Source organism: Loxodonta africana, unplaced genomic scaffold, assembly GCF_030014295.1.
Source record: "Loxodonta africana isolate mLoxAfr1 unplaced genomic scaffold, mLoxAfr1.hap2 scaffold_36, whole genome shotgun sequence".
Lineage (NCBI taxonomy): Eukaryota > Metazoa > Chordata > Mammalia > Proboscidea > Elephantidae > Loxodonta > Loxodonta africana.
Genome location: NW_026975074.1, coordinates 1,499,514 through 1,571,602, shown reverse-complemented (window position 1 = coordinate 1,571,602; position 72,089 = coordinate 1,499,514).

Here is a 72,089-nt window from a genome sequence, read left to right as displayed (position 1 = left end):
CAGAGAGACTAACTGCTATTCTCTAGCCACGGGGAAGCGGTACAGCCAGAAGCCTCCCCTGTTTCATCTCCAGGTTCCCTCTCAGGCCCCTCATAGTTGTGATGTGTCTCAGGGGTAGCAAAAAGAGATTTCTTTAAAAGAACACATACAAAGAGGGGCCATAGATGCTGAGGAAGGGCGCCTTGCCTACTGATATCGTAGCGTAAGTGGCAAAGAGGTACCTGCCTGCTGTCCCAGTATGTCGAACGTGTCCACATCAGGGGTTGCCTACTGTGAAATTATTCCCTGGGTGCCCTCGATTTTGTGCCCAAGGACAGAAGGGGCCGTTGTATGTCCATGGGTAAAATAGAGGGCTCTGCGGAACCGGCCGGTTAGGCTGGACCTCTCCTATTGGCTGAGAGTTTGTGACCCGTCCCCGTCAGAAGTTCCGGCCAGCCTTGCGGTGGCTGTCTCCATGGTGATTAGGAAGGAAGCCTTAGGCCCCGCACTCAGCCTTCACCTGGCCCACCTGGCCTCTTTACCCTCATCTAGACCGCTGTGTAGATGAAAGAAAGGATGTCGGCCAGTGACCACGTGTCCTCATTTCCTTTGAAGGATTAAGCTCCTTGCCTGGGCAGAAGACAGCCAAGGTCAGCCTGAGCCTAGACACCTAGTGACCTGTGACACTGCAGACAGTGATAGATGTTGATGTCCACGCTCAGGTAGCCGCAGGTGGCGGATCGAGAGTGGTCGGAGGTGAAGTGTAACTAGAGGTCACACACTCACAAGGGCACGGGCCAAAGGTCGGGAAAAATAGCTGAGGTCGTGGAGCTCTAGCGGAGCCAGTCTAGGGCCGAGGCCTCCCTCCTGTACGTGGCAAAGAGGTGATCCGTATGCCGCCATGCACAGCCTCTGGACTGCTGGGGCCCTGGATGCCCGGATTTCGGCCTTGTCTTCGGAGAAGTGACGCACATGCAGTGTGCCACCGGAGGCTGTGGCCCAGCAGAGGGCAAAATCTTGAAAATGCGGGCTTCAGTTGACTTTGCCTGAGCTCTCCTTTGGCTGAGTGCCATCCTGTGTTTCCTAGCAGGAGAAGGCATTCGTGGAGAGAGGCGGATTCCCTGTGTGCAGGCAAAGTGTGTGCTGAGATGATGAGTCGCTGGAGACCGGGGTGGACTCTTCAGACCCAGGATAGGCCTCTGGCAGGTATGTGTCAATGTTTTCTGCCCTTCGCACTCAGCCAGGTATTTGCATACAATGTTACCAGCGGAATTAGTAGTCTCCGGAGAGGCTGCCACATGTCAGCAAGCTTCACCTGGCCAGGGTCCGCCGGTGATGTAGCTACCCCATCAGTCACTACTCTCTAGACCTTCCAGATAAACTACCAGATCTTGTCTGCCCATGGGCAACCAGTAGAGCCAGAGGCCTTCCCCCTTTGCTCTTTGGTCTCTAGGCACTCTATCAGGCACTCCAAGCTGTGAAGTGACTCAGGGGGAGAAGGAAGAGATTTCAGAGAATGAACACATCCAGAGAGAGACAGAGAGAGGCAAGAGATGCTGAGTGGGGATGCCTTGCGTAGCGATATCCTCAGGAAAGTGGGAAAGAGGTACCTGGCCTGCTCTGCCAATGCCCTGAACCAGTCCGCACCAGGGGCTCCCCTGTGCCTGCATAGGCTTTCCGAGGGTGTGCTCAAATCCTGTGGCCACTAGGTGTCATAGGTCATAATGGAGGGCCCTGTGTCATCTGCCTGGCGGGCCAGATCTCTGCCATTGGCTCAGTCTTGTCACCAGGCCCATCATAAGCTCCGCCTACTCTTCCGGTGGTGGGACTGTCTCCATGGTGATGGCAAAGGAGCCTTAGTCCCGCCCACCTGGCCTTGACTTCACCTAGCTGGCCTGCTGACCCTCACTCAGACCTCTGTGTTGATAAAAATTAATGTCGGCCAGTGCCCAGGTGTCAGCATCTGGGATAAAGGATTCCGGACCTTGCCTGGGGCAGAAGGCAGCCTAGGTCAGCTGGTACCTGGAAGTCTAGTGACTCGTGACACTGCTGCCAGTGACAGACAAATGGTGACTCCCACACTCACATATCCCCTGGTGGCAGAATGATAGTGATGGGTGGAGAAACATCGCTCCGGAGCACTCGCGCAATGGGGCACCGGCCAAAGGCCAGGGCCAGTAGTGGACGTCGCGGAGCTGAATGGCGAGCCAGTGAAGGGCCCAAGGATTCCTCTTGGATGTGGGAAACATGTCATCCGGGTCCCCACGTCCATAAACCACTGGATTGCTGGGGCCCGGGATGCCAGGATTTCGGCCTTGCCTTCGCAGCCCGGCCACATAGGCAGCCTTCCGCCGGAGGCGGGGATATGTAGACAGCAAAAATGTGGAAAATGGCAGTGTCTCCTCGATTTCTCTGGCATCGGCCTTTTTGAGCGGCATGCTTTTTTCCTAGTAGGATGAGGCACCGACGGAGAAAGGCAGGATTATGTGTGCAGGAAAGGTATGTGCTGAGAAGGTGACAAGGTTGAGACCAGGTTGGGATCTTTAGTCCCAGGAAAGGCCCCTGGCAGGTGTGGGTCAATGTTCTGTGCCCATCCCACTTGGCGTGGGGAGGTTTACACCATACAAAGCAGCAGCGGAATTATTCTTCCCCCAGAGGTTGCGTGTGCCCACAAGCTCCACCTGGCCAGGGTCCGCCCCTACCGTATTGCCCATGTCGATCAACAGAAGCTAAGAGCTTCCAGAGAGACTAACTGCTATTCTCTAGCCACGGGGAAGCGGTACAGCCAGAAGCCTCCCCTGTTTCATCTCCAGGTTCCCTCTCAGGCCCCTCATAGTTGTGATGTGTCTCAGGGGTAGCAAAAAGAGATTTCTTTAAAAGAACACATACAAAGAGGGGCCATAGATGCTGAGGAAGGGCGCCTTGCCTACTGATATCGTAGCGTAAGTGGCAAAGAGGTACCTGCCTGCTGTCCCAGTATGTCGAACGTGTCCACATCAGGGGTTGCCTACTGTGAAATTATTCCCTGGGTGCCCTCGATTTTGTGCCCAAGGACAGAAGGGGCCGTTGTATGTCCATGGGTAAAATAGAGGGCTCTGCGGAACCGGCCGGTTAGGCTGGACCTCTCCTATTGGCTGAGAGTTTGTGACCCGTCCCCGTCAGAAGTTCCGGCCAGCCTTGCGGTGGCTGTCTCCATGGTGATTAGGAAGGAAGCCTTAGGCCCCGCACTCAGCCTTCACCTGGCCCACCTGGCCTCTTTACCCTCATCTAGACCGCTGTGTAGATGAAAGAAAGGATGTCGGCCAGTGACCACGTGTCCTCATTTCCTTTGAAGGATTAAGCTCCTTGCCTGGGCAGAAGACAGCCAAGGTCAGCCTGAGCCTAGACACCTAGTGACCTGTGACACTGCAGACAGTGATAGATGTTGATGTCCACGCTCAGGTAGCCGCAGGTGGCGGATCGAGAGTGGTCGGAGGTGAAGTGTAACTAGAGGTCACACACTCACAAGGGCACGGGCCAAAGGTCGGGAAAAATAGCTGAGGTCGTGGAGCTCTAGCGGAGCCAGTCTAGGGCCGAGGCCTCCCTCCTGTACGTGGCAAAGAGGTGATCCGTATGCCGCCATGCACAGCCTCTGGACTGCTGGGGCCCTGGATGCCCGGATTTCGGCCTTGTCTTCGGAGAAGTGACGCACATGCAGTGTGCCACCGGAGGCTGTGGCCCAGCAGAGGGCAAAATCTTGAAAATGCGGGCTTCAGTTGACTTTGCCTGAGCTCTCCTTTGGCTGAGTGCCATCCTGTGTTTCCTAGCAGGAGAAGGCATTCGTGGAGAGAGGCGGATTCCCTGTGTGCAGGCAAAGTGTGTGCTGAGATGATGAGTCGCTGGAGACCGGGGTGGACTCTTCAGACCCAGGATAGGCCTCTGGCAGGTATGTGTCAATGTTTTCTGCCCTTCGCACTCAGCCAGGTATTTGCATACAATGTTACCAGCGGAATTAGTAGTCTCCGGAGAGGCTGCCACATGTCAGCAAGCTTCACCTGGCCAGGGTCCGCCGGTGATGTAGCTACCCCATCAGTCACTACTCTCTAGACCTTCCAGATAAACTACCAGATCTTGTCTGCCCATGGGCAACCAGTAGAGCCAGAGGCCTTCCCCCTTTGCTCTTTGGTCTCTAGGCACTCTATCAGGCACTCCAAGCTGTGAAGTGACTCAGGGGGAGAAGGAAGAGATTTCAGAGAATGAACACATCCAGAGAGAGACAGAGAGAGGCAAGAGATGCTGAGTGGGGATGCCTTGCGTAGCGATATCCTCAGGAAAGTGGGAAAGAGGTACCTGGCCTGCTCTGCCAATGCCCTGAACCAGTCCGCACCAGGGGCTCCCCTGTGCCTGCATAGGCTTTCCGAGGGTGTGCTCAAATCCTGTGGCCACTAGGTGTCATAGGTCATAATGGAGGGCCCTGTGTCATCTGCCTGGCGGGCCAGATCTCTGCCATTGGCTCAGTCTTGTCACCAGGCCCATCATAAGCTCCGCCTACTCTTCCGGTGGTGGGACTGTCTCCATGGTGATGGCAAAGGAGCCTTAGTCCCGCCCACCTGGCCTTGACTTCACCTAGCTGGCCTGCTGACCCTCACTCAGACCTCTGTGTTGATAAAAATTAATGTCGGCCAGTGCCCAGGTGTCAGCATCTGGGATAAAGGATTCCGGACCTTGCCTGGGGCAGAAGGCAGCCTAGGTCAGCTGGTACCTGGAAGTCTAGTGACTCGTGACACTGCTGCCAGTGACAGACAAATGGTGACTCCCACACTCACATATCCCCTGGTGGCAGAATGATAGTGATGGGTGGAGAAACATGGCTCCGGAGCACTCGCGCAATGGGGCACCGGCCAAAGGCCAGGGCCAGTAGTGGACGTCGCGGAGCTGAATGGCGAGCCAGTGAAGGGCCCAAGGATTCCTCTTGGATGTGGGAAACATGTCATCCGGGTCCCCACGTCCATAAACCACTGGATTGCTGGGGCCCGGGATGCCAGGATTTCGGCCTTGCCTTCGCAGCCCGGCCACATAGGCAGCCTTCCGCCGGAGGCGGGGATATGTAGACAGCAAAAATGTGGAAAATGGCAGTGTCTCCTCGATTTCTCTGGCATCGGCCTTTTTGAGCGGCATGCTTTTTTCCTAGTAGGATGAGGCACCGACGGAGAAAGGCAGGATTATGTGTGCAGGAAAGGTATGTGCTGAGAAGGTGACAAGGTTGAGACCAGGTTGGGATCTTTAGTCCCAGGAAAGGCCCCTGGCAGGTGTGGGTCAATGTTCTGTGCCCATCCTACTTGGCGTGGGGAGGTTTACACCATACAAAGCAGCAGCGGAATTATTCTTCCCCCAGAGGTTGCGTGTGCCCACAAGCTCCACCTGGCCAGGGTCCGCCCCTACCGTATTGCCCATGTCGATCAACAGAAGCTAAGAGCTTCCAGAGAGACTAACTGCTATTCTCTAGCCACGGGGAAGCGGTACAGCCAGAAGCCTCCCCTGTTTCATCTCCAGGTTCCCTCTCAGGCCCCTCATAGTTGTGATGTGTCTCAGGGGTAGCAAAAAGAGATTTCTTTAAAAGAACACATACAAAGAGGGGCCATAGATGCTGAGGAAGGGCGCCTTGCCTACTGATATCGTAGCGTAAGTGGCAAAGAGGTACCTGCCTGCTGTCCCAGTATGTCGAACGTGTCCACATCAGGGGTTGCCTACTGTGAAGTTATTCCCTGGGTGCCCTCGATTTTGTGGCCAAGGACAGAAGGGGCCGTTGTGTGTCCATGGGTAAAATGGAGGGCTCTGCGGAACCGGCCGGTTAGGCTGGACCTCTCCTATTGGCTGAGAGTTTGTGACCCGTCCCCGTCAGAAGTTCCGGCCAGCCTTGCGGTGGCTGTCTCCATGGTGATTGGGAAGGAAGCCTTAGGCCCCGCACTCAGCCTTCACCTGGCCCACCTGGCCTCTTTACCCTCATCTAGACCGCTGTGTAGATGAAAGAAAGGATGTCGGCCAGTGACCACGTGTCCTCATTTCCTTTGAAGGATTAAGCTCCTTGCCTGGGCACAAGACAGCCAAGGTCAGCCTGAGCCTAGACACCTAGTGACCTGTGACACTGCAGACAGTGATAGATGTTGATGTCCACGCTCAGGTAGCCGCAGGTGGCGGATCGAGAGTGGTCGGAGGTGAAGTGTAACTAGAGGTCACACACTCACAAGGGCACGGGCCAAAGGTCGGGAAAAATAGCTGAGGTCGTGGAGCTCTAGCTGAGCCAGTCTAGGGCCGAGGCCTCCCTCCTGTACGTGGCAAAGAGGTGATCCGTATGCCGCCATGCACAGCCTCTGGACTGCTGGGGCCCTGGATGCCCGGATTTCGGCCTTGTCTTCGGAGAAGTGAGGCACATGCAGTGTGCCACCGGAGGCTGTGGCCCAGCAGAGGGCAAAATCTTGAAAATGCGGGCTTCAGTTGACTTTTCCTGAGCTCTCCTTTGGCTGAGTGCCATCCTGTGTTTCCTAGCAGGAGAAGGCATTCGTGGAGAGAGGCGGATTCCCTGTGTGCAGGGAAAGTGTGTGCTGAGATGATGAGTCGCTGGAGACCGGGGTGAACTCTTCAGACCCAGGATAGGCCTCTGGCAGGTATGTGTCAATGTTTTCTGCCCTTCGCACTCAGCCAGGTATTTGCATACAATGTTCCCAGCGGAATTAGTAGTCTCCGGAGAGGCTGCCACATGTCAGCAAGCTTCACCTGGCCAGGGTCCGCCGGTGATGTAGCTACCCCATCAGTCACTACTCTCTAGACCTTCCAGATAAACTACCAGATCTTGTCTGCCCACGGGCAACCAGTAGAGCCAGAGGCCTTCCCCCTTTGCTCTTTGGTCTCTAGGCACTCTATCAGGCACTCCAAGCTGTGAAGTGACTCAGGGGGAGAAGGAAGAGATTTCAGAGAATGAACACATCCAGAGAGAGACAGAGAGAGAGAGGCAAGAGATGCTGAGTGGGGATGCCTTGTGTAGCGATATCCTCAGGAAAGTGGGAAAGAGGTACCTGGCCTGCTCTGCCAATGCCCTGAACCAGTCCGCACCAGGGGCTCCCCTGTGCCTGCGTAGGCTTTCCCAGGGTGTGCTCAAATCCTGTGGCCACTAGGTGTCATAGGTCATAATGGAGGGCCCTGTGTCATCTGCCTGGCGGGCCAGATCTCTGCCATTGGCTCAGTCTTGTCACCAGGCCCATCATAAGCTCCGCCTACTCTTCCGGTGGTGGGACTGTCTCCATGGTGATGGCAAAGGAGCCTTAGTCCCGCCCACCTGGCCTTGACTTCACCTAGCTGGCCTGCTGACCCTCACTCAGACCTCTGTGTTGATAAAAATTAATGTCGGCCAGTGCCCAGGTGTCAGCATCTGGGATAAAGGATTCCGGACCTTGCCTGGGGCAGAAGGCAGCCTAGGTCAGCTGGTACCTGGAAGTCTAGTGACTCGTGACACTGCTGCCAGTGACAGACAAATGGTGACTCCCACACTCACATATCCCCTGGTGGCAGAATGATAGTGATGGGTGGAGAAACATGGCTCCGGAGCACTCGCGCAATGGGGCACCGGCCAAAGGCCAGGGCCAGTAGTGGACGTCGCGGAGCTGAATGGCGAGCCAGTGAAGGGCCCAAGGATTCCTCTTGGATGTGGGAAACATGTCATCCGGGTCCCCACGTCCATAAACCACTGGATTGCTGGGGCCCGGGATGCCAGGATTTCGGCCTTGCCTTCGCAGCCCGGCCACATAGGCAGCCTTTCGCCGGAGGCGGGGATATGTAGACAGCAAAAATATGGAAAATGGCAGTGTCTCCTCGATTTCTCTGGCATCGGCCTTTTTGAGCGGCATGCTTTTTTCCTAGTAGGATGAGGCACCGACGGAGAAAGGCAGGATTATGTGTGCAGGAAAGGTATGTGCTGAGAAGGTGACAAGGTTGAGACCAGGTTGGGATCTTTAGTCCCAGGAAAGGCCCCTGGCAGGTGTGGGTCAATGTTCTGTGCCCATCCCACTTGGCGTGGGGAGGTTTACACCATACAAAGCAGCAGCGGAATTATTCTTCCCCCAGAGGTTGCGTGTGCCCACAAGCTCCACCTGGCCAGGGTCCGCCCCTACCGTATTGCCCATGTCGATCAACAGAAGCTAAGAGCTTCCAGAGAGACTAACTGCTATTCTCTAGCCACGGGGAAGCGGTACAGCCAGAAGCCTCCCCTGTTTCATCTCCAGGTTCCCTCTCAGGCCCCTCATAGTTGTGATGTGTCTCAGGGGTAGCAAAATGAGATTTCTTTAAAAGAACACATACAAAGAGGGGCCATAGATGCTGAGGAAGGGCGCCTTGCCTACTGATATCGTAGCGTAAGTGGCAAAGAGGTACCTGCCTGCTGTCCCAGTATGTCGAACGTGTCCACATCAGGGGTTGCCTACTGTGAAGTTATTCCCTGGGTGCCCTCGATTTTGTGCCCAAGGACAGAAGGTGCCGTTGTGTGTCCATGGTTAAAATGGAGGGCTCTGCGGAACCGGCCGGTTAGGCTGGACCTCTCCTATTGGCTCAGAGTTTGTGACCCGTCCCCGTCAGAAGTTCCGGCCAGCCTTGCGGTGGCTGTCTCCATGGTGATTGGGAAGGAAGCCTTAGGCCCCGCACTCAGCCTTCACCTGGCCCACCTGGCCTCTTTACCCTCATCTAGACCGCTGTGTAGATGAAAGAAAGGATGTCGGCCAGTGACCACGTGTCCTCATTTCCTTTGAAGGATTAAGCTCCTTGCCTGGGCACAAGACAGCCAAGGTCAGCCTGAGCCTAGACACCTAGTGACCTGTGACACTGCAGACAGTGATAGATGTTGATGTCCACGCTCAGGTAGCCGCAGGTGGCGGATCGAGAGTGGTCGGAGGTGAAGTGTAACTAGAGGTCACACACTCACAAGGGCACGCGCGAAAGGTCGGGAAAAATAGCTGAGGTCGTGGAGCTCTAGCGGAGCCAGTCTAGGGCCGAGGCCTCCCTCCTGTACGTGGCAAAGAGGTGATCCGTATGCCGCCATGCACAGCCTCTGGACTGCTGGGGCCCTGGATGCCCGGATTTCGGCCTTGTCTTCGGAGAAGTGACGCACATGCAGTGTGCCACCGGAGGCTGTGGCCCAGCAGAGGGCAAAATCTTGAAAATGCGGGCTTCAGTTGACTTTGCCTGAGCTCTCCTTTGGCTGAGTGCCATCCTGTGTTTCCTAGCAGGAGAAGGCATTCGTGGAGAGAGGCGGATTCCCTGTGTGCAGGCAAAGTGTGTGCTGAGATGATGAGTCGCTGGAGACCGGGGTGAACTCTTCAGACCCAGGATAGGCCTCTGGCAGGTATGTGTCAATGTTTTCTGCCCTTCGCACTCAGCCAGGTATTTGCATACAATGTTACCAGCGGAATTAGTAGTCTCCGGAGAGGCTGCCACATGTCAGCAAGCTTCACCTGGCCAGGGTCCGCCGGTGATGTAGCTACCCCATCAGTCACTACTCTCTAGACCTTCCAGATAAACTACCAGATCTTGTCTGCCCATGGGCAAGCAGTAGAGCCAGAGGCCTTCCCCCTTTGCTCTTTGGTCTCTAGGCACTCTATCAGGCACTCCAAGCTGTGAAGTGACTCAGGGGGAGAAGGAAGAGATTTCAGAGAATGAACACATCCAGAGAGAGACAGAGAGAGAGAGGCAAGAGATGCTGAGTGGGGATGCCTTGCGTAGCGATATCCTCAGGAAAGTGGGAAAGAGGTACCTGGCCTGCTCTGCCAATGCCCTGAACCAGTCCGCACCAGGGGCTCCCCTGTGCCTGCGTAGGCTTTCCGAGGGTGTGCTCAAATCCTGTGGCCACTAGGTGTCATAGGTCATAATGGAGGGCCCTGTGTCATCTGCCTGGCGGGCCAGATCTCTGCCATTGGCTCAGTCTTGTCACCAGGCCCATCATAAGCTCCGCCTACTCTTCCGGTGGTGGGACTGTCTCCATGGTGATGGCAAAGGAGCCTTAGTCCCGCCCACCTGGCCTTGACTTCACCTAGCTGGCCTGCTGACCCTCACTCAGACCTCTGTGTTGATAAAAATTAATGTCGGCCAGTGCCCAGGTGTCAGCATCTGGGATAAAGGATTCCGGACCTTGCCTGGGGCAGAAGGCAGCCTAGGTCAGCTGGTACCTGGAAGTCTAGTGACTCGTGACACTGCTGCCAGTGACAGACAAATGGTGACTCCCACACTCACATATCCCCTGGTGGCAGAATGATAGTGATGGGTGGAGAAACATCGCTCCGGAGCACTCGCGCAATGGGGCACCGGCCAAAGGCCAGGGCCAGTAGTGGACGTCGCGGAGCTGAATGGCGAGCCAGTGAAGGGCCCAAGGATTCCTCTTGGATGTGGGAAACATGTCATCCGGGTCCCCACGTCCATAAACCACTGGATTGCTGGGGCCCGGGATGCCAGGATTTCGGCCTTGCCTTCGCAGCCCGGCCACATAGGCAGCCTTCCGCCGGAGGCGGGGATATGTAGACAGCAAAAATGTGGAAAATGGCAGTGTCTCCTCGATTTCTCTGGCATCGGCCTTTTTGAGCGGCATGCTTTTTTCCTAGTAGGATGAGGCACCGACGGAGAAAGGCAGGATTATGTGTGCAGGAAAGGTATGTGCTGAGAAGGTGACAAGGTTGAGACCAGGTTGGGATCTTTAGTCCCAGGAAAGGCCCCTGGCAGGTGTGGGTCAATGTTCTGTGCCCATCCCACTTGGCGTGGGGAGGTTTATACCATACAAAGCAGCAGCGGAATTATTCTTCCCCCAGAGGTTGCGTGTGCCCACAAGCTCCACCTGGCCAGGGTCCGCCCCTACCGTATTGCCCATGTCGATCAACAGAAGCTAAGAGCTTCCAGAGAGACTAACTGCTATTCTCTAGCCACGGGGAAGCGGTACAGCCAGAAGCCTCCCCTGTTTCATCTCCAGGTTCCCTCTCAGGCCCCTCATAGTTGTGATGTGTCTCAGGGGTAGCAAAAAGAGATTTCTTTAAAAGAACACATACAAAGAGGGGCCATAGATGCTGAGGAAGGGCGCCTTGCCTACTGATATCGTAGCGTAAGTGGCAAAGAGGTACCTGCCTGCTGTCCCAGTATGTCGAACGTGTCCACATCAGGGGTTGCCTACTGTGAAATTATTCCCTGGGTGCCCTCGATTTTGTGCCCAAGGACAGAAGGGGCCGTTGTGTGTCCATGGGTAAAATGGAGGGCTCTACGGAACCGGCCGGTTAGGCTGGACCTCTCCTATTGGCTGAGAGTTTGTGACCCGTCCCCGTCAGAAGTTCCGGCCAGCCTTGCGGTGGCTGTCTCCATGGTGATTGGGAAGGAAGCCTTAGGCCCCGCACTCAGCCTTCACCTGGCCCACCTGGCCTCTTTACCCTCATCTAGACCGCTGTGTAGATGAAAGAAAGGATGTCGGCCAGTGACCACGTGTCCTCATTTCCTTTGAAGGATTAAGCTCCTTGCCTGGGCACAAGACAGCCAAGGTCAGCCTGAGCCTAGACACCTAGTGACCTGTGACACTGCAGACAGTGATAGATGTTGATGTCCACGCTCAGGTAGCCGCAGGTGGCGGATCGAGAGTGGTCGGAGGTGAAGTGTAACTAGAGGTCACACACTCACAAGGGCTCCGGGCCAAAGGTCGGGAAAAATAGCTGAGGTCGTGGAGCTCTAGCGGAGCCAGTCTAGGGCCGAGGCCTCCCTCCTGTACGTGGCAAAGAGGTGATCCGTATGCCGCCATGCGCAGCCTCTGGACTGCTGGGGCCCTGGATGCCCGGATTTCGGCCTTGTCTTCGGAGAAGTGACGCACATGCAGTGTGCCACCGGAGGCTGTGGCCCAGCAGAGGGCAAAATCTTGAAAATGCGGGCTTCAGTTGACTTTGCCTGAGCTCTCCTTTGGCTGAGTGCCATCCTGTGTTTCCTAGCAGGAGAAGGCATTCGTGGAGAGAGGCGGATTCCCTGTGTGCAGGCAAAGTGTGTGCTGAGATGATGAGTCGCTGGAGACCGGGGTGGACTCTTCAGACCCAGGATAGGCCTCTGGAAGGTATGTGTCAATGTTTTCTGCCCTTCGCACTCAGCCAGGTATTTGCATACAATGTTACCAGCGGAATTAGTAGTCTCCGGAGAGGCTGCCACATGTCAGCAAGCTTCACCTGGCCAGGGTCCGCCGGTGATGTAGCTACCCCATCAGTCACTACTCTCTAGACCTTCCAGATAAACTACCAGATCTTGTCTGCCCACGGGCAACCAGTAGAGCCAGAGGCCTTCCCCCTTTGCTCTTTGGTCTCTAGGCACTCTATCAGGCACTCCAAGCTGTGAAGTGACTCAGGGGGAGAAGGAAGAGATTTCAGAGAATGAACACATCCAGAGAGAGACAGAGAGAGGCAAGAGATGCTGAGTGGGGATGCCTTGCGTAGCGATATCCTCAGGAAAGTGGGAAAGAGGTACCTGGCCTGCTCTGCCAATGCCCTGAACCAGTCCGCACCAGGGGCTCCCCTGTGCCTGCGTAGGCTTTCCCAGGGTGTGCTCAAATCCTGTGGCCACTAGGTGTCATAGGTCATAATGGAGGGCCCTGTGTCATCTGCCTGGCGGGCCAGATCTCTGCCATTGGCTCAGTCTTGTCACCAGGCCCATCATAAGCTCCGCCTACTCTTCCGGTGGTGGGACTGTCTCCATGGTGATGGCAAAGGAGCCTTAGTCCCGCCCACCTGGCCTTGACTTCACCTAGCTGGCCTGCTGACCCTCACTCAGACCTCTGTGTTGATAAAAATTAATGTCGGCCAGTGCCCAGGTGTCAGCATCTGGGATAAAGGATTCCGGACCTTGCCTGGGGCAGAAGGCAGCCTAGGTCAGCTGGTACCTGGAAGTCTAGTGACTCGTGACACTGCTGCCAGTGACAGACAAATGGTGACTCCCACACTCACATATCCCCTGGTGGCAGAATGATAGTGATGGGTGGAGAAACATGGCTCCGGAGCACTCGCACAATGGGGCACCGGCCAAAGGCCAGGGCCAGTAGTGGACGTCGCGGAGCTGAATGGCGAGCCAGTGAAGGGCCCAAGGATTCCTCTTGGATGTGGGAAACATGTCATCCGGGTCCCCACGTCCATAAACCACTGGATTGCTGGGGCCCGGGATGCCAGGATTTCGGCCTTGCCTTCGCAGCCCGGCCACATAGGCAGCCTTCCGCCGGAGGCGGGGATATGTAGACAGCAAAAATGTGGAAAATGGCAGTGTCTCCTCGATTTCTCTGGCATCGGCCTTTTTGAGCGGCATGCTTTTTTCCTAGTAGGATGAGGCACCGACGGAGAAAGGCAGGATTATGTGTGCAGGAAAGGTATGTGCTGAGAAGGTGACAAGGTTGAGACCAGGTTGGGATCTTTAGTCCCAGGAAAGGCCCCTGGCAGGTGTGGGTCAATGTTCTGTGCCCATCCCACTTGGCGTGGGGAGGTTTACACCATACAAAGCAGCAGCGGAATTATTCTTCCCCCAGAGGTTGCGTGTGCCCACAAGCTCCACCTGGCCAGGGTCCGCCCCTACCGTATTGCCCATGTCGATCAACAGAAGCTAAGAGCTTCCAGAGAGACTAACTGCTATTCTCTAGCCACGGGGAAGCGGTACAGCCAGAAGCCTCCCCTGTTTCATCTCCAGGTTCCCTCTCAGGCCCCTCATAGTTGTGATGTGTCTCAGGGGTAGCAAAAAGAGATTTCTTTAAAAGAACACATACAAAGAGGGGCCATAGATGCTGAGGAAGGGCGCCTTGCCTACTGATATCGTAGCGTAAGTGGCAAAGAGGTACCTGCCTGCTGTCCCAGTATGTCGAACGTGTCCACATCAGGGGTTGCCTACTGTGAAGTTATTCCCTGGGTGCCCTCGATTTTGTGGCCAAGGACAGAAGGGGCCGTTGTGTGTCCATGGGTAAAATGGAGGGCTCTGCGGAACCGGCCGGTTAGGCTGGACCTCTCCTATTGGCTGAGAGTTTGTGACCCGTCCCCGTCAGAAGTTCCGGCCAGCCTTGCGGTGGCTGTCTCCATGGTGATTGGGAAGGAAGCCTTAGGCCCCGCACTCAGCCTTCACCTGGCCCACCTGGCCTCTTTACCCTCATCTAGACCGCTGTGTAGATGAAAGAAAGGATGTCGGCCAGTGACCACGTGTCCTCATTTCCTTTGAAGGATTAAGCTCCTTGCCTGGGCACAAGACAGCCAAGGTCAGCCTGAGCCTAGACACCTAGTGACCTGTGACACTGCAGACAGTGATAGATGTTGATGTCCACGCTCAGGTAGCCGCAGGTGGCGGATCGAGAGTGGTCGGAGGTGAAGTGTAACTAGAGGTCACACACTCACAAGGGCACGGGCCAAAGGTCGGGAAAAATAGCTGAGGTCGTGGAGCTCTAGCGGAGCCAGTCTAGGGCCGAGGCCTCCCTCCTGTACGTGGCAAAGAGGTGATCCGTATGCCGCCATGCACAGCCTCTGGACTGCTGGGGCCCTGGATGCCCGGATTTCGGCCTTGTCTTCGGAGAAGTGAGGCACATGCAGTGTGCCACCGGAGGCTGTGGCCCAGCAGAGGGCAAAATCTTGAAAATGCGGGCTTCAGTTGACTTTGCCTGTGCTCTCCTTTGGCTGAGTGCCATCCTGTGTTTCCTAGCAGGAGAAGGCATTCGTGGAGAGAGGCGGATTCCCTGTGTGCAGGCAAAGTGTGTGCTGAGATGATGAGTCGCTGGAGACCGGGGTGGACTCTTCAGACCCAGGATAGGCCTCTGGCAGGTATGTGTCAATGTTTTCTGCCCTTCACACTCAGCCAGGTATTTGCATACAATGTTACCAGCGGAATTAGTAGTCTCCGGAGAGGCTGCCACATGTCAGCAAGCTTCACCTGGCCAGGGTCCGCCGGTGATGTAGCTACCCCATCAGTCACTACTCTCTAGACCTTCCAGATAAACTACCAGATCTTGTCTGCCCATGGGCAACCAGTAGAGCCAGAGGCCTTCCCCCTTTGCTCTTTGGTCTCTAGGCACTCTGTCAGGCACTCCAAGCTGTGAAGTGACTCAGGGGGAGAAGGAAGAGATTTCAGAGAATGAACACATCCAGAGAGAGACAGAGAGAGAGAGGCAAGAGATGCTGAGTGGGGATGCCTTGCATACTGATATCCTCAGGGAAGTGGGAAAGAGGTACCTGGCCTGCTCTGCCAGTGCCCTGAACCAGTCCGCACCAGGGCCTCCCTTTTGCCTGCGTAGCCTTTCCCAGGGTGTCCTCAAATCCTGTGTCCGCTAGGTATCATAGGTCACACTGGAGGGCCCTGTGTCATCTGCCTGTTGGGCCGGATCTCTGCCATTGGCTCAGTCTTGTCACCAGGCCCATCATAAGCTCCGCCCACTTTTGCGGTGGGGGGACTGTCTCCATGGTGATGGCAAAGAAGCCTTAGCCCCGCCCACCTGGCCTTCACTTCACCTACCTGGCCTGCTAACCCTCGCTCAGACCTCTGTGTTGATAAAAATGTCTGTCCGCCAATGCCCAGGTGTCAGCATCTGGGATAAAGGATTCGGGACCTTGCCTGGGGCAGAAGACAGCCGAGGTCAGTGGTACGTAAAAGTCTAGTGACTTGTGACAGTGCTGCCAGTGACAAATGTGACTCTCACACTCACATATCCCCTGGTGGCAGAATGATAGTGACGGGTGGAGAAACGTCGATGCGGAGCACACGTTCAATGCGGCTCCAGCCAAAAGCCAGGGCCAGGAGTGGACGTCGTGGAGCTGAATTGCGAGCCAGTGAAGTGCCCAAGGATTCCTCCTGTATGTGGCAAAGAGGTCATACATGTCCCCACGTCCATAAACCATTGGACAGCCGAGCTGCCAGGGTTTTGACCTTGCCTTCACAGCCCGCCAACATACGCAGCTTTCTACCGGAGGCGGGGGTATATAGACAGCAAAAATTTGGAAAATGGCAGTGTCTCCTCGATTTCCCTGGCATCGGCCTTTTTGAGCGGCATGCTTTTTTTCCTAGGAGGATAAGACACTGATGGAGAAAGGGAGGATTATGTGTACAGGAAAGGTGTGTGCTGAGAGGGTGACGACGTTGAGACCAGGTTGGGATGTTTAGTCCCAGGAAGCCCCCTGGCAGGTGTGGGTCAATGTTCTATGCCCATCCCACTTGGCAGGGGGAGATTTAGACTATACAAGGCAGCAGCGGAATTATTTGTCGCCGGAGAGGTTGCATCTGCCCACAAGCTCCACCTGTTCAGGTTCCAAACCTACTGTATTGCACATTTCAGTCAACAGAAGTTAAGACCTTCCAGAGAGACTACCTGCTATTCCCTATCCACGGGGAAGCGGTACAGCCAGAAGCCTCCCCTGTTTCATCTCCAGGCTCTCTCTCAGGCCCCTCATACTTGTGATGTGTCTCAGGGTTAGAATGAAGGGATTTCTCTGAATGAACACATACAGAGAGAGGCCGTAGATGCTGAGGAAGGGCGCCTTACCTACTGATGTCCTAGCATAAGTGGAACAGAGGAACCTGCCTGCTCTCCAGGTGTGTCAAACCTATCCACAGCAGGGGTTTCCACCTATTAAGATGTTACTGGAATAAGGTTCTTGCCTCTCACTGGTCAGGAATGAGTAGGTAAGGCATGTATCTTTCTGGAAGATGCTTGTAATTGGAGATTAGGAGGGCCTAGAGCAATGTTTACCCTCATCTCACAGAATAAAAGAAGGGCCTGAGTTTTTAAAGTTCTTTGGCAGGATAAGGTTTGTGTTTACTTATTGGCATAGGTGGGGATATGTTAACTAAGGTGCTTGGCGAGTAGCTTTCCAAGATGTCTTCTGTCCTGGACGCTGCTGGGATTCGTAGCAGGATGTATCATGGGATGTCACGCCTGGGCAGTTTCCTGCTCTCTGGATTCTATTCCCTGGCTGGGTCTGTAGCCCCTCATTGCCGCTGTCGGAAGGTCTCACAGCATTCACAGGTGGATGTTTTGTGCATGTCCTTGTGCCTGGTTTTCTGCAGCTTTTTCTGAAAAGCAACTTTAAGGAATTTTGTGAGCTGTTTTTAGATACCCTGCCTACCCCAATGCTCTGGCGAATGGCTTTGTTTTTGCGCCCTGGCCTATTTCTTGTTACTTGGCAGATTTGTGGGCCCCTCTGTTCTTTGTCTTACGAAGTCTCTGGGTTCCACACTCATCCCCCTATTACCTCTCTTATAATATAGTGTATTTCTCTTTTACTTGCTTCTCCTCTAAGCACACCAGTCTCTTCACTATTTCTCAAACAGGCACCCTCTAATCTCAGGCCTTTGCTCACTTGTATTACTCCCCCGAGAGATTCAACCCCATAAATCTTTATGGGAATGTGGATGAAGGTCTCTGCTTCTGTAACTTCTACATGCTGGACTGGGCATTGTTTTTCCTAACGGAGCAGAAGTCTTTCACTACCTGATCTAAGTTACTATCAGTACCCCATCTTAGGGAATCAGTTGGTAGCCTTGCATGACCAGGATCTTGGCCTGACTAAAAGCTTAAACAGGCAGGGAATAATAATATTATTCCCCCCGTTAAGGCTGTAGACACTACGGTGGCTTCTGTCATGGAAAGACCTTGGTGGTCTAAATCGGGGAACTATTTGTTTTAATAGCCCTTTTCTTTTTATACATTAGACAATAGTCTTAGGAGGGCATCCCTGCCATAGTGTGTGGCATCATGGAACGCTTTTACTATTTTCCATAATAAGTACTCAGGAACATATACTCCCTCACCATTCTTCATCCATCCTGTCTCATCCTAAGAAAAAAACCCTTCTTTTCTCTTAGGGCACGCACCAGGGCAGTTAGCTTTTTGGGCCGATATTTCTGGTGGTAAAGCTCTTGTCTCAATAATACCAGTCTGGCTGACGATTGTATAAAAAGGTGGCAGGGTTCAAAGTTTGGCACACTTTTAAGTTTAATTCTGGGGTATCTAGGAGGTGGGCCCCAAAAGAGTAGAAACCAAGTAATAGAGGGGAATGTTTTCTACACTGCCCACCAAGTATCTTGACCTCCCCCTGTTGTTTTTTACATTCTTTGGCCCACCCCAGGAAAGGGGAAAAGTAAAGTTGTTTACCTTAGGCTTCCTGTCAACACCAATGACTATACAGTCATGATTGGATTTTGGGTTAAAACAGAGAAGGTAGCTTTCGTGTCTAGCAAAAATTCACTCTCCTTACCTCCCATGTCAAGAGTAACCCAAGGCTCTGTTGTGGAAATAGTGATGGTCTTCTGGCCAGGAGCTGAGTGGACTTCTGGGCCTTGTCAATAGGGCTACTCTTCCTCCTCTTCCAAGAGGGACATCAGGCACTGTGGGCCTGCCTGTACTGGCTTCTGGTGGAAGTCAACTGGGCACCCTGTTATAGAACACTCAGGGCAATCCACCTTAATGGCCTCTCCTTTTTTTAATACCCACATTGGTCTGGCTTGATACTCACCAGCCGATGAAGAAATTCTTGTGGAGGCCGTCATCTTTAAGATCCTGTTGGGTTACCTCGAGGTGGGTCCTGACGTGCTATTGCCAACATTCGGGGCTTTTTCCTCATTTTATCTTCTGCTTCCAGTTCCCTGCTCTTAAAGACCTTACAGGCTTCCTCAACCAGTCATGAGAGTGGCGTCTGGGGTCCTGCCTCTATCTTCCGCTGTTTCTTTTTAATCATAGTTAGCAAAGTGTTTTCTTTTGGACACTCAGGGTCAGACTATTTCTTCAAAGCCTCAATCAGCCTGCTGAGTTCTCTTCTGTCTGGGTAATTTCTTTTACCCTATTATAATTAACAGGCTTGGCTATACACTTCTAAATCTTGCCTATTACACATGGAACTAAATAATTGGCTTTTTTTTTTTTTACCATCTCTATTGTAATCCCAATTTGGCTCCGCACTGGGGACTGTTTCTCCTCCCAGTCTGAAAATAACATGTGTTGGTTGTGGACAGTTACCACCATCTGTCTGTTCTCTAGCCTTAGTCAGGATCTTAGTCTCTTCATCCATACTACAACAGTGAGTTAAAATGACCATCACATCTCTCTAGGTCAGATTAAAATTCAAGCTGCATTTCATGAACTCATCCTTAAATCTCTCAGGGTCTTCTACACACTCTCTAATCTTTTTTTTTTTTTTGCATAAATTTCTTAAAGATGTCTCCTATTTAAATATACCATAAATAGGAATTAAAGTTACCAACCATACCCTGAGTGTTGGACCAATGGGCTTTCTTCTGACTCTTGTTTTACAAAGGATGATAAACTTAAAATTACCTTTAACACACAAAGTTTGTCCAGAGAAAACAGAAAATACAGAAAAACTTACATGTGGCAACTAAGTTTTCATCATTGGCTTTTCTTGTTGGAGGCCTTCAGTTAATCCATCTAAAATATACTAAGCATTCTCACTGAGGGCAAGCTGTCCCTCTTTGGTTTACCTATTAACAGTCAGGGGTCACTTATTCAGAAGCAGAACTGGAATCTAAGACAAGATGAAGTCTGAGCCATGAGGTTGATCTCTGAGAATCTGGTTTAAGATACATGATTTTCTGTATATTTACCCGAAACATAACTCAGTCTAATCTTTGGAGTCAGTTTTTCAAAACAGACTGAATTCTTCAAAAAAAAGCACATTGCCCAGAGCAAAATCGTCTTGCTAGTTTATCTGGACAATTGTTTATAAAAGGATACCCAAAGGCTATGGCCTGTGTGGGTTGCCCCAACTTCTATGAAAGTCAGAAATCTGGATTCTAAGAGAATTATGTACAAGTCTTTCATGGCATGATCTTGTTATAGAATCTTCGATTAAAAATATTCAATACTATCTGTTTTTAAGATCTCAGGCACCTTACAGCAAATCAGGGGGTAGAACAGAAACACTAACATTAGGCTAATTGTCTGAATTCACCACTGAAGCTGTTACCGCAAGTTCACGAGTTAGAGCCGCCTGCCGCAGAGAGCCAGTTCTTGAGACGGGGTGAGGTGGGTAGCAAGAGCTTTATTAGATATACCGGTGTATGGAGACAGAGGGGAATGATCGCCTCCTAAAGTCGTCTGTCTCACCAGACTACCGATGGGTTCGGGTTTTTAAGGGAAAAGGGGCCATAAGTTTTAGGGACTTGTGGAATGTGCGCTCTTTTTCTTGTTTGGTTTTGGTGGTCCTATCTCAAACATGTTGATCTTTTCCTGCCATTATCCCATCAGCTCAGGGAGTACCTGGTGCCATCCTTCATCTTATTTGACAGGCTTAGATCAATATCACTTTTTTCCCACAGTCTTAGAGGAAACATTGGTTAACACTTAACCATTTGGGGAGCTAACATCAGGATCTTACTTGGAGGCAAGGATGGGCTGGGGGAGGGAAAGAAGAGAAGGAAGAAAGAAGAGAAAAAATGGCTCAGGTACGGTTCAAAATATGGCTGAGCAGCTTGTTTCAAAACCTTGACTCTAAGGCTTTTGAACCAAGGAAACAAATTTCCTGAGGTGTTTGTTCACACATGAGCAGCATCAGTAACTGTTTTTCATGTGCCTCAGCATTCTGCCAAGCCTAAGATTGCTATTCTAATTTGTAAAATCATGGCGCAAATTTCAGACACCTTTCTGGTCATGATATCCACAACTTTGTTAAGTTTGTCAACAAGAACTTTTAATTCAAGAGTTACAATATTTAAACCCACTAGTTAGATAATTTAGGAAAAAAGAAGAATATGGTTTCTTATCTCCAGAAAGTCGGACCTTAAAGCATCAGGGGTATTCTCACATAAAACCCATAGTGCCCTTTAGATATTTTGGTCAAGTGTTTTCAGGAAATCAGTAAAGTAAAAACTTATCTGTAGCTGACAAAAACTTAATATAGGCATGATTAATTGGTAATACATAATCCTTGATGATGAAAGACCTGACAGAAATCAGTTACAAACCATTAACCATATTTTTAAAGAACTTCAGATGTAACGCATAATATTGAGACACAACACCATGCAGTCAGGATATATCAAGAATATACCAAGACCGTTAAGGCTCTAAATACCTGAACAGCAACAAAAATCACTTCATAGGTAAATGATGTGAATTCTCCATTCAAACCTTTTAATGGTGTTAGACTCCAAAGATAAATCAACGAAGTTAGCAACAACCCAAAAAGAAAAAATCAGGCACTTCTTACAACTTTAAAAACATGTTCCATGTAATTTATATCATATTAAATAAACCTTTTTAGCACTTTTTCTTTATGAAAAGTTTTGTGACTTTCAAACTTGTCAGGAGTTTATCGTAAGTTACCAAGAAACAATAGTTATTTAACCCAAAGATCTTAAAAAACCTTAGTTTTTTCTTAAAGCCATATGGCTTGGTTTCTGACTCAGGAATCTTATTCTAATGACAGACTGAACCTATGTCTTAGAAGCAGATTCAATTTAACATCAATAAGTTACCTAAAAGATAAAACATAACTAATTGAAATAAAGTTTCTTTAAATATTCCAAATTTTCATTCGACTTTTACTATTTCTCATATTTTCCAATTTAATTTTATCAAGTGGCTTTGGAAACCACAAGGTTCCTGCATAACTGACCAATTAACATTTCTCCAGGCCATTTCAGACATGTTCCATTGTGGCCTTGGCAGCTGAGGGCTGGGGGCTAACGAGGACTGATATTGCCCCACCCTACATACCTTTTAACTCAAGGTAGAAGACAAGATGAGCCCATTCGGATTCATTTACATATAGAGGCATTTTGAAAGGCTACCTACCCAGTAAATACCAAAGCCCTTTAGCAATTTTGTAAACGAATCCAATTGGTAGCTAGGGAGACTGGAAGCTGGAGGGAGTAATCCCAATTCCAGACATTTTGAAAGGCAAAAGACAACAATTTCTTTCTCTTCTGCTGTTCTGAAACTACTTTCCCTTTAAGACGAAATTACCTTTTTTCTTCAAACCACCTACAGCAAAAGATGACCAATTGCTCAGTAAACAGCCCAGTCAGTAAATTCTCAGGAGTCTCTACAAGCATGCTCCAATTCAACCTGAATTTCTCTTCACCAATTAGTTTCTACACAACACACACATTACACATAAGACACAGAGGCGAGTGAGACAACCTCACAGCCTCAATCTCCCATAGAGCCCCGGTCACATATAAGACAAACAGAGAAAGCTTGGACTAGACAAGTCAGAAATGGCTTAGTGAGGCCTAACACATTACTAGGCATATCTGCATCTCCACTTTGATTTTCCAGATACCTCTTAACCCCAATACGGAAGAGAGGGGCTTCAATCTCTCCATCTAAACAGAGACCTCTACATCCATTCCCCCAGAAACACGGTGTACCATCTAGAGGCAGACAATATCCAGACGCACAAAAAGACGGCTGGAACAAGTGGCTGGACAAAAGGCCAGCTTGAGAGGAGAGCAAAGAGAGGAAAAGGGGCAGGCTGCAGTTCCTGCCAAGAGTGCACTACCAACAGGTCAGAAATTCTCTACTCCCTGGGGTCAAACAGAAGGCATCCCTTGGTTCCTAGGGCTTGAAACCCCGTCACTCTGGGGATGCTCCGTGGACTGTGTCCCTTGGTCTCTAGGGTCAAATGACCCATCTCACTGGGGACAATCCTGAGACCTTTCTGTAGTAATTTCTGATGGGACCTTTCTGTAGTAATTTCTGATGGGAAGATCCCTGGTCCCTAAGGTTTAAGGTATCTCTTGGTCCCTAGGGTCAAATGACCTGTCGCACTGGAGACCCTTTAGAAGGTGTCCCTTGGTCCCTAGGGTCAGTTTAGGCCCATCGCTCTGGGGATGCTTCACCCTTCACTAGTGCCTCCAGCCCCCACAGTATGAGACACCCGTCCATGGAGGACTCCCAGGTGGCCTTACCCGCGTGAGCGACTCATCTGCCACTTGGATTTCTTTTGACTCCTCATCATTGCACTTCACATTTCTAAGGAGAAACAGACGCAACAACAGGAAGTTTGCTCGGGAGGAATATGAAACTAAGGTCGGGCCGTGAGGAGTAAAGGGGAGAAGTCCTTACCTGGCGGAGAAACGCAAGAATAAATCAGTCTCAGCAGCTGCTTCGTTCACCGCCAGGGTCAGGGAATTCTCCTCTCCACTGCCTTGGGTCCAGGAACGGGATGCAAAGGATCCCTTTGTGCCTCCTGGCTCACCAAAATTGTTGCTGGAATAAGGTTCTTGCCCCTGACTGGTCAAGAATGAGCAGGTAAGGCACGTAGTTTTCCATAAGAGCAAAGCATTTTTGAAGAGTCTCGCAGGCGGAGACAAGGAGAGCCTAGAGCAAGGCTTACCCTCATCTCACAGAACAAAAGACAGGCCCGAGTTTTTCAAAGTTCTTGGGCAGGAAAAGATCCATGTTTATTCATAGGCTCAGGCCAGGGTTATGTTAACTAAGGTGCAGCCACAGCAGCTTTCCCAGATGGCTCCTGTCCTGGAGGCCTCTGGGATGCGTAGCAGGACTTATTATGGGGTGTCACACCTGTGCAGTCTCTCGCTCTCTGGGTTCGATTCCCTGGCTGGGGCTGTAGCCCCTCACTGCCCCTGGTGGAAGGTCACACGTGTATGTTCTGCGCATGTCCCTGGGTCTGGTTTTCTCCAGCTGCTTCTGAAAGTCAGAAGGGGGCCCTTCTGCTCCTTCTCTTACAAAGTCTCTAGGTTCCACACTCATCCCCCTATTTTCTCTCTTAGAATACAGTCTATTTCTCTTTTACTTGCTTCTCCTCTAACTACACTAGTCTCTTCGTTATTTCTCAAACAGGTACCCTCTATTCTCAGGCCTTTGATCCCTGTCTTATAACCACAGTAGCCTCTTTGCTATTTCTCAAAGAGTCACCCTCCGATCTCAGGGCCTTTGCTACCTGTCTTAAAGATATTCCCTGGGTGTGCTTAATTCCTGTGGCCAAAGCCAGAAAAAGGCGGTTGAGTGTCCATGGACAAAATGGAGGACTCTGCAGAACTGGCCAGTTAGACCAGAATTCTCCTATTGGCTCAGTGTTTGTGACCTGTCCCATCAGAAGTTCCACCCAGTCTTCCGGTAGCTGCCACCACGGTGATTGGGAAACAAACCTTAGCTCCTGCAGTGGACCTTCGCCTGGCCTACCTGGCCTCTTGACCCTCACCCAGAATGCTGTGTGGATGAAAGAAAGGATGTCGACCAGTGACCACGTGTCCTCATTTCCTTGGAAGGATCAGAGCCCTTGCCTGGGGCAGAAGACAGCCAAAGTCAGCCTGAGCCTAGACACCTTGTGACCTGTGACACTGCCACCAGTGATAGATGTTGATTTCCATGCTCACCTATCTGCAGGTGGCAGATTCAGAGTGGTCGGAGGAGAAGTGTAGCTAGAGATCACACACTCACGGGGGCACGGGCAAAAGTTCAGGAAAAATATCTGACGTTGTGGAGCTCAAGCAGAGCCGGTCTAGGGCCCAGACCTCCCTCCTGTACGTGGCAAGCAGGTGATCCATATGCCCACATCCACAGACTCTGGACTGCTGAGGCCCTGGATGCCTGGATTTCGGCCTTCTCTTCGGAGAAGTGACGCACATGCAGTGTGCCACCAGCGGCTTTGGACCAGCAGAGGGTAAAATCTTGAAAATGGGGGCTTCAGTTGACTTTGCCTGTGCTCTCCTTTGGTTGAGTGACGTGCTGTTTTTCCTAGCAGGAGAAGGCATTCATGGAGAAAGGCAGATCTGATGTGTGCAGGCAAGGTATGTGCTGAGACGATGACAGCGTAGAGACTAGGATGGGATTTTCATACCCAGGCTAGGCTTCTGGCAGGTATGTTTCAGTGTTTTCTGTCCATTCCTCTAGGCCTGGTTTTCCCATACCATGTCTCAGCCAAATTAGTATTCCCCGCAAAGGCTTCCATCTGCCTGCAAGCTTCACCAGGCCAGGGTCTGCCTGTGGTGTAGCTCCCCTCAACAATCACTACTATCAAGACCTTCTACACAGACTACCTGCTCTTCTCTGCCCGTGGGCAAGCAGTACAGCCAGAGGCCTCCATCCTTTCATCTCTAGTCTCTCAGGCACTCCAAGTTGTGATGTGTCTCAGGGGTAGAATGAAGAGCTTTTGTACAATGAACTCAGAGAGAGAGAGAGAGAGGCAAGAGATGGTGAGTGGGGATGCCTTCCTACTGATATGCTCAGGAAAGTGGAAAACGGGTACCTGGCGTGCTCCCCCAGTTCCCTGAACCTCTCTGCACCAGGGGCTCCCATCTGCCTGCTTAGCTTTTCCCAGGTTGTACTAAAATCATGTGGCCACAGCCAGAGGTGGCCACTAAGTGTCATAGGTCACAATGGAGGGCCCTATGTCATAGGTCAGGTGGGCCAGATCTCTCCCATTGGCTTGGTACTTCTGACCTGGCGCCTCAGAAGCTGTACCCACTCTTCCGGGGGCTGGAAACATGGTGATGGTGAACAAGCTTTATTCCCGCACACCCATCCTTCACCTGGCATGCTGACCTGGCCCAGACCTCAGTGTTGATAAAAATTAATGTCCACCACGGCCCAGGTGTCACCATCTGGGATAAAGGATTCACGCCCTTGCCTGGGGCAGAAGACAGCCAAGGTCAGTTTGTGCCTAGAACTCTAGTGACTTGTGACACTGCTACCAGTGATAAATGGTGATTTCCACGATCACATATCCCCTGGTGGCAGAATGATAGTGACGGGACGGGAAATATGGCTAGAGAGCACACATTCACGGAGGCACCAGACAGAGTCCAGGGCCAGTAGTGGACGTCGTGGAGCTGAATGGCGAGCCAGTCTAGTGCCCAAGGCTCCCTCCTGTATGTGGCAAACAGGTCATCCATTTCCCCATATCCAGAAACCACTGGACTGTTGGCTCCCTGGCTGCCAGGATTTCAGCCTTGTCTTCAGAGGGCAGACACATAAGCAGTGTTCCACCGGAGGCAGTGGTCCTGTCGGGAACAAAAATCGGAAAATGGCAGTGTCACTTCATTTGGGCGGTACTGCCTTTAACTGAGTGGCATGTTATTTTTCCTAGCAGGATAAGGCATTCACGGAGAAAGGCAGAATTATATGTGCAGGCAAGGTGTGTGCTTGTAAGGCGATAAGGATGAGACCAGGTTGGCATCTTTAGCCCCAGGAGATATTCCTGGCAGGTATAGGTCAATGTTATCTGCCCATTCCACTTGGCAGGGTTTTTTTTTTTGCCATACAAAGGATCAGCGGAATTACTAGTCACCGAAGAGGCTTGCATCTGCCCACAAGCTCCACCTGGCCAGGGTTCGCCCGTGGTGAATTTCCTATGTAAGTCAATAGTATCTAAGACCATACAGATAGACTACCTGCTATTCTCTGCCCACGGGGAACCAGTACAGCCAGAAGCCTTCCCCCTATCGTCTCCAGGCTCTCTGTGAAGCACTGGTACTTGTGATGTTTCTCAGGGGTGGAATGAAGAGAACTCTCTGAAGGAATGCATACAGAGAGGGACCATAGATGCTGAATAAGGACACCTTGCCCACTGATATCCTCAAGTAAGTGGAAAAAAGGCACTTGGCCTACCTTCCCAGTGTCTTGAACCTGTCCACATCAGGGTTTGTCACATGTAAGGATATTCCCTGGGTGTGCTCAATTTCCGAGGTGAATGCCAGAAGAGACAGTTGAGTGTCAGTGGACAAAATGGAGGACTCTGCGGAATTGGCCAGTTAGGGTGGACATCTCCTATTGGCTCAGTGTTTGTGACCCATCTCATCAGAATTTCCACCCTGTCTTCCAGTGGCTGTCTCCATGGGGATAGGGAAAGAAGCCTTAGCCCCGCCCACTTGTCCTTGACCTGGAATACCTGGCTTGTTGACCCTCACAAAGACCCCTGTGTTGATGAAAAAAATAATGTCCGCTAGTGCCCAAGTGTCATCATTTCCTTTGAAGGCTTAGGGCCCTTTCCTGGGGCAGAAGACAGCCAAGGTCACCCTGAGTCTAGATACCTAGTGACCTGTGACACTGCCGCCACTGATAGGTGTTGATTTCCATGTTCACATATCCCCTGGTGGCAGATTCAGAGTGGTTGGAGGAGAAATGGAGCTAGAGAGCACATAGTCACGGGGGCAAGGGCCAAAGGTCATGAAAAATAGCAGACATCATGGAGCTCAAGTGGGAGCCCGTCTAGGGCCCAGGGCACCCTCCTGTACATGGCAACCAGGTCATCCATATCCCCACATCCACACACACTGGAATACCGGTGCCCTGGCTGCCAGGATTTCGGCCTTGTCTTAGGAGACCTGACACATGTGCAGTGAGTCACTGGAGGCTGTGGACCAGCAGACGGCAAAATGTGGAAAATGGAAGTTTCAGTTGTCTTTTCCTGTACTCTCCTTGGTGGAGTTTGCCATGCTGTGTTTCCTAGCAGGAGAAGGCATTCATGGAGAAAGGAGGATTTGATGTGTACAGACAAGGTGGAGACCAGAGTGGGATCTACAGACCCAAGCTAGGCCTCTGGCAGGTATGTGTCAATGTTTTCTGCCCATTCCCCTTGGCCGAGTTTTTCCATACCATGTGTCAGCCAAATTTAGTACTCTCCACAAAAGCTTCCATCTGTCTGCAAGCTTCACTAGGCCAGGGTCTGCCTGTGGTGTAGCTCCTCTCAGTAATCAAGACCTTCTACACAGACTACCTGCTCTTCTCTGCCCATAGGCAAGCAATATAGCCAGAGGCCTCCACCCTTTCATCTCTAGTCTCTCAGACACTCCAAGTTGTGATGTGTCTCTGAGGTAGAATGAAGAGATTTTGGAGGATGAACACATACAGAGACAGAGAGAGGCAAGAGATGCTGAGTGGGAATACCTTGCCTACTGATATCCTCAGGAAAGTGGAAAACAGATACCTGGCCTACTCTCCCAATGCCCTGAACCTCTCTGCACAAGAGGCTCCCATCTGCCTGCATAACCTTTACCAGGTTGTGCTGAAATCGTGTGGCCACAGCCAGAGGTAGCCACTAAGTGTCATAGCTCACAAAGGAGGGCCGTATGTCATTGGCCAGGTGGGCCAGATCTCTCCCATTGGCTCAGTACATGTTACCCAGCCCCTCAGAAGCTGCGCCCGCTCTTCCAGTTGCTGTCTGCATGGTGATGGTGAACAAGCCTTAGCCACGCCAACCCGGCCTTCACTTGGCCTGCCGACCATCACCCAGCCCTCTGTTTTGATAAAGATTAGTGTCCGCCATGGCCCAGGTGTCACCATCTGGGATAAAGGATTCAGGCCCTTGCTTGGGGCAGAAGACAGCTAAGGTCAGCTTATGCCTAGATCTATAGTGACTTGTGACACTGCTGCCAGTGATAGATGGTGACTTCCACAATTACATATCCCCTGGTGGCAGAATGATAGTGACGGGTAGAGAAATATCGCTAGGGAGCACATGTTCAGTGACACATCGGCCAAAGGCCAGGGCCAGTAGTGGACATCGTGGAGATGAATGACGAGCCAGTCAAGGGCCAAGGATCCCTCCTTTATGTGGCAAACTGCTGGACTGCTAGGGCCCTGGCTACCAGGATTTCGGCCTTGTCTTTGGAGGAAGGCCACATACACAGTGTTCCACCAGAGGCAGTGGACCTGTCGGGAGCAAAAACTGGAAAATGGCAGTTTCACTTCATTTGGGCTGTACTGCCTTTGACTGAGTGGCATGCTATTTTTCCTAGTAGGATAAGGCACTGATGGAGAAAGGCAGAATTATGTGTGCATGCAAGGTGTGTGCTGAGAGGGTGACAAGGTTGAGACCAGGTTGGGACCTTTAGTTCCAGGAGAGGCTGCTGGCAGGTGTGGGTCAATGTTCTCTGCCCATCCCACTTGGCAGGGGGTTTTTCACCATACAAAGGATCAGCGGAATTATTAGTCGCCAGAGAGGTTGCATCTGCCCACAAGCTCCACCTGGCCAGGTCCACCAGTGGTGACTTTCCCATGTAAGTCAACAGTATATGAAACCATCCAGATAGGCTAACTGCTATTCTCTGCCCATGGGGAACCAGTACAGCCAGAAGCCTTCCCCCTATCATCTCCAGGCTCTCAGGCCCCTCATACTTGTGATGTGTCTCAAGGGTAGAATGAAGAGAACTCTCCAAGGGATCACGTACAGAGAGGGACCATAGATGCTAAATAAGGCCACCTTGCCTACTGATATCCTGAAAAAAAAAAAAAAAAAAACCCAGTGCCGTCGAGTCAATTCTGACTCATAGCGACCCTATATCCTCAACTAAGTGTAAAAGAGGTACTTTGCCTGCTCTCTCAGTGTCTTGAAAATGTCCACATCAGGGGTTGCCAGAAGTAAAGATATTCCCTGGGTGTACTCAATTCCTGTGGCAAAAGCCAGAAGAGGCCATGGAGTATCGATGGACAAAATGGAGGACTCTAAGGAACTGGCCAGTTAAGGTGGACCTCTCTTACTGGCTCAGTGTTTGTGACCAGTCCCAACAGAAGTTCTGCCCAGTCTGCTGTGGCTGTCTCCATGGTGATTGGGAAAGAAGCTTTAGCCCCACCTAAAATATTATTTTATTTTTACTTGACCTTCACCTGGCCTGCTGACCCTCACGGTGACCCCTGTGTTGATTGAAAAAAGTAATGTCCGCCAGTGCCCAAGTGTCATCATTTCCTTTGAAATGTCCCTTCCTGGGACAGAAGACAGCCAAGGTCAGCCTGAGCCTAAATACCTGGTTACCTGTGACACTGTCACCAGTGATAGATGTTGATTTCAACACTCACGTATCTCTGATGGTTTCCCATGTCAATAAAAAGTTTCTAAGACCATCCAGATAGTCTATCTGATATTCTCTGCTTATGGGGAACTGGTACAGCCAGAAGTCTTCACCCTTTCATCTCCAGATTCTCCCTCAGGCACTTGTGATGTTTCTCAGGGTTAGAATAAAGAGATATCTATGAATGAACACATCCAGAGAGGGACCATAAATGCTGAGTGAGGTCACCTTGCCTACTGATATCCTCAAGTAGGTGGAACACAGGGACCTAGCCTGCTCTCCCAGTATGTTCAACCTGTTCACATCCAGGGGTAGCACCTGTGAAGATATTCCCTGGGTATGTTCAATTCCTGTGGCCAAAGCCAGGAGAGGCCGTTGAGCGTCCATGGACAAAACATAGGACTCTTCTGAACTGGCCAGTTAGGCCGCACCTCTCTTACTGGCTCAGTGTTCGTGTGGCGTCCTATCAGAAGTTCCACCCAGACTTTCTGTGGCTGCCTCCATGGTGATTGGAAACAAACTGTAGCCCCACCCACTCGGCCTTCACCTGGTCACCTGGCCTGTTGACCCTCACCCAGCCCCTGTGTTGATGAAAAAAATGATGACGGCCAGTGCCCATGTGTCTTCATTTAGTTTGAACGATTAGGGATCTTTCCTGGGGCAGAAGACAGCCAAGGTCAGCCTGAGCCTAGATACCTAGTGACCTGTGACACTGCTGCTAGTGATACTGATTTCCACACTCACATATCCACTGGCAGCAGATTCAGAGTGGTTGAAGAAGAAATGTACCTAGAGAGCACACATTCGAGGCGACACAGGCCAAAGGCAAAGGAAGATAGTACACATTGTGGAGCTCAAGTTTCAACCTCACTAGGGCCCAGGGCTCCCTGTTGTAGGTTGCAAACATGCCATCCACATCCCCACATCCATAGACTCTGGACTACTGGGACCCTGGCTGCCAGGATTTCGGCATTGTCCTGGCAAACCTGATGCATATGCAGTGTGCCACCGGAGGCTGTGGACGAGCAGATGGCACAATTTTGAAAATGCTCGTTTTGCATGACTTTGCCTGTAATCTCCTTTGACTGAGTCGCTGAAGTGTTTCCTAGCAGGTGAAGGTGTTCATGGCGAAAGGCGGATTTGATGTGTGCATGGAGGTGTGTGCTGAGAAGATGACAAGATGGAGGTCAGGGTGGGATCTTCTGACCCAGGATAGGTGTCTGGAAGGTATGTATTAATGTTTTCTGCCCCTTCCACTTGCCTGGGTGTTTCCATACAAGCTGTCATTGGAATAAGTAGTCTCCGGAGAGGCTTCCACCTGTGAGCAAGCTTCACCTGGCCAGGGTCCGCCCGTGGTGTAGCTCCCTCATCAATCACTACTATTTAGACTTTCCAGATAGACTATCTGCCTTTCTCTGCCCATGAGCAAGCAGTACAGCCAGAGGCCTTCCCCCTTTGGTCTTTTGTCTCTAGGCACTCTTTCAGGCACTCCAAGCTGTGATGTGTCTCAGGGGTAGAATAAAGAGAGTTCCCAGAATTAACACATCCAGAGAGAGACAGAGAGAGGTAAGAGAAGCTGAGTGGGGATGCCTTGCCTACTGATACTCTCAGAAAAGTGGAAAACAGGTACCTGGTATGCTCTGCCAATGCCCTGAACCTGTCCACATCAGGGGCTCCCATCTGCCTGAACTGCCTTTCCCAGGGTGTGGTGAAATCCTTTGGCCACAGCCAGAGGTGGCCACTGTGTCACAGGTGACAATGGAGGGCCCTGTATCATCCGCCAGGTGGGCCAGATCTCTACCGTTGGCTCAGTAGTTGTCAGCTAGCCCATCAGAAGCTCCTCCCACTCTTCTGAGGCTTGTCTCCTTGGTGATAGCAAACAAGCCTTAGCTTCGCCCACCCGATGTTCACTTAGCCTGCATGGCCTGCTGACCCTCACCCCGTGCTCTGTGTTGTCAGAATTAATGTCCACCAGGGCAGAGGTGTCACCGTCTGGAATAAAGGGTTCGGGCCCTTTCCTGGGACAGAGACAGCTAAGGTCAGCTTGTGCCTCGATCTCTAGTGACTTGTGACACTGCTGCCAGTGATAGACGGTGACTTTGACATTCACATATCCCCTGGTGGCAGAATGATCATGACAGGAGGAGAAATATCGCTAGAGAGCACACATTCAATGAGGCACCAGCCAAGGGCCAGTGACCTTACTGGGCTACGTAGAATTGAATGGTGAGCCAGTCTAGGGCCCAAGACTCCCTCCTGTATGTGGCAAACAGGTCATCCACATCCCCACGTCCAGAAGCCTCTGGACTGCTGGGGCCCTGGCTGCCAGGGTTTTGGCCTTGTCTTCGGAGGCCAGCTACACCCTGTTCCACCAGAGGCAGGGGACACGTACAGAGCAAACATTTGAAAATGGCAGTTTCACTTCATTTTCTCGGAACTACCTTTGGCTGAGTGGCATGCTTTTTTTCCTAGTAGCATAAAACATTCAGAGATAAAGGCAGAATTATATGTGCAGACATAGTGTGTGCTGAGGTGATGAGGTTGAGACCAGGTTGGGATCTTTAGTCTCAGGAGAGGCCCCTGGCTGGTATCGGTCAATCTTATCTACCCTTTCCACTTGGCGGGGTTTTCCACCGTACAACGTATCAGCAGAATTAGTAGTCGCCAGAGGGGCTTGCATCTGCCCACAAGCTCCACCTGGCCAGGGTCTACCCGTGGTGTATTTCCCATGTCAATCATCAGTATCTAAGACCATCCCGATAGACTACCTCATATTCTCTGGCCATGGGGAACCGGTACAGCCAAAAGACTTCCCCCCTTTCGTCTCCATTCTCTCTCTCAGGCACTCATGATGTTTCTCAGGGGTAGAATGAAGAGATTTCTCCAAATGAACACATCCAGAGAGAGACCATAGATGCTAATCGAGGTCACCATGTCTACTGACATCAAGTAAGTAGAGTGCAGGTACCTGGCCTGCTCTCCCAGTGTCTTGAACCTGTCCACATCAGGGGTTTCCACCTGTGAAGATATTCCCTGATGTGCTCAATTCCTGTGGCCAAACCAGAAGAGGCCATTGAGTGTCCATGGACAAAATGGAGGACTCTGCTGAACTGGCCAGTTAGACCGGACCTCTCCTCTTGGCTCAGTGTTTGTGACATGTCCCATCAGAAGTTCCACCCAGCCTTCCTGTGGCTGTCTCCATGGTGATTGGGAAAGAAACCTTAGCCCCACCTACTCGGCCTTTACCTAGCCACCTGGCCTATTGACCCTCAGCCAGACCCCTGTGTTGATTCAAAATATAATGTCTGCCAGTGCCCACATGTCATCATTTCCTTTGAAGGATGAAGGCCCTTGCCTGGGGCAGAAGACAGTCATGGTTAGCCTGAGCCTACATAGTGACCTGTGACACTGCCGCCAGAGATAGAATTTGATTTCCTCACTCACATATCCGCTGGTAGCAGATTCAGAGTGGTTGGAGGAAAAATGTACCTAGGGAGCACACATTCAAGGTGGCACAGACCAAAGTTCTACTCTGTCCTGTAGGGTCAGTTATGAGTTGGAATTGACTCAACAGCACACAACAACAAATGTATGATGGAAATTGAGGAGTACAAAGCTCCAAGAAATGGTCCTCCCTTCTGGGTCAAAGGATGGAGGACAGAGAAAACAGAGATCCAAAACCTTGGAAAAAAAGAAGTCTGGGAGGAAGATTGTTGGTGGAATAAGGACTGTGAAGGGCTACCATACATACTGAGGAATCTGAAGTGTAATGTGCATGCCTAAGGATGGAGACACGCTCATAAAAAAAAAAAATACTGACAAGGCCTTAGGCTTGCACCTCTGGCTGATCTTTGGGCTCCATGCAAACAGGAAGCGAATGCCAAGGCAGAGTTTTAGGCAGTCTGTGTTAGCATTGAAAGGATGTCCCAGTTCGGAGCCAATCTGCAAAGACTGGGAGAGTATTATTTTTTCTTTTTGGGTACAAGCATTTAAAGAAATCACTGTGAGATCATGAACTCACCATTGAGATAACAGAACAGAAACTTCCGTGGCCAGACATGACAAGGAATACAAGCTTTGCAGAAATAATTTGGAAGTGTCACTAAGTAAATGGATGATTGGCCCTCAACAATTAAAAAAAAAAAAAAAAAAACCCCAATTACAGGAGAGAACCGCCATTTTCATAACCATAGTATATTATTTAAAATACCCAGAGTTTTCCTCCTTTTCTCAACTTTTAAGTCTTGTTTGATAGGCCTGTCCAATCTTTGCCTGAAGGGTGAACCTCAGGAGTGACTTCATTACTGAGCTGAAATGGTGTCCAGGGGTCATACTTTCAGGGTTTCTCCCATCTCTGTTTGGCTATCAAGTCCTGTCTTGTTTTTTGTTGTTTGTTTGTCTTTGTAGTCCTTTATTTATTTTTTAAAGTTAACATTCAAGTTCTTAATCCATCCGCAATTAATTTTTGTGTATGGTAGCAGTTAAAGCCCTGCTTTTATATCCTCCGTAAGGTTAACCACATAAACCAAATTTCTTGTGACACTTGTTATTTTTATTTTAAATAATACTTTTTTTTTTTTTTAGGATTCCTTAACTGGATTGTGTTTGTACCTTCATTGACTTTTATTTTTCAACTCCCTCCACCCCCCTAAAAAACAGCAAGTACACAAAACGTAATTTTCTGTACATAAAAAGCCTGAGATTTTTCACTACTAATTAACAATTAAGTTCTTAGGGAGGCAAGAGTAATGGTTAGATATAAGCTCTTTAAAGTCAAATAAATTGGGTTTGAATCTTATGTCTATACATTTCTTAAATTTTTATCTCTTTAAAGGAAATTATTTAACTCATATTTCAGCATTTTTGTAGTAATGAAATAAAATAATTATCTTAAATCCCTTACCATGAGAACTGACATAAAATCTCAGTAATTTGCATATCTCTTGACCCACACAAGGAAGAACAAAAGATTTAAGTAATATGCTGTAAAATGTCTTGGATTTGAATCTGTAACTTTTTCCCTGATGTATCTTTGAAATAAAGCCCAAACCCATTGCCGTCAAGTCAATTCCAACTCATAGTGACCCTATAGGACAGAGTAGAACTGCCCCATAGAGTTTCCAAGGAGAGCCTGGTGGATTCAAATTGCTGATCTTTTGGTTAACAGTCATAGCACTTAACCACTATACCACCAGGGTTTCCATCATTGAAGTAGAACCGCATATTTTCATGAAAGAGGAGTAAAGAATGCCTATCTCATTCTACAGAACTAAATGTATTTTTAAGCCCTTTTCTCATATATGATATTTTTAATTCCAGTTTTTCCAAACTAAGCATGTTCTTCTAAGAAAATGTTTTATTACAAAGAACAGTAATAATTAAAATATATTTAATGTATGACTATAAAAAGATGTCCTAGAAGAGGTCCAATCCTTGTAAATAATACTCAGGGTGTTTCGTATATTGAGATCGCTCTAAAACTGCTAAGCGACCAACCAATACATATGTTGAAAGTATCAGGAGTACTCCTAAAATACCGTAACCATTCTTATCAAACTATTGTACTTAGTTTTGATCTGCAGCTTCTCAGAAAGCTTTCAGTATGTCTCTTTTCAGAGATGATTTGTAATAACTTAATAAAAGGAAAATAAGACAATGGTGCACTGCAGAGAATATACAAATTGGAAAAAAGATGATATAATGTATGTTGTTCCCAAAATATAGGGCATTGAAGCCTACAGTTTGAGAAAAAAGATTGGAGTTGGCATGTTGGATAGTAGTTTCAGCATCATATTTTGTCAACCAAGTTAGCACTTCATACACTGTGGAAAGGAGGTTTAAGTTCCCTGCACTCAACCTTTTTTTTTTCCCCCTTCAGGTTATCCCCTCATCTCATTTCTAAGTTTGTATATTTATTCTTTTTTTTAATGATTTTTATTGAGCTTTAAGTGAACGTTTACAAATCAAGTCAGTCTGTCACATATAAGCTTATATACACCTTACTCCATACTCCCACTTTCTCTCCCACTAATGAGTCAGCCCCTCCAGTCTCTCCTTTCGTGACAATTTTGCCAGTTTCTAACCCTCTCTACCCTCCTATCTCCCCTCCAGACAGGAGATGCCATCACAGTCTCAAGTGTCCACCTGATACAAGTAGCTCACTCTTCATCACCATCTCTCTCCTACCCATTGTCCAGTCCCTTCCATGTCTGATGAGTTGTCTTCGGGAATGGTTCCTGTCCTGGGCCAACAGAAGGTTTGGGGACCATGACCGCCAGGATTCCTCTAGTCTCAGTCAGACCATTAAGTCTGGTCTTTTATGAGAATTTGGGGTCTGCATCCCACTGATCTCCACCTCCCTCAGGGGTTCTCTGTTGTGCTCCCTGTCAGGGCAGTCATCAGTTGTGGCCGGGCACCATCTAGTTCTTCTGGTCTCAGGATGATGTAAGTCTCTGCTTCACGTGGCCCTTTCTGTCTCTTGGGCTGATAGTTGTCGTGTGACCTTGGTGTTCCTCATTCTCCTTTGATCCAGGTGGGTTGAGACCCATTGATGCATCTTAGATGGCCGCTTCTTAGCATTTAAGACCCCAGATGCCACATTTCAAAGTGGGATGTAGAAAGTTTTCATAATAGTATTATTTTGCCAATTGACTTAGAAGTCCCCTTAAGCCATAGTCCCCAAACCCCCACCCTTACTTCGCTGACCTTTGAAGCATTCAGTTTATCCTGGAAACTTCTTTGCTTTTGGTCCAATCCATTTGAGCTGACTTTCCGTGTATTGAGTATTGTCCTTCCCTTCACCTCAAGTAGTTCTTATCTACTACCTAATCAGTATATAACCCTCTCCCTCCCTCCCCCCTCCCCCCTCGTAACCACAAAAGTATGTGTTCTTCTCAGTTTATACTATTTCTCAAGATCTTATAATAGTGGCCTTATACAATATTTGTCCTTTTGCTTCTGACTAATTTCACTTAGCATAATGCCTTCCAGGTTCCTCCATGTTATGAAATATTTCACAGATTCGTCACTGTTCTTTATCGATGGGTAGTATTCCCTTGTGTGAATATACCACAATTTATTTAACCATTCATCCGTTGATGGACACCTTGGTTGCTTCCAGCTTTTTGCTATTGTAAACAGAGCTGCAATAAACATGGGTGTGCATATATCTCTTCGTGAAGGCTCTTATTTCTCTAGGGTATATTCCGGGGAGTGGGATTTCTGAGTCGCATGGTAGTTCTATTTCTAACTTTTTAAGAAAACGCCAGATAGATTTCCAAAGTGGTTGTACCATTTTACATTCCCACCAGCAGTGTATAAGAGTTCCAATCTCTCTGCAGCCTCTGCAACATTTATTATTTTGTGTTTTTTGGATTAATGCCAGCTTTGTTGGAGTGAGATGGAATCTCATCGTAGTTTTAATTTGCATTTCTCTAATGGCTAATGAGCGAGAGCATTTTCTCATGTATCTGTTAGCTGCCTGAATATCATCTTTAGTGAAGTGCGTGTTCATATCCTTTGCCCACTTCTTGATTGGGTTGTTTGTCTTTTTGTGGTTGAGTTTTAACAGAATCATATAGATTTTAGAGATCAGGCGCTGGTCGGAGATGTCATAACTGAACATTCTTTCCCAATCTGTAGGTGGTCTTTTTACTCTTTTGGTGAAGTCTTTAGATGAGCATAGCTGTTTGATTTTTAGGAGCTCCCAGTTATCTGGTTTCTCTTCATCATTTTTGGTAAAATTTTGTATTCTGTTTATGCCTTGAATTAGGGCTCCTAACGTTGTCCCTATTTTTTCTTCCGTGATTTTTATCATTTTAGTCTTTATGTTTAGGTCTTTGATCCACTTGGAGTTAGTTTTTGTGCATGGTGTGAGGTTTTGGTTCTGTTTCATTTTTCTGCAAATGGGTATCCAGTTATGCCAGCATCATTTGTTAAAAAGACCATCTTTTCCCCAATTAACTGACACTGGGCCTTTGTCAAATATCAGCTGCTCATATGTGGATGGATTTCTGTCTGGATTCTCAATTCTATTCCACTGGTCTATTTGCCTGTTGTTGTACCAGTACCAGGCTGTTTTGACTGCTGTGGCTGTATAATAGGTTCTAAAATCAGGTAGAGTGAGGCCTCCCACTTTCTTCTTCTTTTTCAGTAATGCTTTACTTATCCGAGGTTTCTTTCCCTTCCATATGAAGTTGGTGATTTGTTTCTCCATCACATTAAAGAATGTCATTGGAATTTGGATCGGAAGTGCATTGTATGTATAGATGGCTTTTGGTAGAATAGACATTTTTACTATGTTAAGTCTTCCTATCCATGAGCAAGGTACGTTTTTCCACTTAAGTAGGTCCTTTTTAGTTTCTTGCACTAGTACTTTGTAGTTTTCTTTGTATAGGTCTTTTACATCTTTGGTAAGATTTATTCCTAAGTATTTTATGTTCTTGGTGGCTACTGTGAATGGTATTGATTTGGTGATTTCCTCTTCGATGTTGTTTTTATTGGTGTAGAGGAATCCAAGTGATTTTTGTATGTTTATCTTATAACCTGAGACTCTGCTGAACTCTTCTATTAGTTTCAGTAGTTTTCTGGAGGATTCCTTAGGGTTTTCTGTGTATAAGATCATGTCATCTACAAATAGAGATAATTTTACTTCCTCTATGCCAATTCGGATGCCCTTTATTTCTTTGTCTAGCCTAATTGCTCTGGCTAGGACCTCTAGCACAATGTTGAACAGGAGCGGTAATAAAGGGCATCCTTGTTTGGTTCCCGTTCTCAAGGGAAATGCTTTCAGGCTCTCTCCATTTAGAGTGATGTTGGCTGTTGGCTTTGTATACATGCCCTTTATTATGTTGAGGAATTTTCCTTCAGTTCCTGTTTTACTGAGGGTTTTTATCATGAATGGGTGTTGGACTTTGTCAAATGCCTTTTCTGCATCAATTGATAAGATCATGTGGTTTTTGTCTTTTGTTTTATTTATGTGGTGGATTACATTAATGGTTTTTCTAATATTAAACCAGCCTTGCATACCTGGTATAAATCCCACTTGGTCGTGCTGGATTTTTTTTTTTTTTGATATGTTGTTGAATTCTATTGGCTAGAATTTTGTTGAGGATTTTTGCATCTATGTTCATGAGGGATATAGGTCTGTAATTTTCTTTTTTTGTGATGTCTTTACCTGGTTTTGGTATCAGGGATACGGTGGCTTCATAGAATGAGTTGGGTAGTATTCCGTCATTTTCTATGCTTTGAAATACCTTTAGTAGTAGTGGTGTTAACTCTTCTCTGAAAGTTTGGTAGAACTCTGCAGTAAAGCCATCTGGGCCAGGGCTTTTTTTGTTGGGAGTTTTTTGATTACCGTTTCAATCTCTTTTTTTGTTATGGGTCTATTTAGTTGTTCTACTTCTGATTGTGTTAGTTTAGGTAGGTAGTGTTTTTCTAGGAATTCATCCATCTCTTCAAGGTTTGCAAATTTGTTAGAGTACAATTTTTCATAATAATCTGATGTGATTCTATTAATTTCAGTTCGGTCTGTTGTGATGTGGCCCATCTCATTTCTTATTCGGGTTATTTGTTTCCTTTCCTGTATTTCTTTAGTCAGTCTGGCCAATGGTTTATCAATTTCGTTAATTTTTTCAAAGAACCAGCTTTTGGCTTTGTTAATTCTTTCAATTGTTTTCCTGTTCTGTAATTCATTTAGTTCAGCTCTAATTTTTATTATTTGTCTTCTGGTGCCTGATGGATTCTTTTGTTGTTCGCTTTCTATTTGTTCAAGTTGTAGGGACAGTTCTCTGATTTTGGCTCTTTCTTCTTTTTGAATGTGTGCATTTATCGATATAAATTGACCTCTGAGCACTGCTTTTGCTGTGTCCCAGAGGTTTTGATAGAAAGTGTTTTCATTCTCGTTGCATTGTATGAATTTCTTTATTCCCTCCTTAATACCTTCTATAACCCAACCTTTTTTGAGCAGGGTATTGTTCAGTTTCCAAGTATTTGATTTCTTTTCCCTAATTTTTCTGTTAGATTTCCACTTTTATGGCCTTGTGGTCTGAGAAGATGCTTTGTAATATTTCAATGTCTTGGAGTTTGCAAAGGTTTGTTTTATGACCTAATATGTGGTCTATTCTAGAGAATGTTCCATGTGTGCTAGAAAAAAAAGTATACTTTGCAGCAGTTGGGTGGAGTGTTCTGTATAAGTCTATGAGGTCAAGTTTGTTGATTGTAACAATTAGGTCTTCTGTGTCTCTTTTGAGCTTCTTACTGGAAGTCCTGTCCCCCTCTGAAAGTGGTGTGTTGAAGTCTCCTACTATAATTGTGGAGGTGTTTATCTCACTTTTCAGTTCTGTTAAAGTTTGTTTTATGTATCTTGCAGCCCTGTCATTGGGTGCATAAATATTTAATATGGTTATATCTTCCTGGTCAATTGTCCCTTTAATCATTTTGTAGTGTCCTTCTTTATCCTTTGTGGTGGATTTAACTTTAAAGTCTATTTTGTCAGAAATTAATATTGCTACTCCTGCTCTGTTTTGCTTATTGTTTGCTTGATATTTTTTTTCCATCCTTTGAGTTTTAGTTTGTTTGTGTCTCTAAGTCTAAGGTGTGTCTCTTGTAGGCAGCATATAGACGGATCGTGTTTCTTTATCTAGTCTGAGACTCTCTGTCTCTATATTGGTGCATTTAGTCCATTTACATTCAGCGTAATTATAGATAAGTATGTGTTTAGTGCTGTCATTTTGATGCTTTTTTATGTGTGTTGTTGACAATTTCATTTTTCCACTTACTTTTTTGTGCTGAGACGTTTTTCTTTGTAGATTGTGTGTTCCTCATTTTCATAGTATTTGACTTTGTGTTTGCTGAGTCGTTATGTTTTTCTTGGTTTTTATTTTGAGTTATGGAGTTGTTATACCTCTTGGTAGTTACCTTAATATTTACCCCTATTTTTCTAAGTAAAAACCTAACTTGTATTGTCCTATATCGCCTTGTATCTCTCTCCATATGGCAGTTCTATGCCACCTGTATTTAGTCCCTCTTTTTGATTATTGTGAGATTTTACATATTGACTTCAATGATTCCGTTTTGAGCATTTTTTTCTTGTTAAAATTAATTTTAATCTGTTTTTGTGATTTCCCTATTTGAGTTGGTATCAGGATGTTCTGTTCTGTGACCTTGTGTTGTGCTTGTGTCTGATATTATTGGTTTTCTGATGAATTTCCTTTAGTATTTCTTGTAGCTTTGGTTTGGTTTTTGCAAATTCTCTAAACTTGTGTCTATCTGTAAAGGTTTTAATTTCGCTTTCATATTTTCGAGAGAGTTTTACTGGAAATATGATCCTTGGTTGGCAGTTTTTCTCCTTCAGTGCTCTATATATGTCATCCCATTCCCTTCTTGACTGCATGGTTTCTGCTGAGTAGTCTGAACTTATTCTTATTGATTCTCCTTTGTAGGAGACCTTTCTTTTATCCCTGGCTGCTTTTAAAATTTTCTCTTTCTTTGGTTTTGGCAAGTTTGATGATTATATGTCTTGGTAATTTTGTTTCTGGATCAATCTTAAATGGGGTTCGATGAGCATCTTGGATGGATATCCTTTTGTTTTTCATGATGTCAGGGAAGTTTTCTGCCAACAGATCTTCAACTATTCTCTCTGTTTTCTGTTATCTCTCCCTGTTCTGGGACTCCAATCACACGCAAGTTATTCTTCTTGATAGAGTCCCACATGATTCTTAGGGTTTCTTCATTTTTAAAAATTGTTTTATCTGATTTTTTTCCAGCTATATTGGTGTTAATTCCCTGGTCCTCCAGATTTCCTATTCTGCATTCCAATTGCTCGAGTCTGCTCCTCTGACTTCCTATTGCATTGTCTAATTGTGTAATTTTATTGTTAATCTTTTGGGTTTCTGAATGCTATCTCTCTGTGGATTCTTGCAACTTACTAATTTTTCCACTATGTTCTTGAATAATCTTTTTGAGTTCTTCAACTGCTTTATTTGTGTGTTCCTTGGCTTTTTCTGTAGATTGCCTTATTTCATTTCTGAAGTCATCCCTGACGTCTTGAAGCATTCTGTAAATTAGTTTTTTTATATTCTGCATCTGGCAATTCCAGGATTGTATCTTCATTTGAGAAAGATTTTGATTCTTTAGTTTGGGGAGTTGTAGAAGCAATTATGGTCTGCTTCTTTATGTGGTTTGATACTGACTGCTGTCTTCGAGGCATCACTAAGATATTGTAGTGATTTGTTTTATATTTGCTCACTGAGTCTTATCTTGTTTTGTTTTCTTTCAATATACGTAGATGGGCTACTAGATTGCGCTGTCTTGATTGTTGTAGCCCTTGAGTCAGTTATGTCCTATTACCAGCTGGTCTGGGCTGTTACCAGATATATAAGCCTAAGAGTCCATTCACTATTCTTCAGTAGGATCTGATTTTGGGTCATCAAGTGTGTGTTCACCTATCCACCTAGAGAAGTAGTGGTGATAGTTGTGTGCACCAGATTCTAGTAGCAGCAAGGGTTCACACTCCGGGGGGGCAGGATGCTGACAGGCTTCTGCCAAGTGCCAGTGAGGTAGGTGCGTCTCTATTCCTAGAGCACTTTGGTGGGTGGGCTCTGCAGCTGTACCTTAGGCACCCAATGCAAGTACCTCTACAGATTGGTAGGTGTCACCCCCCTTAGGCCCCTAAGGCAGGAGGCTAGGTGGTGTGGGGGGAGCTTCAGCCCTCAGTTCCCTGTGGTGGGTCAGTGAGGGCTCTGTTGAATATGCAGAGGTATCAGACCTGGGAAACTTGTCTTTGCAGTAAATCCGCTAAAAAAAAAAAATGCAGTCAGATCCCTATCAGAAATGCCTTTGCATTATAATAGCCACCTTGTTCCCTGTAGGGATGAAAGCTCCAGACTGTGGATCACATATGCTTGGCTAGAGCTGGTTCTGTGCTTTCAGTCCAATTAGGGAAGGATTTTTGGTCCCTGGGTTTTTTGTGGTTGCTTCTCTCAGGCCAGAAGAATGGGTTAGGAAAAGACCAAAAAAAAAAGGGGAAAGAAAAACCGCGGAGCAGTTCTCCCTCTGGCTCAGGAAATTCCAATGTTAATGAAGCCGCCTGGAAAGGGGAGGGGAGGGTTCAGAAAAACAGGAGAGAGTAACACCCCGAAATATAGACAAAAGTTACTTATCTTGCTTGGGATGACTATTTTATCTGAGATTCCCGAGGGGCGTCTCTCCTATGTGTGCTGGCTGGGTAGAGATTGCCCCCGAGGGTCAGGCCCGTGACCCGTGCTTGTGCTGTCTCAGAAGCCACAGTTAGTTCCTCCGCTCCCAGTCCACAGCCCAGTGCCAAGGTTCCCCGGCTGGGATGCCGCACTTCTGGCTCCAAAACCAGTCGCTGCCTCCCGGTGACTTCTCCTCCTATCAGCCGTGTCGCTGCGCTGCCTGCATGCACTGGCTGGGCTTCCCCTGAGGTCAGTTCAGGGGGCTAGGGCTGCGCCCTGTATTTGTGCCCTCTCAGGATGCCATGCTCAGATCCCCTGCGCCCAGTCCAAAGCCTGGCACCAAGGTTTCCTGACTGGGATGCAGGCTCCAGGCTCTGAAAATAGTCGCTGCTTCCCCGTGGTTGTTTGTTCTCAGTCTCTGTCACTCAGGTCAACTCTTCAGATCTGTGTTTGATGGTCAGCGTTCGTAGATTGTCATGTATGTGATCGATTCACTTGTTTTTCTGAGTCTTTGTCACAAGAGGGATCCGAGGTAGCTTCTACCTAGTCAGCCATCTTGGCCCCGCCTCTCCTGTCTTCCTTTTTAAGTTAGAATTTTGTTCTTCGTTTTTCTCCAGCTCTGTCCATGACTCTCTATTGTGATCCCTGTCAGAGCACACAGTGGTGGTAGCCAGGCACCATCTAGTTGTACTGGACTCAAACCGGTGGAGGCCATCATAGATGTGGTCCATTACTCCTTTGGAATAATCTTTCTCTTATGTCTTTAGTTTTCTTCATTCTTCCTTGCTCCTGAAGGGGTGATACCAGTGGAGTATCCTAGATGGCCACTTACAGACTTTAAGACTCCAGACGCTACTCCCCAAAGTAGAATGTAGAACATTTTCTTTATAAACTATGTGATGCCAATTGAGCTAGACATTACCCGAGACCATGGTCCCCACAGCCCTCAGCCCAGTAATTTGGTCCCTCAGGGAGTTTGGATATGTCAGTGGAGCTTCCCTGGCCTTGCCTTCTACAAATTGTGCTGGCTTCCCCAATATTGTTTACTGCCTTACCCTTCACCAAAGATACCACTTAGGAATTGTCTATTTAGTGTTTCTGCAGTCCCCCTCCCTTCCCTCGTAACCATCAAAGATTGTTTCTTTTTCTGTATAAACCTTTTCAGTACAATAGTGGTCTCATACAATATTTGTCCTTTTGTGATTAACTTATTTCACTCAGCATAATGCACTCCAGATTCAGATTCATCCACGTTATGATACGCTTCACAGATTCATCGTTGTTCTTTATCATTGTTTAATACTCCATTGTGTGTATGTACCACAGTTTGCTTATCCATTCATCCGTTAATGAGCATCTAGGTTGTTTCCATCTTTTTGCTATTGTGAACGATATGTAATGAACATGGGTGTTCTTATGTCTATTCCTGTGATGACTCCTATTTCTCTAGGATATATTCCTAGGAGTGGGTTTGCTGGATCATATGGTATTTCTATTTCTAGCTTTCTAAGGAAGTGCCATATTGTTTTCCAAAATGGTTGTATCATTTTGCATTCCCACCAGCAATGCATAAGGGTTCCGATCTCTCTGCAGCCTCTCCAACATTTGCTATTTCCTGTTTTAGTGATTTGGGCCGGTAATGTTGGGGTGAGATGGTAGCTCATTGTGATTTGAATTACATTTCTCTGGTGGGGAATAGCTAGTGAATTGTGAGCATTACTGCATGTGTCTGTTGGCCTCTTGAATATTTTCTTTGGTGAAGTATCTGTTCATTTCCTTTGCCCATTTTTTTCTCCTTTTTTATTTTTCATTTTATTGTACTTTAGATGAAGGTTTACAGAACAAACTAGTTTCTCATCAGAGAGTCAGTACACATATTGTTTTATGACATTGGTTAACAACCCCGTGACATGTCAACACTCTCCACTCTCAACCCTGGTTTCCCCATTACCAGATTTCCTGTTACCCCCTACCTTCCAGTCCCTGCCCCAGGGCTGGTGTTCCCCTTCAGTCTTGCTTTGTTCCATGGACCTGTTCAATTTTTGGCTAAAGGGTGAACCTCAGGAGCAACCTGAAAGCGTGCCTGGGGGCCATACTCTCAGGGTTTCTCCAATCTCTGTCAGGCCAGCAAGCCTGATCTTTCTTTTTGAGCTGGAATTTTGTTCTACATTTTTCTACAGCTCTGTCTGGGACCCTAAATTGTGATCCATGTCACAGGAGTCAGTATTGGTAGCCAGGCTCCATGTTGTTGTTCCGGACTCAGTCTGGTAGAGGCAATGGTAGACATGGTCCATTAGTCCTTTGGACTAATCTCTCCCTTGCATCTTCAGTTTTCTTCATTCTTCCTTGCTCCCGAAGGGCTGAGACCAGTGGAGTATCCTAAATGGCTGCTCATGGGCTTTTAAGTCCCCAGATGCTACTCACCAAAGTAGAATGTAGAACATATTCTTTATAAACTATGTTATGCCAATCGAGCTAGATATTCCCTGAGATCATGTTCTCCACAGCTCTCAGCCCAACAATTCAGGCCCTCAGGGAGTCTGGGTGTGTCTACGGAGCTACCATGACCTTGTCTCATTCAGGTTGTGCTGGCTTTCTCGGTGTTGTGTACTATCTTATCCTTCATCAAAGCTTCTACTTATCTATTGTCTATTAAATCTTTTTCCATCCCCACCCCTCTCCGTGCCCTCATAACTATCAAAGATTGTTCCTTTTTGTACTTAAACCTTTTCGTGAGTGTTTACAGTAGTGGTCTCACTCAATGTTTGTCCTTTTGTAACTGACATTTCACTCAGCATAATGTCCTCCAGATTCATCCCTGTTAGGAGATGCTTCACAGATTTGTCATTATTCTTTATCAGGAATGTGGAACAGGGTGTTATAAAAACAAAAAAAGGGGGGGGACTATTCAGTGTACAAAAATATATATAGTTCTGGGAAATTAAGATGTATCAAAAGTGACAACTCAATAGCTGGATTAGAAGATAAAGTTGAAAAAAATCTCCCAGAAGGTATAGCAGAAAGGCAAAGAGGTAGAAAATTAGAAAACTAGGAGATCCAACTTGTTAAAAATAGGGAATCAAATGGGGGGTGGGGAGAGAGAGAGAAGGAGTTTCAGTGGGGGAAGAAAACATCAAATACTTCAAAAATTTTTCAGTAACTAAAGAATATCATAGCTTCCTGGAATTATGAATTACGGCATCAAAATTTATTCAAGAAACATCGAGAAGTTTATTAATTGTATTATTTTACCAACCGAATTTATATAATCACTGGGGGGGGATTAAATTTACAATAGCCTTTATATAGTGTCAAATGTTTTTCTTTAACAGAAGGAGTTTTGAAAACAATTATTTGGATGTCATGTATTAGACAAAAAAAAATTGAACCATGAATGGGGTTAACTGATTTTCTATTTAAAGTATCTGTTGGTACCACTATAGAACTGGCATCATTTACCCATTAATAGAACCAACATATGTGCACAAGAAAACTTGAAAAAATGAGCAAAATTAATTTAGAAGGCCAGCCATTTGATCTAATTGAAAAGTCATGTTTCATAGAGTGATATGTAATAGACCTGTGCTGTATATGTCAAAATGTCTTTAAAAAATACTGTCTTTGAGCAATGTTCTTAAAATAACCAGGAACTTTTGAAGTGGTTGCTGATGTTTCTTCAGCAGATATGTGCATTTAGATTTTCAGATTGTCAGTGATATCCCTGAGCTCCATGATGGACGGAAAATGTCAACAGACATTTTGGGAACTTACATGTTCATCATCAACTATCCTGAAACATGAAAATATAGTACTTAATATTTTACTAGACATGCACTTCAATTCGTAAACCAATTGCTACTAAAAGTATTTCTTGCAAAATAAAAAGTGTTACTAAACAAAAAATAACTAAATCATTGTAGATTTACACCAGACAAAAATGCTCATTCTATGAAGCAAGAGCATTCAAACTACACGCTAAGTGCTCTATGACAGGATTTCTCTCCGTCCCTATGTTTTGCCTATATTTCACATAAACCTAATATATAATGTCCCACATTCACTGACCATCTGACTGGCAGCCTGGTGACTTTATGCATCTTACAGGCCATAGCACAAGCCACTGAAAAACTACCTGCTAAATGAAGTAGCTGGCAGAAGCTTTAATACTTCTCCTACCAGGACCAGAGGCCATAACGAATTATCTAGAGATGCGTGATTTTTATTATTGATCATTCTGCATACTGTCCTTGGATGATAGAAGTTAGTTATATTGCACCGGGACAGGATCAGGAAAAAAGAGTTGGGGCACTGGTTATTGTCCATGTTTAATAACATTTTCAGCTGAGAGCTGCATGTGTATCTCACATATTACGGTACTAGATGGGAACATGCAAGAGATGGAAGTGCAAAACTGAGGTCTCTACTTTCAGCTTATGTTAGTTCTACTAATGACATTTCTTTAAAAAATGAAAAACCTTGGTCAAATATTAAATTGCATGGGGTGGTAAGACAAGAGGTGTAAACAAGACAGTTAAATCAGGATATTTAATCATTCAGTGTTACTTGTCTGATTTGCCAGAGCAAAAACCAGACGAGTTGGAGAATATTGGTGGTTAATCCTCAACTTAATTGTTGATGCCAATTGCAGCTGTCTTCCAGATCCATTGTCACTACTGGAAACTCTTATGTAGCTTTTGATTCAGTAAATGGTTTAAGTTGTATTCTATCAGCAAAAATAATCAGAAGCAGTTTGCCTTCACCTGGCAAGGACAGCAGCACACTTTCTCAGGACTATGTCTACAGACGATTGATCTATGACTATATTTAGAACCCAGGGAACTTTCATGTACTACCACCATGAATAAAGGACACAGTGTTTTTGGGACCACTTACTATGTGGTAACCCATAAGGCTTACAGCTCTAAAGGCAGTTCACAGCAAGAGAGCGCTCTGGAGCAGATCCAGACTGCAGTGCAAGCTGTCTTACCACTTTGGCCTCATGCCACAAGAAATGCAATGCTAATTTAAATGTCTATGGCAGATAGAAAAGGAGCCCTGGTGGTGCAGTAATTAAAGCACTTAGCTGCTAACTGAAAGGTTGGCAGTTCGAACCCACCAGGTGCTCTGCGGGGGAAAGATGTGGGAGTCTGCTTTCATAAAGATTACATCCTTGGAAACCCTATAAGGCAGTTCTACTCTGTTCTGCAGGGTCACTGAGTCAAAATCAACTCGACAGCAATGGGTATTCTTTCTTTTTTCTATGGTAGATCCCCTTGCCTTTGAGTAGATTCTAACTCACAGCAACCCTGTAGTACCGAGTAGAACTGCCCCATAGGGTTTCCAAGGACTGCCTGGTGGATTCGAACTGCTGACCTTTTGATTGGCAGCCAAACTCTTAACCACTACACCACGAGATTCTCCATAGGGATGCCTTATAAAGCCTTGGAAAAATCAAAGAGTAGAATTGCAATTGAGACCCTTAGCGTTTTTAGAGTACTGTCAACTATTCTCCATTTGATAGGCAGTTCCTACCTGGCTGTTTTCCCTGGGTGGTATAAATAGTTTATATTCTTGAATGATAACTGGAAGTTTGACAGTTTAAGCCCTCCCAGAGGCACGTCGGAAAAAAGGCCTGCAAATCTACTTCTGAAAAACCTGCCATTGAAAACCCTATGGAGCACAGTTCTACTCTGACATGCATAGGGTGCCCATGAGTCAGAGTCAAGTCAATGGAACTGGTAGTCTAGTAGTACCTAAGTATTGGGCAGTGGTAAATACTGACCTCTTGATCACAAGACACCATGTGAGTATGAGACCTTAGCTGCCTCTATCAGAAAAGAGGTAATTGGAACCATAAATCAGCATTTCAAGAAACACGGAAATGAAAAGACGACCCACAAAATATGGGAAATTTTTTGCAAATCATGTATCTGGTAAGGTACTTATATCTAGAGTAAGGAACTCTCACAACCCAAGAATAAAGAGACAAACAATCCAACTAAAAAATATGCAAAGGACCTGAATACATGTTTCTCCAAAGTATGTATACATATAGCTAATAAGCACATGAGAAGATATTTGGCATCTTTTCATGCCAAGACATGTAAATAAAAACCACAATGAGATAACACTCCACACCCATTAAGATGACTAGAATCAAAAAGTCAGATAACATCAAGTGCTGACGAGGATGTGGAGAAATAGGAACGCTGATACACTGCTGGTAGAGATGTAAAATTGTGCAGCTGGAAATCAGTCTGGCAGCTCTCAAACGATTAAACACGGTGTTACCATATGGCCCAGCAATTCCACTCTAGTAGATATATACCCAAGAGAAGTGAAAACATATGTCCACACAGAAATTTGTACGTGACAACTCATAGCAGAATTATGAACAATAGCCAAAAGGTAGAAACAACCCAATGTCTATCAATGAATAATTGGATAAACAAAATGTCATATATCCATACAAATATTATTCAGCCATAAGGAGAAATGAATTTCTGATTTATGCTACAACATGTATGAACATTGAAAACATTATGCTAAGTGAAATAAGCTAGACACAAAGGGACCAATATTGTATGATTTCATTTCTATGAAATACTGAAATTAGGCAAAATGCATAGAGACAGATTAATGCTTACGAGGGGCTATTGATCTGGTTATCACTGCTGAGTGTTCAACTTGACAAAAGCAGAATAAGAACCTCCATAAGCATCATTCCCAAGTTGGCCCCTGATGTTGGCTATGGGGACAGATTGCGTACATTGGAGCCCTTTTATCATGGAAGTTACAGTTACTTACCAACATTGGAATAGATCCTTATTCTACATATGATTTTTCTTTCCTTGCTAGCCTTGCTTCTACTTTGTTATTGTTAGGTGCCATCTAGTCAGCTCCAGCTCATGGTAACACTATGTACAACAGAATGAAACACTGCCCAGTCCTACACTGCTCTCATGATCATTGTTATGCTTGAGTCCATTGTTGCAGCCACTGTGTCAATTCACCTCATTTTTGGTCTTCCTCTTTTTCACTGACCCTCGACTTTACCAAGCGTGGTGTCCTTCCCCAGTGACTGGTCCCTCCTGATAACGTGTCCAAAGTATGTGAAATGAAGTCTCACCATCCTCATTTCTAAGGAGCATTCTGGCTGTACTTCTTCCAAGGCAGATATGTTCATTCTTTTGGCAGTCTGTGGTACACTCAACATTCTTTGCCAACACTGTAACAGAAAGCTGTCAATTCTTTTTTGGTCTTCCTTCATTGTCCAGCTTTCACATGCATATGAAGTGAATGAAAACACCATGGCTAGGGTCAGGCGCACCTTATTCCTTAAAGTGACATCTTTGCTTTATAACACTTTAAAGAGGTCCTTTGCAGCAGATTTTCACAATGCACGGTCGTTTGATTTTTGCTTCTAGTAGCACCACCATATGTGGACTCATAAATGCCTCATCTATACCACAGAATCACACATAACACCATCTATAACCAAGAAGATGGTCTTACAGAAAAGGCACTGGGGCTATGGGCTTATGCCATGAGTTTTACTATATGCCCCATCACCCAGAAGCAGGTGGCTTGATTGAAATGTGAAGTCACAGGACACCATCTGGGAGACAATACCCTGTGAGGTTGGGCACTCCTTCAGCATACAGTATGTGTCTTATACCAGCAACAAATGTATGGTGTCATTTCCCTTATAGACAGTATGCAATGGTCTAAAACCCAAAAGGTGGAAATGAGAATGCCTCCATATTATTACATATTACAATTACTATTACTGTTTTTTTTGTTGTGAGACACGGTTGAGTTCATTCCAACTCATAGCAGCTGTAGGTGCAACAGAATAAAACACTGCTTGGTCCTGCACCCACCATCCTCACAATCATTTCTATATTTGAATCTATTGTTGTAGCCACTGTGTTAATTTATCTAGTTGAGGGAATTTTTTTTTTTTTTGCTGACCCCCTAATTTACTAAGCAAGATGTCCTTTTCCAGAGACTGGTCCCTCCTGATAACATTTCCAAAGATGTGAGACAAAAAATCTCACCATCCTCGCTTCAAATGAGAATTCTGGCTATACATTCTCTAAGACATTACTATGTCCTACTGTCATGGATTGAATCCTACTCCTAAAATTGTGTATCACCCTGGCTATGCAATGATTCGCAGTATTGTGTGCTGTCCAAGATTTTGTGATCTGATGTGATTTTCCTATGCACTGTAAACCCTACCTCTATGATGTCAATGAGGTGGGATTATCGGCAGGTATGTTAATGAGACAGGACTCAATCTATAAGATTAGGTTTTGTATTAAGTCAATCTCTTTTGAGGTATAAAAGAGAAAAATGAACAGAGAGACAGGGGGACCTCATACCACCAAGAAAGTAGTGCCAGGAGCAGAATGTATCCTTGGGATGCAGGGTCCCTGTGCTGAGAAGCTCCTAGACCAGGGCAGAATTGATGACAAGGACCTTCCTCTAGAGCCAACAGAGAGAGAAAGCCTTCCCCTGTAACTGGCACCTTGAATTCAGACTTCTAGCCTCCTAGACTGTAAGAGAATAAATTTGCCTTTGTTAAGCCATCTACTTGTGGTATTTCTGTTATAGCAGCACTAGGTAACTAAGCCACCTACGGAAGAGCCCACACCAGAGTGTGTCACCCCGTGAATGCCCAGACCATGGCATGGCTGCAGAGCGAGCCAGCCCCCCGTGGCCCACTGCCCAGCTGCCTACCAGGACGCTGGGCAGCAGCGCTGCTCCAGCTTGGTCTGCCGTGTCCCTCAGTGCCAGTGGATGGTGAGTGGCTGGGAGGTGCAGGGCCTGGGGTGGTGCCTGGGGTCCCGGTGGGGAAGGGGAAGCTCACTGAGGCTGCTCCTTCAGAAGGAATGCGCAAGCAGAGAGCCTGGGAGGGAATGAGGCAAACAGCCCTCCTGTGACCCAGCATCCCTATCCGGACCCTTCAAGTCTCCTCTTGCCCTGGTTCCGGCACGCTCTCTGTGCCGCTGAACCTTCCCTTTAGCACCAGGTGCATCCGGAGGGAGCCTGTGGTCAGCCCTTCAGTCCCTCCGCTAGCTTTCCCAAGATCTGCACGAAAATTCTTTAAGATAAAGTTGCCTCTAGGGTGCCCTCAAACCTATTCTGCAGAGATTTAATTTCCCACCACCCCTCATTTCTCAACATCTAAGAAATGTGTCTTCAGAAGACAAGGCCAGTGTTTGGAAGACTCCTTCCAATATTTTGACTTGGTTCAGAAAGATCTGAAAGATGAGTGGGAATAAACTAGGCAAAGACGGGAGGAGAGTGTGCCCTGGGTAGAGGGAATAGCACGTGTAAAGGCCCTGTGCATGGCAGGGAAAATGGGAAACAGGATATCAGATAGAGTCTCTGGAGCCAAGGGTATAAGGCAAGGATGTCGTGCCACATGAGGCTGGAGAAAGAGATAGGGGCTAGATTATTGCAGAATCTCTGAGAGTCGACCTACTTTTGTTGTTTGAAGCTGCACTCAGCTTTTAATACTTTCCTTAAATTAGTGTGGTCAGAGCCCTGCCGTCAAGTCCATTTTGAAAAGCTCATTCAGCTGTATTTTGATTTTGAAACAAAACCCCCTTGATTTGGGGGAACTGAAAGAAGAAAGCTTCAAGGCCAGGAGCTTTCACACCCATGAGAGGTTTCCAGTTAGTCCAAGCTTGGTGAAGGAGAAAAACCCTTGGCTGATTTAGGATGCTTTGTAATGATATAAAATGTCTTCCCTATTTAGCAATGTTGGGTAAAACTAGAAGAAGACAGGGCAAAAAGAATAGTGATGGTTTGGGGAAAGGGGAAAACCAAGAGAAAAAAGAACTCCAGATACTGTCTTAGAATTTTCACTGTTTTTTGTCCTTAATACCACGTAAAGGGCTCTTTGCTTCTGATCAAGGATGAATGTCTTATTGCCGATAAAGACTGCTGTTAATTCTTTACTTAAGTTGAGATATACTTCATATAACATAAAATTCAATATTTTGGAGTGTCCAATTCTGTTGCTTTTACTCTATTCACTGTATTGTGCAACCATCACCACCATCTGATTTCAGAACATTCTGGAAGAGAGGAAAAAAAAACAAAACTAATACCAGTCAGTCCACTATTAATTCTTTATGGTAGTATTTTTTTTTTGCTTGATTGACACTGAGATATGAAAATTAAGCTAATTTTAAAGAAGGCAAGTAGAATAAATAGGAGTCCTATTAACTTTTGAATTACATGTACTGTTGCACCAATTTTCATTCCTCTTAAAGAAATATCTGTGTAATCCAGGTTTTCAAGTTCATCCCATTATCACTGCTTAAGCAGAATGGCAGATAGGGATCAATATTTTGTGCTTATTTGACTTGATGTTGGGCAGAAATATCATTGGATAAAAAGAAAGACAACAGCAGCAGAGCACACGTTTTCTTGTTTTGTTAGGAATGCCTCCTTTCCTCCCTTCTTCTTCCTTTTCTGGTGGAGAATTATGGTTACACTTCCTTTTAAGAAACTCCATTTGCTGGAGGCAGGGCCAAGATGGCTGACTAGGTAGAAGCTACCACAGATCCCTTTTGCAAAGAAGACTCTGAAAAACAAGTGAATCGATCACATATATGACAATCTATGAACCTGGCCATCAAACACGGAACTAAGGAGATGACCTGAGTGACAAGGGAGAGAAAAGCCGCACGGTGAAGCAGCGACTGCTTCTGGAACTGGCGTCCTCCGCCACAGCCCTTGAGCCCTTGCACTTCCCTGGTGCCAGAGTGGTTGGGCTGATCACAGCTTACTGAGATGGGGCAAACACAGGACGTAGCCCTAACCCCTAACCCCTAACCCCCTGGAGTAACCTCGGCAGAGACTCAGCCAGTGCAAGCAGGCTGCACACTGACGCGGCTGACAGGAGAACGAGAACCCACGGGGAAGCAGAGACTGTTTTCGGAGCCTGGAGCCAGTGTCCCAGTCAGAAAACATTGGCCCTGGCCTTTGGTCTAAGCACAGAGGAGCAGATCACAGCTTCCTGAGATGGCAAAAGCACGGGAAAAAGCCCTAACCCCTTGGAGAAACCTCAGTGGGAAACCCAGCCAGCGCATGCAGGCTACATGCTGACGCAGCTAACAGAAGTAGGAGAGATCACGGGGAAGGAGCAACTGGCTTTGGTGCCTGGAGTGCAGCTTTCCAGCCAGAAAACCTTGGCAATGGGCTTTAGACTAGGAGCGAAGGAGCTGATCACGGCTTCCTGAGACAGCGCAAGCACAGGATGCAGGCCTGACCCTCGGGGGCAATCTCAACCCAGCCAGCACACACAGGCTACACGCCTTTCTGGGATCTCAGATAAAAGTCTTCACCAAACAAGATAAGTAACTTTGTCTATATCGTGCTACTCTTTCCTATCTATCTGATCCCTCCCCTCCCTGCCCCAGATGGCTTCATTAACATTGGAATTTCCTGGGCCAGGGAGTGAAGTGCTCTGCGGGTTTTTTTTTTCCTAACCCATTCTCCTGGCCTGAGAGAAGCAGCAATTAACTATCTGGGAGAGAAAAATCCTTCACTGACTTTCCTTAACTGGAATCATACAGAACCAGCTCCAGCCAAGCAAAAGAGATCCACAGACTCTGGCTTTCATCCGTACAGGGAACCAGGTGGCTATTATAATGCAAAGGCAATTCTAATAGAGATCTGACTGTAATAGTTTTAGCAAAGCAGTGGAAAGACAAGTTTTGGAGCTCTGATACCTCTCTACCTATTAAACAGAGCCCTCGCTAATCCACAGCAGGGAACTGAGGGCTAAAGCTCCACCCACACCACCTAACCACCTGCTAAAGGGGTCTGAGGATAGTGACGCCTACCACTCTTTAGAGGTACAAGCATTGGGTGCCTAAGGTACAGCAGCAGAGCGCACCCACCAAAGTGCTCTAGGAATAGAGAAACTCCTACCTCACTGGCACATGGGGGAAGGCTGTCAGCATCCTGCCCTCCTCGGAGTGTGACCCCATGCTGCAACTAGAATCTGGTGCATACAACCACTACTCCTCTAAGTAAAGAGGTGACAGCCTACACCACACACTAGGTGACCCACAATCAGCACACCTAAGCTGATTCTGTTCAAGAATAGTGAATGGACTCATAGGCTCATATATTTGGTAACAGCTCAAACCAGCTGGTAATAGGACATAACTGATTCAAAGGCTACAGTAATCAAGATAGCACAATCTAGTAGCCCATCTGGGTATATTGAAACAAACCAAAACAAGAAGATAAACCTCAGTGAGCAAATATAAAATAAATCATTACAATATATTATAGATGGCTCGAAGACAGCAGTCGATATCAAATCACATAAAGAAGCAGACCATGATTGCTTCTACAAATCCCCAAATTAAAGAATCAAAATCTTTACCAAATGAAGATACATTCCTGGAATTGCCAGATGTAGAATATAAAAAACCAATACACAGAACGCTTCAAGACGTCAGAGATGATCTCAGAAATGAAATAAGGAAATCTGCAGAAAAAGCCAAGGAACACACTGATAAAGCGGTTGAAGAAATCAAAAAGATTATTCAAGAACATAGTGAAAAAATTAATGAGCTGCAAGAATCCATAGAGAGACAGCATTCAGAAATCCAAAGGATTAATAATAAAATTACAGAATTAGACAACTCCACAGGAAGTCAGAGGAGCAGAATTGAGGAACTGGAATGCAGAGTGGGGGAGTTAGAGGATAAGGCAATTGACACCAATATAGTTGAAGAAAAATCAGATAAAAGAATTAAAAAAAAGGAAGAAACCCTAAAAATCATGTGGGACTCTTATCAAGAAGAATAACTTGCATGTGTTTGGAGTTCCAGAACAGGGAGGGAAAACAGAAAATACAGAGAGAATAGTTGAAGATCTGTTGGCAGAAAACTACCCTGGCATTGTGAAAGATGAAAGGATATCTATACAAGATGCTCATCGAACACCATACAAGATAGATCCCAAAAGAAAATCACCAAAGCATATTATCATCAAACTGGCCAAAACCAAAGATAAAGAGAAAATCTGAAAAGCAGCCAGGGATAAACGAAAAGTCACCTACAAAGAGAATCAATAAGAATAAGTTCTGACTACTCGGCAGAAACTATGCAGTCAAGAAGGCAATGGGATGACATATATAGAGCACTGAAGGAGAAAAACTGCCAGCCAAGGATCATATATCCAGCAAAACTCTCTCTCAAATATGAAGGTGAAATTAAGACATTTACAGATAAACGCAAGCTTAGATAATTTGCAAAAACCAAACCAAAGCTACAAGAATTACTAAAGGAAATTCTTTGGTCAGAATATCAATAATATCAGATACAAATACAAAACAAGGTCACGGAACAAAACATCCTGATATAAACTCAAATAGGGAAATCACACACAAAAATATGATTTATTTAAAAAAGAAAAAATGCTCAAAACAGGGAATAGTTGAAGTCATTATGTAAAAGATTACAATAATCAAAAAAGAGGGACTAAATATAGGAGGCATAGATCTTCCATATGGAGAGGAAAACATGGAGATACAAAAAAAAAGGACGATACAAATTAGGCTTTTACTTAGAAAAATAGGAGTAAATATTAAGGTAACAACAAAGAGGTCTAACAAGTCCGTACTTCAAAATGAAAACCAAGATAAACATAACGACTTAGCAAAAATAAATTCAACTACTATGAAAATGAGGAGCACACAATTTACATAGAAAAACTTCTCAGCACAAAAAAAGTAAGTGGAAAAATGACATTGTCAACAACACACAGAAAAAGGCATCAAAATGGCAGCACTAAATTCATACTTATCTATTATTACGCTAAATGTAAATGGGCTAAATGCACCAATAGAGAGTTGCAGACTGGATAAAAAAACACGATCTTTCTATATGCTGCCTACAAGAGACACACCTTAGACTTAGAGACACACACTAAAACTCAAAGGATGGAAAAAATACATCATGCAAACAACAATCAAAAAACAGCAGGAGTGGCAATATTAATTTCTGACAAAATAGACTCTGAAGTTAAATCCACCACAAAGGATAAAGAAGGACACTACATAATGATTAAAGGGACAATTGACCAGGAAGATATAACCATATTAAATATTTATGCACCCAATGACAGGGTTGTACAATACATAAACTTTAACAGAATTGAAGTGAGATGGACGCCTCCACAATTATAGTAGGAGACTTCAACACACCACTTTCGGTGAAGGATAAGACTTCCAGTAAGATGCTCAATAGAGACACGGAAGATCTAATTGCTACAATCAACCAACTTGACCTCATAGACTTATACAGAACACTCCACCCAACTGCTGCAAAGTATACTTTTTTTCTAGTGCACATGGAACATTCTCTAAAATAGATCACATATTAGGTCATAAAACAATCCTTTGCAGAATCCGAAACGTTGAAATATTACAAAGCATCTTCTCAGACCATAAGGCCATAAAAGTAGAAATCAATAACAGAAAAATCAGGGAAAAGAAATCTAATACTTGGAAACTGAACAATACCCTGCTCAAAAAAGACTGGGTTATAGAAGACATTAAGGAGGGAATAAAGAAATTCATAGAGTGCAACGAGACTGAAACACTTCCTATCAAACCTCTGGGACACAGCGAAAGCAGTGCTCAGAGGTCAATTTATATTGATAAATGCGCACATACATAAAGAAGAAAGAGCCAAAATCAGAGAACTGTCCCTACAACTTGAACAAATAGAAAGCGAGCAACAAAAGAATCCATCAGGCACCAGAAGAAAACAAATAATAAAAATTACAGCAGAATTAAATGAATTAGAGGACAGAAAAACAACTGAAGGAATTAACAAAGCCAGAAGAGGGTTCTTTGAAAAAATATAAAAAATTGATAAACCATTGGCCAGACTGACTAAAGAAATACAGGAAAGGAAACAAATAACCCAGATGAGAAATGAGATGGGCCATATCACAACAGACCCAACAGAAATTAAAAGAATCATATCAGATTACTACAAAAATTGTACTCTAACAAATTGAAAACTTAGAAGAAACGGATGAATTCCTAGAAACATACTACCTGCCTAAACTAACACGATCAGAAGTAGAACAACTAAATAGACCCATAACAAAAGCGATTGAAAAGTTAATCAAAAACTCCCAACAAGGGCTTCCAGCCAAGATGGCTGACTAGGTAGACGCTACCTCGGATCCCTCTTGCAACAAAGACTCAGAAAAACAAGTGAATCGATCACATACATGACAATCTACGAACCCTGAGCAACAAACACAGATTTAAAGAGTTGACCTGAGTGACAGAGACGGAGAATGAACAACTACGGGGAAGTAGAGACTGTTTTTGGAGCCTGGAGCCAGCGTCTCAGTCAGGTAACCTTGGCGCCGGGCTTAGGAATGGATGCAGGGGAGCTGAACACAACATCCTGTGATGGTGCAAACATGGGGCGCAGCCCTACCCCCCTGAACTGACACCGGGAGGGGGCCCAGCTGGTCTGCACGGGCGGCGCGGGGATGCGGCTGGCGGGAGAAGTCCCCGGGAGGCAGCGACTGGTATTGGAGCCGGGAGTGCAGCGTCCCAGCCGAGGAACCTTGACTCAGGGCTTTGGACTGGGTGCAGGGGAGCTGAGCAGGACATCCTGTGAAGGTGCAAACACGGAGCGCAGCCCTACCCCCCTGAACTGACCTCAGGAGGGGGGCCAGCCAGTCAGCGCGGGCGGCGCAGTGATGCGGCTGGTGGGAGGAGAAGTCCCCGGGAGGCAGCGTCTGGTTTTGGAGCTGGGAGTGCAGCGTGTAGTGGCAGTGGAGGAACTCACTGCGGCATCTGCGGGCCAGACCCTTGGGGGCAATCTCTACCCAGCCAGCGCACATAGGCAACATGCCCCTCGGGAATCTCAGATAAAAGTCATCCCAAGCAAGATAAGTAACTTTGTCTATATTCCGAGGTGCTACCCTCTCCTGTTTTTATGAACCCTCTCCTCCTCTTCCCAGGCGGCTTCATTAACATTGGAATTTCCTGAGCCAGAGGGAGAACTGCTCCGTGGTTTTTCTTCCCCCCCCCTTTTTTTTTTTTTTTGGTCTTTTTCTAACCCATTCTTCCGGCCTGAGAAAAGCAACCACAAAAAACCCAGGAACCAAAAATCCTTCCCTAATTGGACTAAAAACACAGAACCAGCTCCAGCCAAGCATATGTGATCCAGTCTCCAGCTTTCATCCCTACAGGGAACAAGGTGGCTATTATAATGCAAAGGCATTTCTGATAGGGATCTGACTGCATTTTTTTAGCGGATTTACTGGAAAGACAAGTTTCCCAGGTCTGATATCTCTGCGTACTGAACGGAGCCCTCACTGACCCACAACAGGGAACTGAGGGCTGAAGCTCCCCCCACACCACCTAGCCTCCTGCTTTAGGGGTCTAAGGAGGGTGACACCTACCAATCTGTAGAGGTACTTGCATTGGGGGCCTAAGGTACAGCTGCAGAGCCCACCCACCAAAGTGCTTTAGGAATAGAGACACACCTACCTCACTGACATATGGGGGAAACCTGTCAGCATCCTGCCCCCCCCAGAGTGTGAACCCCAGCTGCTACTAGAATCTGGGGCACACAACTATCCCCACTACTTCTCAAGGTGGATAGGTGATAGGCTGCATCACACACTTGACCCAAAATCAGACTCTACTCAAGAATAGTGAATGGACTCAGGCATATATATCTGGTAACAACCCAAACCAGCTCGTAATAGGTCATAAGTAAGTCAAGGGCTACAACAATCAAGACAGCACAATCTAGTAGCCCATCCATGTATATTGAAAGAAAACAAAACAAGGTAAGACTCAGTGAGCAAATATAGAATAAATCACTACAATATCTTAGTCGTGGCTCGGAGACAGCAGTCGATATCAAAGCACATAAAGAAGCAGACCATGACTGCTTCTACAACCCCCCAAATGAATCAAAATCTTTCCCAAATGAAGATACAATCTTGGAATTATCAGATACAGAATATAAAAAACTAATTTACAGAATGCTTCAAGACATCAGGGATGACCTCAGAAATGAAATAAGGCAATCTGCAGAAAAAGCCAAGGAACACACTGATAAAACAGTTGAAGAACTCAAAAAGATTATTCAAGAACATAGTGGAAAAATTAATAAGTTGCATGAATCCATAGAGAGACAGCATTCAGAAACCCAAAAGATTAACAATAAAATTACAGAATTAGACAACACAATATGAAGTCAGAGGAGCAGACTCGAGCAATTAGAATGCAGAGTGGGAGATCTGGAGGACCAGGGAATTAACACCAACATAGCTGAAAAAACAATCAGATAAAAGAATTAAAAAAAATGAAGAAACCCTAAGAATCATGTGGGACTCTATCAAGAAGGATAACTTGCGTGTGATTGGAGTCCCAGAACAGGGAGGGAGGACAGAAAACACAGAGAGAATAATTGAAGATCTGCTGACAGAAAACTTCCCTGACATCATGAAAGACAAAAGGATATCTATCCAAGATGCTCATCGAACCCCATTTAAGATTGATCCAAAAAGAAAATCACCAAGACATATTATCATCAAACTTGCCAAAACCAAAGATAAAATTTTAAAAGCAGCCAGGGATAAATGAAAGGTCTCCTACGAGGGAGAATCAATAAGAATAAGTTCAGACTTTTACTCAGCAGAAACCATGCAGGCAAGAAGGCAGTGGGATGACATATACAGAGCACTGAAGGAGAAAAACTGCCAGCCAAGGATCATATACCCAGCAAAACTCTCTCTGAAATATGAAGGTGAAATTAAGATATTTACAGATAAACACAAGCTTAGAGAATTTGCAAAAACCAAACCAAAGCTACAAGAAATACTAAAGGAAATCGTTTGGTCAGAAAACCAATAATATCGGATACCAAAACAACACAAGGTCACAAAACATCCTGATATCAACTCAAATAGGGAAATCACAAAAACAAATTAAGATTAATTAAAAAAAAATGCTCAAAACAGGGAATCGTTGAAGTCAATATGTAAAAGATCACAATAATCAAAAAGAGGGACTAAATACAGGTGGCATAGAACTGCCATATGGAGAGAGATACAAGGCGATATAGGACAATACAAGTTAGGTTTTTACTTAGAAAAATAGGGGTAAATATTAAGGAAACCACAAAGAGGCATAACAAGTCCATAACTCAAAACAAAAACCAAGAAAAACATAACGACTCAGCAAACACAAAGTCAAATACTATGAAAATGAGAAACACACAATCTACAAAGAAAACCGTCTCAGCACAAAAAAGTAAGTGGAAAAATGAAATTGTCAACAACACACATAAAACAGCATCAAAATGACAGCGCTCAACACATACTTATCTATAATTATGCTGAATGTAAATGGACTAAATGCACCAATAAAGAGACAGGGAGTCTCAGACTGGATAAAGAAACATGATCTGTCTATATGCTGCCTACAAGAGACACACCTTAGACTTAGAGACACAAACGAACTCAAACTCCAAGGATGGAAAAATATATGAAGCAAACAATAAGCAAAAAAGAGCAGGAGTAGCAATATTAATTTCTGACAAAATAGACTTTAAAGTTAAATCCACCACAAAGGATAAAGAAGGACACTACATAATGATTAAAGGGACAATTGACCAGGAAGATATAACCATACTAAATATTTATGCACCCAATGACAGGGCTGTACAATACATAAAACAAACTTTAACAGAACTGAAAAATGAGATAGACATCTCCACAATTATAGTAGGAGACTTCAACACACCACTTTCGGAGAAGGACAGGACATCCAGTAAGAAGCTCAATACACGGAAGACCTAATTGCTACAGTCAACCAACTTGACCTCATTGACTTATACAGAACACTCCACCCAACTGCTGCAAAGTATACTTTTTTTCTAGTGCACATGGAACATTCTCCAGAATAGACCACATATTAGGTCATAACAAAAACCTTTGCAGAATCCAAAATATCGAAATATTACAAAGCTTCTTCTCAGACCATAAGGCCATAAAAGTGGAAATCAATAACAGAAAAATTAGGGAAAAGAAATCAAATACTTGGAAACTGAACAATACCCTCCTGAAAAAACACTGGGTTATAGAAGACATTAAGGAGGGAATAAAGAAATTCATAGAATGCAACGAGAATGAAAACACTTCCTATCAAAACCTCTGGGACACAGCGAAAGCAGTGCTCAGAGGTCAACTTATATCGATAAATGCACAAATACAAAAAGAAGAAAGAGCCAAAATCAGAGAACTGTCCCTACAACTTGAACAAATAGAAAGCGAACAACAAAAGAATCCATCAGGCACCAGAAGAAAACAAATAATGAAAATTAAAGCTGAACTAAATGAATTACAGAACAGGAAAACAATTGAAAGAATTCACAAAGCCAAAAGCTGGTTCTTTGAAAAAATTAAAGAAATTGATAAACCATTGGCCAGACTGAGTAAAGAAATACAGGAAAGGAAACAAATAACCTGAATAAGAAACGAGATGGACCACATCACAACAGACCCAACCGAAATTAAAAGAATCATATCAGATTATTACGAAAAATTGTACTCTAACAAATTTGCAAACCTAGAAGAAATGGATGAATTCCTGGAAAAACACTACCTATCTAACACAATCAGAAGTAGAACAACTAAATAGACCCATAACAGAAAAAGAGATTGAAACGGTAATCAAAAAACTCCCAACAAAAAAAAAGCCCTGGCCCGGATGGCTTTACTGCAGAGTTCTACCAAACTTTCAGAGAAGAGTTAACACCACTACTATTAAAGGTATTTCAAAGCATAGAAAATGACGGAATACTACCTAACTCATTCTATGAAGCCACCGTATCCCTGATACCAAAACCAGGTAAAGACATCACAAAAACATAGATGCAAAAACCTCAACAAAATTCTAGCCAATAGAATTCAACAACATATCAAAAAATTAATCCATCGTGACCAAGTGGTATTTATACCAGGTATGCAAGGCTGGTGTAATATTAGAAAAACCATTAATGTAACCCACCATATAAATAAAACAAAAGACAAAAACCAGATGATCTTATCAATTGATGCAGAAAAGGCATTTGACAAAGTCCAAAAACCATTTATGATAAAAACTCTCAGCAAAATAGGAATTGAAGGAAAATTCCTCGACATAATAAAGGGCATCTATACAAAGCCAACAGCCAACATCACTCTAAATGGAGAGAGCCTGAAAGCATTTCCCTTGAGAACGGGAACCAGACAGGGATGCCCTTTATCACCGCTCTTATTCAACATTGTGCTAGAGGTCCTAGCCAGAGCAATTAGGCTAGAAAAAGAAATAAAGGGCATCGGCATTAGCAAGGAGGAAGTAAAATTATCTCTATTTGCAGATGACATGATCTTATACACAGAAAACCCTAAGGAATCCTCCAGAAAACTACTGAAACTAATAGAAGAGTTTGGCAGAGTCTCAGGTTATAAGATAAACATACAAAAATCACTTGGATTCCTCTACATTAACAAAAAGAACATCGAAGAGGAAATACCGAATCAATACCATTCACAGTAGCCACCAAGAAGATAAAATATTTAGGAATAAATCTTACCAAAGATGTAAAAGACCTATACAAAGAAAACTACAAAGTACTACTACAAGAAACTAAAAAGGACCTACTTAAGTGGAAAAACATACCTTGCTCATGGATAGGAAGAATTAACATAGTAAAAATGTCTATTCTACCAAAAGCCATCTATACATACAATGCACTTCCGATCCAAATTCCAATGTCATTTTTTAATGTGATAGAGAAACAAATCACCAACTTCATATGGAAGGGAAAGAAGCCTCGGATAAGCAAAGCATTACTGAAAAAGAAGAAAGTGGGAGGCCTCACTCTACCTGATTTCAGAACCTATTATACAGCCACAGTAGTCAAAACAGCCTGGTACTGGTACAACAACAGACACATAGACCAATGGAACAGAATTGAGAACCCAGATATAAATCCATCCACATATGAGCAGCTGATATTTGACAAAGGCCCAGTGTCAGTTAATTGGGGAAAAGATAGTCTTTTTAACAAATGGTGCTGCATAACTGGATATCCATTTGCAAGAAAATGAAACAGGACCCATACCTCACACCATGCACAAAAACTAACTCCAAGTGGATCAAAGACCTAAACATAAAGACTAAAATGATAAAGATCATGGAGGAAAAAATAGGGACAACCTTAGGAGCCGTAATACAAGGCATAAACAGAATACAAAACATTACCAAAAATGACGAAGAGAAACCAGATAACTGGGAGCTCCTAAAAATCAAACACCTATGCTCATCTAAAGACTTCACCAAAAGAGTAAAAAGACCACCTATAGATTGGGAAAGAATTTTCAGCTATGACATCTCCGACCAGCGCCTGATCTCTAAAATCTATATGATTCTGTCAAAACTCAACCACAAAAAGACAAACAACCCAATCAAGAAGTGGGCAAAGGATATGAACACGCACTTCACCAAAGAAGATATTCAGGTAGCTAACAGATACATGAGAAAATGCTCTTGATCATTAGCCATTAGAGAAATGCAAATTCAAACTACGATGAGATTCCATCTCACTCCAACAAGGCTGGCATTAATCCAAAAAACACAAAATAATAAATGTTGGAGAGGCTGCGGAGAGATTGGAACTCTTATACACTGCTGGTGGGAATGTAAAATGGTACAACCGCTTTGGAAATCTATCTGGCGTTATCTTAAACAGTTAGAAATAGAACTACCATACAACCCAGAAATCCCACTCCTCGGAATATACCCTAGAGAAATAAGAGCCTTCACACAAACAGATACATGCACACCCATGTTTATTGCAGCTCTGTTTACAATAGCAAAAAGTTGGAAGCAACCAAGGTGTCCATCAACGGATGAATGGTTAAATAAATTGTGGTATATTCACACAATGGAATACTACCCATCGATAAAGAACAGTGACGAATCTGTGAAATATTTCATAACATGGAGGAACCTGGAAGGCATTATGCTGAGTGAAATTAGAGGCAAAAGGACAAATATTGTATAAGATCACTATTATAAGATTTGAGAAATAGTATAAACTGAGAAGAACACATACTTTTGTGGTTACGAGGGGGGGAGGGAGGGTGGAAGAGGGTTGTTTACTGATTAGTTAGTAGATAAGAACTACTTTAGGTGAAGAGAAGGACAACACTCAATACACGGAAGGTCAGCTCAACTGGACTGGACCAAAAGCAAAGAAGTTTCCGGGATAAAATGAATGCTTCTAAGGTCAGCGGAGCAGGGGCGGGGGTCTGGGGAACATGGTTTGAGGGGACTTCTAAGTCAATTGGCAAAATAATACTATTATGAAGACATTCTGCATCCCACTTTGAAATGTAGCGTCTGGGGTCTTAAATGCTAACAAGCGGCCATCTAAGATGCATCAATTGGTCTCAACCCACCTGGAGCAAAGGAGAATGAAGAACACCAAGGTCACACGATAACTCTGAGCTCAAGAGATATAAAGGGCCACATGAACCAGAGACTTACATCATCCTGAGACCAGAAGAACTAGTTGGTGCCCGGCCACAACCGATGACTGCCCTGACAGGGAGCGCAACAGAGAACCCCTGAGGGAGCTGGAGATCAGTGGGATGCAGACCCCAAATTCTCATAAAAAAAGACCAGACTTAATGATCTGACTGAGACTAGAGGAATCCTGGCGGTCATGGTCCCCAAACTTTCTGTTGGCCCAGGACAGGAACCATTCCCGAAGACAACTCATCAGACATGGAAGGGACTGGACAATGGGTAGGAGAGAGATGCTGATGAAGAGTGAGCTACTTGTATCAGGTGGACACTTGAGACTGTGTTGGCATCTCCTGTCTGGAGGGGAGATGGGAGGGTAGAGAGGGTTAGAAACTGGCAAAATTGCCACGAAAGGAGAGACTGGAAGGGCTGACTCATTAGGGGGAGAGTAAGTGGGAGTATGGAGTAAGGTGTATATAGGCGTATATGTGACGGACTGACTTGGTTTGTAAATGTCCACTTAAAGCTCAATAAAAATTATTTAAAAAATTTTTTTAATTCATATGGGTGAAAATGTACATTAAACTCTCTATTACATGTCATGATCAAGTTTTTAGTAGTGTGTAATACTTTAGTTTAAAGTCAGATTTATTTATTTTTAATGTTAAAGAACATCATACAATTTTCCGACATTAATTCATTGGGATTTTCATCCTATTTTGCTCTTTTATCTTTGTGTGCGATTAGGACTTCTCATAGGTGTTGGGAAGAACAAGGTGGGTGAAAACTTTACAGTAAGATATTTCATTCTTTTTGAAATTACGATGATTTTCTTCATCAAAGGTTTATAGACAGTTTTGGTCTTTTTGCATCACATGGTGTAATTACGAAGGCTTAGATGATATCTGTGTTAAAAGAGCATTAAAAATAATTTTTTTCTGTATATTAATTTTCCCACCCTTGAAAATACTGAAGTTCATTTTGTGTGTACTGGGGTGGTGATGGTAATATTTAATAATTGTAACAATACCTCTCATAGAGCCCTCCCTCTGTGCCCGTTTCTGTAGTTACCACTTCACACTTATTTAATCCTTCCAAAATCTGTATGTGATTGATATTATATCCTTTTAACTGACCCAGTTTAATGACACAAATTTTCCAAGATACCATAGTTGGTAAGTGACAGAGTCAGGATCTGAGCCCAAACAATCTGTTTTCACAGTTAGATCTTTTATACCATGGCTTCTTTGTGAACTAAAGATTGTGCCCAGTGCCTGGATGACTAGACAACTCCAAGATGAAGAGTCTCAATGTCTTATCAGCTGAGTCAGTGAACTCTTCCTTATTTTACGACAAATTCTCTATTATGTTGTCTAGTGGCATCCTACAGGATTTACGTGGATCTTTTTCAGCACAGCCAACCAAAGCTAAGGTATGGATATGGATAAGCTATCGCAGCTGCCTTCCCTGCCCTTGCACCATCACTTTGTGTCCTACCTGTGCCCGGTGGACCGTCTGCTTCAGGCACTGCCGCTTCCAGCATTGGGTGGAAAGCTGGAAAGGCTATGAAAGAGATGGGGCTGGAGCAAGGAGGTCTAGGGAAGCAGAAAGGGGAAGTCATTGGGAAACTTTTTATGGAGTCAGAATCAAGGCTCTAAAGCAGGTTTTCTAGTTCTCAGTGCTGCCCAATAATTGCATCTTTCCGTTGATTAGTCTATTCTTTAGTATTCTATCCAACAAATGTTTATTGAGTGCTGCTATGTACTGGGCACTGTTCTAGGCAGTGGGTATCCAGCAGTGAATGAAAAACGGCAAGACTCTGCCCTCATGGAACATACATCCTATAGTCAGGAAGATAGATAATAAATAAACAGACAAATAAGATGGTGAAATGTGCTTTGGAGAAAAGCATGAAGCTGCATAAGAGGAAAGGGAATTCTAGGAGAGGGTGAGAAGGTAGATGCGGGAAGGAGGATTGCTTTTAATGTAGGGTAGAAAGGAAGGTGTCTATGATAAGGTGACATTTGAGTCGAGCACAAGCCGTGGGAATGGCTGAAGAAAGACCATTTCAGGAGAGGACACAAGTACAAAGGTCCTGAGGCAAGAGCATGCCTGATGTGTTAGAGAAACAGTAAGGAAACCAGAAAGGCTGTAATGGAGCAAGGGGGGAATGCAGTAGGAGGTGAGACCAAAGTAGTAATGGAAGCCAGATCATGTAGGACTTGTTAGCCACTTAGAGGACTTTGACTTTTCCTTTGAGAGAAAAGGCAAAGTTTAAGTAGAAGAGTGACATAATATGACTTATGTTCCATACAAGCATTCCCTTCCCCCACACTTTACCTCTGCATGAACATTACAAAACTTTACACCCAAAAGAATAAGTTCCTTTTACCTATACATCATGTTGGCTTTCAACAGAAAATTACAAGGCATACTATAAAGCAAAAAACAATCTGAAGAGAAAGGGCAGGTATCACAAGCAGACTCAGATAATGCCAGAGGTGTTAGAATTATCAGACTGGGGATTTCAAATGACTATGATTAATATGTTAAGGGCTCTGATGGAAAAAGTGGACAACAGGCAAGAATAGATGAGTAGTCTAACCAAAAAAATTGTGAACAATAAGGAAATGTGAGAAATCAAAATTTGCAGCAGAAATGAATAAGGCATTTGATGCACCTACTGGAAATAGCTGAGGGAAGAATCAGTGAGCTTGAAGATATTTCAGTAGCAACTTCTCAAACTGAAAGTCAAAGAGAAAAAAGATTGGAGGGAAAAAAGGACTATCCAAGAACTGTGGGGCAATCACAAAACATGTAACATGTGCATAATGGGAATACTAAGAGGAGAAGAGAGAAAGGAACAGAAGAAAGACTTGAAGCAGTAAGGACTGAGAATTTTCCAAAATTGTTGACAGACACCAAACTACAAATCCAGTAGCCCCAGAAAACACTGAAATAAAAAAAAAAAATTTTTTTTTCACCAAGCAAGATAAATTCAAAACCAAAACCTGTTGCTGTCGGGCCGATTCCGACTCATAGTGACAAAGCAAGGTATATACGAAAAAATCTGCACCCAGGCATATCATATTCAAATTGCAGAAAGTCAAACAAAAAGAGATAGTAACACCTCTTCCTTTTTAATTGTTAGAACACATAGAGAAATCAGTAAGGATATAAAAGATTTGAATAGCATTATCAACCAAATTAACCTAATTGCCATTTACAGAAAGAATACACTTAACCATTGCAGAGTCTAATTCTTTGCAAGTATACATGCAGCATTCATCAAACTAGACCATATAACCCAAATTCTAACTCGTGGTGACCCCATGTGTTACGGTAGAACTGTTCCATAGGGTTTTCTTGGCTCTAATCTTTATGGAAGCAGATTGCCAGGCCCTTATTCTGTGGTGCCACTGGGTAGGTTTGAACCACCAACCTTCAGGTTAGTAGACAAAAGCAAACCACTTGTGCCACCTAAGGACTTTAGATACCCATTGCTAGTGAGTCAGTTTTGACTCATAGCGACCCTAGTACTGGGTATAAGTGCCTCATAGGGTTTCCAAGGCTGTAATCTTATGGAAGAAGACTGCCACATCTTTCTCCTACAAAGCAGCTGGTGCATTCGGACCTCTAAGCCTTCGGTTAGCATCCGAGTGCTTAACCAATGTACCACCAGGGGACCTTAAGTACCTTATACTGTTGAGTCGATTCTGATTCATAGTGACTCCATCGGACAGAGTAGAACTGCCCCATGAAGTTTCCATGGAGCCACTGGTGAATTCAAACTGCTGACCTTTTGGTTAGCAGCCACATCCCTTAACCACTATGCCACTGCCCTAAAACAGCTTTCAATACATTTAGGAGGATCGGCATCATAGAGTATGTTATCTGACCACAATGCTATGAAATTAGAAACCAATAACAATAAAATATCTATAAATTTTCCAAATAGTAGAAAATTAAGCAGTGTACTTCTAAATAATTCTTGGTTCAAAGAAGAAATCACAAAGGAAATTAGAAAATACTCTTTCTGGTATAATAATATGTTTCTAGTGAAGGCTTATATAGCAGTTTAGGTTCTCATTCAACAATTTCTGCACAGATTGTTCAGTGACATTGGGTACATTCTTCATGATTCGTGAACTTTCTCAATATTTCTGTTGTGGTTGTTCCACTTTCATTAATCTAGTTGCCCTGCCTCCTTGCATTCTTACCTTGGTTTTAAAGTAATTGTTGACTATTTGGTCTCATAAAGATGATTTTTTATAGGATCACAGTAGTCATGGGTGGTATTCTTTAAAAAATTTTCTTTTTTTTTATCTATTATTTAGCTAAAAGATAACCTCAGGGTCTAGTTTCAGTTCAAGGTTTAAAGAGTATCTCAGGACAGTAGTCCTGCAGTCTCAACCAGTTGAGTAAGTCTGGTTTTTGTTTAGTTTTTTATGAATTTGAGGTTCTGTTCCACATTTTTGTCCCATACTATCAGGGTCCATCTACTGTGGCCCTGATAAGAATGGTCGGAGGTGGTAGCCGGGCACCATCTAGTTTTTTTCTGGTAGATGAGGTCATGGCTCATGCAGACTCTTTGTCCTGTGTAGACTAGTTTCTTCTTTGAGCCTTTGGTTTCTTTCTTTCTTTTGTTCTGGAGGAGTAGAGACCAATAGTTGTATCCTAGATAGGCAATTGCAAGCTTCCAATAATCTAATTCCCCTGACTCTTACATTCTTATCTTTGTTTTAAAGTAATTGTTTACCATTTGCTCTCATATAGATGATTTTTTTAAAGGGGCACATTACTTATGAGAGGTATTCGTTATTTTGTGAGCCAATCTATTATTTAGCTACTGGGATTAGTTTCAGTCCAAAGTTTGAAGAGTATCTCAAAGCAGTGATTTCAGGGAGTCCTCAAGTGTGAACCAGTCCAGTAAGACCCCTCTTTTTCTATATTTGATGATAAATATATATTTTCTATTTTGCTTTAAGTGGAAGTTTACAAATCAAGTCAGTCTCTCTCATAAAAACTTATATACACCTTGCTACCAAAACCAAACCCACTGCCATTGAGTCAATTCCGACTCATAGGGACCCTATAGGGCAAAGTAGAACTGCCCTGTAGAGTTTCCAAGGAGCACCTAGGTGGATTCGACCCGCTGACCTTTTGGTTAGCAGCTGTAGCACTTAACCACTACTCCACCAGGGTTTCATATACACCTTGCTACGTACCCCCAATTACTCTCCCCCCTAATGAGACAGCCTGCTCCCTCCTTCCACTCTCTTTTTCCATGTCCATTTTGCAAGCTTCTAAGCCCCTCTACCCTGCCATCTCCCCTCCAGTCAGGAGGTGCCAACATAGTCTCAAGTGTCCACCTGGTCCAAGTAGTTCACTCCTCACCAACATCCCTCTACTACCCATTGTCCAGTTCAATCCATGTCCGACGAGCTGGCTTCTGGAATGGTTCCTGTCCTGGGCCAACAGAAGGTCTGGGGACCATGACCACTGGGGTCCTTATGAGAATTTGGGGTCTGTATCCCACTGTTCCCCTGCTCCCTCAGGGGTCCTCCGCTGTGTTCCCTGTCAGGGCAGTCATCGGTTGTGGCTGGGCACCATCTAGATCTTCTGGTCTCAGGATAATGTAGTCTCTGGTTCATGTAGCCCTTTCTGTCTCTTGGGCTTGTAATTACCTTGTGTCCTTGGTGTTCTTCATTATCCTTTGATCCAGGTGGGTTGAGACTCATTGATGCACCTTAGATGGCTGCTTGCTAGCATTTAAGATCCCAGACGCCACCCTTCAAAGTGGGATGCAGAATGTTTTCTTAATGGATTTTATTATGCCAATGGACTTAGATGTCCCCTGAAACCACGGTCCCCAAACACCTGCCCCTGCTTCGCTAACCTTTGAAGCATTCAGTTTATTCAGGAAACTTCTTTGCTTTTGGTTTAGTCCAGTTGTGCTGACCTCCGCTGTATTGACTGTTGTCCTTCCCTTCACCTAAAGTAGTTCTTATCTACTATCTAATTAGTAAATATCCTTCTCCCACCCTCCCTCCCTCCCTCCTCTCATAACCGCAAAACAATGCATTCTTCTCAGTTTAAACTATTTCTCAAGATCTTATAATAGTGGTCTTATACAATATTTGTCCTTTTGCAACTGACTAATTTCACTCAGCATAATGCCTTCTGGGTTCCTGCATGTTATGAAATGTTTCACAGATTCATCACTGTTCTTTATTGATGCGTAGTATTCCATTGTGTGAATATACCATAATTTATTTACCCATTCATCCTTTGATGGGTACCTTGGTTGCTTCCATTTTTTTGCTATTGTAAATAGTGCTGCAATAAACATGGGTGTGCGTATACCTGTTAGTGTAAAGGCTCTTATTTCTCTAGGATATATTCCGAGGAGTAGGGTCGCTGGGTCCTATGGTAGTTCTATTTCTAGCTTTTTAAGGAAGCGCCGAACAGATTTCCAAAATGGTTGTACCATTTCACATTCCCACCAGCGGTGTATAAGTGTTGCAATGTCTCCAAAGCCTCTCCAACATTTATTATTT